This window comes from Neopsephotus bourkii, unplaced genomic scaffold (genome assembly GCF_033783945.1).
Source record: "Neopsephotus bourkii isolate Nb327-2 ecotype Australia unplaced genomic scaffold, CSIRO-AGI_Nbou_v1 NB_1477, whole genome shotgun sequence".
In the NCBI taxonomy this organism is placed as follows: domain Eukaryota; kingdom Metazoa; phylum Chordata; class Aves; order Psittaciformes; family Psittacidae; genus Neopsephotus; species Neopsephotus bourkii.
The window spans coordinates 461,568-529,519 of record NW_026901953.1 but is presented as its reverse complement, the minus strand read 5'-3'; the positions used below and the strand labels follow the sequence as shown (position 1 = coordinate 529,519).

The 67,952-nt window shown below is 53.3% G+C and overlaps 5 protein-coding genes across 11 annotated transcripts in view; 4 read left to right on the top strand and 1 right to left on the bottom strand.

Annotated features, from left to right (window-relative positions):
- GNG2 (G protein subunit gamma 2) overlaps positions 1 to 4,993 on the top strand; it is a 25,864-nt gene extending 20,871 nt beyond the window's left edge. For both annotated transcript variants that reach the window (XM_061369170.1, XM_061369169.1), the window contains exons 3-4: positions 1,182 to 1,297; positions 2,315 to 4,993. In XM_061369170.1, coding sequence (XP_061225154.1) covers positions 1,211 to 1,297; positions 2,315 to 2,443 — 216 coding nt within the window. In that variant the 5' untranslated portion in view covers positions 1,182 to 1,210 and the 3' untranslated portion in view covers positions 2,444 to 4,993. The remainder of the gene's footprint in view (positions 1 to 1,181; positions 1,298 to 2,314) is intronic.
- A 3,349-nt stretch (positions 4,994 to 8,342) lies between these two features.
- Positions 8,343 to 22,371, top strand: RTRAF (RNA transcription, translation and transport factor). The gene is made up of 8 exons (XM_061369189.1): positions 8,343 to 8,484; positions 9,405 to 9,529; positions 10,996 to 11,095; positions 12,298 to 12,384; positions 13,474 to 13,562; positions 16,616 to 16,684; positions 20,592 to 20,640; positions 21,375 to 22,371. Exons 1-8 carry the CDS (start codon positions 8,424 to 8,426, stop codon positions 21,527 to 21,529), a joined length of 735 nt encoding a protein of 244 aa, XP_061225173.1. The 5' UTR covers positions 8,343 to 8,423; the 3' UTR covers positions 21,530 to 22,371.
- On the bottom strand, positions 21,925 to 36,302 carry NID2 (nidogen 2). Of its 6 annotated transcripts, none has more exons than XM_061369177.1 (22): positions 36,046 to 36,302; positions 35,101 to 35,409; positions 32,033 to 32,265; positions 31,374 to 31,786; positions 30,599 to 30,748; positions 30,277 to 30,522; positions 29,789 to 29,989; positions 29,398 to 29,619; positions 29,020 to 29,163; positions 28,558 to 28,686; positions 28,327 to 28,470; positions 28,116 to 28,235; positions 27,782 to 28,018; positions 26,918 to 27,154; positions 26,559 to 26,780; positions 26,240 to 26,409; positions 25,300 to 25,429; positions 24,959 to 25,130; positions 24,320 to 24,477; positions 23,628 to 23,751; positions 22,742 to 22,854; positions 21,925 to 22,648 (listed from the first exon to the last, which is right to left on the bottom strand). In XM_061369177.1, the coding sequence occupies exons 1-22, from the start codon at positions 36,232 to 36,234 to the stop codon at positions 22,638 to 22,640; spliced, it is 4,074 nt and encodes a 1,357-aa protein (XP_061225161.1). In that variant the 5' UTR covers positions 36,235 to 36,302; the 3' UTR covers positions 21,925 to 22,637. The 6 variants fall into 6 exon arrangements, with proteins under 6 accessions (XP_061225161.1, XP_061225162.1, XP_061225160.1 ...); XM_061369178.1 differs by having other exon boundaries at positions 26,918 to 27,157; positions 29,398 to 29,616; XM_061369176.1 differs by having other exon boundaries at positions 26,918 to 27,157; positions 36,046 to 36,249.
- A 10,915-nt stretch (positions 36,303 to 47,217) lies between these two features.
- Positions 47,218 to 51,584, top strand: PTGDR (prostaglandin D2 receptor). The gene is made up of 2 exons (XM_061369168.1): positions 47,218 to 48,112; positions 50,464 to 51,584. Exons 1-2 carry the CDS (start codon positions 47,294 to 47,296, stop codon positions 50,728 to 50,730), a joined length of 1,086 nt encoding a protein of 361 aa, XP_061225152.1. The 5' UTR covers positions 47,218 to 47,293; the 3' UTR covers positions 50,731 to 51,584.
- Positions 51,585 to 56,827: 5,243 nt separating this feature from the next.
- PTGER2 (prostaglandin E receptor 2) lies at positions 56,828 to 61,096 on the top strand. The gene is made up of 2 exons (XM_061369167.1): positions 56,828 to 57,701; positions 59,898 to 61,096. Exons 1-2 carry the CDS (start codon positions 56,850 to 56,852, stop codon positions 60,141 to 60,143), a joined length of 1,098 nt encoding a protein of 365 aa, XP_061225151.1. The 5' UTR covers positions 56,828 to 56,849; the 3' UTR covers positions 60,144 to 61,096.
- Positions 61,097 to 67,952: the final 6,856 nt, after the last annotated feature.

Here is a 67,952-nt window from a genome sequence, read left to right as displayed (position 1 = left end):
GCTGTGCCCACACTGTATAATACTTGCTGCTTGCAAAAGCACTGGCTGCCAGAGGAGCTGAATGCTGGGTTTCTGGCCACCGGAGCTCGAGGCTGTTATAAAGCAGCGGAAAAACATCCGTGATCAAGATGGCGTGGACTTAATGAGTCTGCCTGGGGTGGAAATCTTGAGAAACAGGAAACTCCAGCATCCTGTTTAGCATCTCAGTGTTCAAGTTGGCAGCAGGGACAAAGCAAGGGAGGGCAAGGGACACAGGGCGAAGGCTGGGCATGGGCATTGGTGTGGGGCTGGATGATGTGCCTGGTTTGGGGCAGGGTAATGAGCCTGGTACTGCAGTTCCAGGCTGCCCAGGGCTGTGCAGGGGGTGCCCCTTCTCTGATTTTCTTTTGCTTTGTTGCCACCACAGCCTTTCATATAACAGCCAAAGACAGAATACAGCCCAGCTGGGGTCCTGCTGTGCTCAAGAAGGTCCCAGTGTCACCTAAGCGTGGCTCATAGGGCATTCCCTGCTCTGGGAACAATGGAGAGGGCACAGGAGGGTACCACTGGCAGTGTGTGACTACCTGCCTACCCACAAAGGCTGGTGGCTCACTGTCCTTGTATAAACACAGGATTCAACCCTGGCTGAAATGCCTGGGTCTGCATCTCTCATCTTCACACCCGCATTCACCCGGCTCAGCTCTAACAGCTACACACAGAGGGCTCAAGCACAGCCTGAGAGAGCTGGAAGTGTTCAGCCTGGGGAAGAGAATCTCTGAGGAGACCTTAGGGCAGTCTTTCATTGCATAAAGGCACTGGAAAGAAAGCTGGAGAGGGACTTCTGACAACAGCACATAGGGACAGGACAAGGGGGAATGGCTTTAAACTGATAGAGAGCAGATTTAGATCAGATATTAGGCAGAAGTTCTTCCCTGTGAGGGTGCTGAGGCACTGGCACAGGTTGCCCAGAGAAGCTGTGGCTGCCCCATCCCTGGCAGTGTTCAAGGCCAGGTTGGATGGGGCTTGGAGCAACCTGGTCTTGTGAAAGGTATCTCTGTCCATGGCGGGGGGATTGGAGCTGGATGACCTTTAAGGTCCCTTCCAACCCAAACCATTCCACGATTCTACGATTTGGGGTATTTTTCAGGGCTGGGAGCAGCTCTGCCCAGCCCAGCAGTTCACTCGTGTGCTTGCACCCACAGCCTGTCTGGAGAGCACGCCTGGCCTGCCCATGGCTAGCAACAACACTGCTAGCATAGCACAAGCCCGCAAGCTGGTGGAGCAGCTTAAGATGGAGGCCAACATTGACAGGATAAAGGTATGAGAGTTTGTTCATCCTCTCCAGGCTTTTCTTTCACTTACACCAGCTCAGGAGTTGGCTGTCAGCTCAGAGTTACACTGCGAGGTGGTGTCTGCTGCTGGGCAGCTGCCAAAAGCACGTTATGGGAGCTGGGATGCGGTGGACGGCGGTGTTCATGGAGGATGTTTGTCTTGAGTGATCCCTATGGCCGTGGCTGAAGGCAGCAGCAGATGCTTGCCTGTGGAAAGCCACTGGAAGCATCGCCTGGAGCTTTGCCAGGGGGAGGGACAAGCGACTGTCCCTGAGGCATCTCACCTTCTTGGGAATAGGTTAAACCCAGCACTTGCTGGTTGAAAGTGTGCTTTGGGCAGTGCTGGGTGTTCAGCCTTGTGGTTAGCAGGGCAACTCTGAAAGCCTGTTTCCTATGGAAATCCTTTCCAGGAGGTGTTTCCTCTGCTTTGACCACTTCTGTTCCACCCCAGTCGAACTGCTGCTTCTGGGCATGCAAAATCTCATTGGCTTCAAGCTTGAGGTCCCAGAGGGTTTATGTTCTCCTCTGGGGTGGCTTTGGATGGCAGTCAGTCCTGAGCAGAGTGATGCTCTGTGGCTGGCTGCTGGCTGTGAGCACCTCTTTGTGCTTGCAAATCAAAACCTCACCTCTCAGGTCTGGAGCGAGGTAGGGCAGCTCAGGAGCAGCTGTGGACGTCCCTGCCCAGGGATGGGGGGCAGAGCTGGCAGGGATGTGGTACCTGCTGAGGTTGGTACTTGCAACACTCAGGTGAGGTGAAGGATGAGAATGGATGAAGGATGTGAAGGATGCTCTTGGGAGTGCATGTTGACAGTAGAGCTTAGAGCCCAGATGTGAAAAACCAGCCCCACCAGGGACATGCTTTTGGCTCACTGGGCAGGTCTTTGGCTAGCGACGGTGTTACCTGCCCAGGGATGCTGTGAGTCCAGCCCCATGGGACCTGCCATCTCTCAGGTGGGATGTCCCCAGCACAGCTCATCCCTAATGCAGGGCTCCTTCTATTCCAGGTGTCAAAAGCAGCAGCAGACCTGATGGCGTACTGTGAAGCCCACGCCAAGGAGGACCCTCTATTGACCCCTGTCCCGGCCTCAGAAAACCCCTTTAGAGAGAAGAAGTTCTTCTGTGTTATCCTGTAAACCCTCGAGGAGCCTGACCAGCACTCAGGCCACCCTGAACACTGATGTAGAGTTTTTAGGAATGGGGACAACCTGCTAGTCTGCAGAATTTAAACAAAAAATAAGTAAAATACACGGCCTGGAAGCTACAGAGATGTGCATGTTTAAAGAACCTGGCTACCTTTGGGGGAATAGGATGATCTGCATTGCAAGGCAAAAGATCTGAAGTCTGTAGAGTTGCCTAGAAAGAAAAAAACCCACAACAAAATATGTAAAGAATAAATCTGTGTCACTTTTCTGCTCACAAAATTGTTTGATTGTTCCATATTTAAAAGCACCAGAGCTGTGCTGAGCAAAGTAACTGCTAAGGATGTGTATAGACTTCTTGGAATGATATTGTTGGTTTCTTTCCAAACTATTCTTTTTTATTTAAGTTGTCAGATATATAGCGACAGGTTAGATGAACTATGGTGTTACTCAATGTTTGGTCTTGTGTGTTTTAGTTCCCGGCAGTTGCGTAGCACAGGGCCCCGCGGTGGGTTAGCGAGGACGCGGCAGCTCCTGCCTGCCCCCCGTGTGCTGGCAGCTCCGTGTTCCCAGACAACCCCACTTGCTAACATTTTGTGTATGATTAGCTTCAGCTCTGCAAGTAAAAGTGAATCATGTGTCGTGGTTGGTGCTTCATACTCCTGTGACGACGTTCAGTGGTAGTGCATGAGAGTTTATCTCTGTTCATCCGCTCCAGATTTTTCTTTTCTATCATTTGACACCACATGCTGGTGGATAAAGCTGTAGGGAGGAAACCGAGGCGATTCTGAAAGCAAAGGCAACTCCTGCAATGCCTTAGACGTGCCTGAAATACCTCCTGCATTAGGGTACCCCTGGGCGTTGAGGGGTAGCTAGAAACCTGAAAATCAAAGTTGACCACTTCTTTCCGGGTCTTTCCTCTTTTCCTACACCTCTGTGCCTCTGCCCTCCTTGCTTGGTCCGTGTCCTGCTCTTTTGGCTTCTCAGCAGCATCTCCTCTCCTTGGGGCTGGATCAGGATGCTGCCCCATGGAGGGATGCTGCCCCACGGAGGGATGCTGCCCCACAGCGGGCTATTTCCGCCCCTTCCCACACCCACCGCTGCTGCCCCACTACGATGGGTAGAGATGGGGGAGCAGCATGGGGAGCACGGGGCCACCCCTTCATGGAGGTGCCTGATACCTTGTTTACACGCAGCCTGAGCTCTGTGTCAGGCTGGGGAATTACTCCCAGGTCGAGTTCATCTGCTGCCAACGTTCTGGGGACACAAGCCACCTTCTTTGGACCTGCTCTGGGTTTAATACTTTTGCAGACGTGGCTTGTCTCTCCGCTGATAGCTCCTGGCTCTCCCCACTCATCTACACTCCTGGAGAACTTTGGGAATCACGACTTGGGGATTTGCATACAAAATTAGGTGGGTGTCACATAGGGGGGTTGGGGGGCTACAGTAACCTGGCTAAACTGTAGTTCTGAATCAGGTATCAGCTTAAAAATCCCTGTGGATCCAAGAGGGCAATAGTCTTTATGTACCTTTCGGTGAAACTTTCTAGCCCGTAATAAGTGCATTTTTGTTTTTTCTACCTTTTCATACTCTTTTTCTAGTCTTCCACAGAGAAGACCAGTTTTTCTTACACTAGACTCCAAACTTTTGGCATCTGGGAACATTTATAGGACATGAGTAGCCTAGATTGTCCCAGTCCTCCCACCGTGGCTTTCAGACCCCCCTAACCTCGATCTTTTTACTACAGCTTACATAGCTTTAGGATGAAGGATGGATGAAGTCATTTGTTCTGCAGCTGGTTTCACTCTTAATATTGCAAGGCAGATGTGTAAATACCCCGTCCCTGGTTTGTCTTTTGTTTTTAACGCTGATTTACTGTCACAGAGAGTGAAGCGCAGCCGGTCTGACCCGGGGCTCACACCCCAACCCTTCTCCAATGCTGTCACAAAGTGGTTTGTAATAATTTTTTTAATGACTTCTGTATTTTACAACTTGAATTCTTAATATATAAATGAAGAAATAAAGATGCATGAAGGGTGTGTGTGGGGGGAGTGTTAAATTAACCTAAACTGCTCATTGAAGGTGTTTTCCGTTGCTGGTCTTTATTTCACGTTGGTAGTGGTGTTGACATTGGTGTGCTGCCAGGTATTTCACCCCAGTATTTATATTTGCACAGATACGCCTTTGTTAGCCAAGTAGAGATCGCCTGCCAAGAGCGTTTCCCCCCTCGCAACAGAAATACCAGCCATCTCTCCATCCCGATGCCGTATTTCCAGCATGGTTTCAAATGACATCCAACTCTACCCCCAGGCTTTCAAACAAAAACTATCTGGAGTACTGGAAAAGGACTTTTATTTTCTGCCAAGGTTGCTGGTGGCGGGGCCAAGTCCGTCCCTCCAGTGCCAACCTGCCGCTGCCAGGCTTTTGGGGAGGGGGTGGTGGTAACCGAAAGCCAGCGCGGGGAGGTTGGCGCTGTGATGTAGCGCATCCCCATCCCATGTGGTCTCTGTACTCGTTGGAAATAAAATTTTGGATTTGTTTCAAGCCTTTGGAGATGATGCTCTGTGCGCGCCGGCCCCTGGGGAGCTGGGTTTCCATCCTGGTTGCGGCTCAATCCTCTTCCTGGTGGGTTTAGAGGGTGTCCCCCCCCCAGGGTGTGGGGTTTGGCAAGAGCTTTGTACCCATTGATGAGGGAAAGGGAAGCCTCTCGGGGTTTCAGCCACTGATAAGCCACATTCCTGCAGGATAAGCCAGCGCAGGGAGGATGGGGCTCGTTCAGAATACGACATTGCTCGAAATCACAGTCATTCAGAAACTGAGAGACACCTAAAGCTCTAGCTTCAGTGTCCATACCTTCTCCCTCTGCTTTCCTTCTCCCATCCCTGGCAGTGAGTACAGGCTCTACACAGTGCCGCCTCCAGCACACCCACATCTGGCCCACTTGGTCCAGCCCAGAGCAGGAATGGCCTCATTTGGGGCTGTTCTGGGGACACTATGAGGGTCTGAGTCCTGTCCTGGCTGCGGTGTGAGGCTGGGAAAGGGGTTGCACCCAGGCTGCAGCAAAACATCCCCCTGTTCCCCCTTGCACCCACCTCCTTTCCCCAGTGCCTCCAGGAAGGTGCTCTGCTCCTACCAAATTTATAGTCCTGAGTTTTCACTCTGGTTTTGAAGAGTTCTCCTGGGCAAATGATTTCCCAGCTAGGCAGCCAGCCGCAGCTTGAAGCTGCTTAGCCTCAGGACATCTCTGAGCCAGGAGGAAGGTGGCAGTGTGGGTTTTGCGGTTAAACCCATCACCATTGAGCTCAGTGCGGATGCTGTGTAGGTATTTCAAGTTTTCTACGCATGTTAATTGCATTTCAGCAAGCGGCCAATGTTGCCCACTCCTGGGGAGATGGAAGAAGCATGACCTGACTTTCCTGCTCTGGCAGGCTTGACTCTCAGCTCCCCATCCCTTGCGGTGTCCACTGGGCCAGCTTAAAAGCAAAAACATTGGTGTCACTGCGAAGGAGCAAACCATCGCTCCTGCAACACCTCGGCTGCTTGGTGTGCCAAGCCAGGCAGTGTTCAGCTGCTGCCATACCCCGCTGGCTCTCCTCCATTGCCAACGCTTGTTCTGTTTCATCTTCACCTCCCCAGGCTTCAGCTCCAGAGCAGCAGCAGCACTGCCAAGCCAGCAGCATCTGCTGAGCCGGAGGAGGTGTGGAGCACCCAGGGAAAGCAGAGGTGAGATGTTGCTCCCTGCACATCATTCTGTTGCCTACCTCAGTGCCAGCACCAGGCCCTGTAGGGCTTGTTAATGAGAATAAACCCATTTGTACTGATTGCATTCATTAGATGCAAGAACACTATATTTGCAGCATGGGAGGGGAAAACCAGGATGGGTTAGGAAGGGCAAGAGCTATCCTGAGGGTGATGAAGGCAGGAGAGGAGGAGGAAGGCTGGAGAGTCTCATCCTGCTGCAGGCATGGGACCATGCTGGCACTGCCTGTGTATTTGTCCCCCAACACCTATGCAGAGGTTTCATGACCTCAATGGCTGGTCACCCTTGCTGGGGTGGACAACATGTGACATTCACGTGGCTGAGGGCATGTGCCCTCAGATGGCCACACACCCCAGGGACAGTCCCAAGCTCCTTTTAGCTATGGTAGAGACTTGGTCCCTTTGCTGCTAGCTTGTATGTCACCCTCTGTGCGGGTGTCAGTGACATGCTAAGGTGCTCATGGGCTCTGGCTGTGAAAGCCGAAGGAGGCAGAGCTGACTGCGAGGAGCCCCTGCCCCCAGTTAAACCACTCCAGGAACAAGCCAGAGGAGATACAATGAATGGGAGAGGAATGGTCCTAAAGGGAGGCAGAAGCCTGCATGGTTCCCCCTGGGTGCTGGGGCCGCCGTGGGGAGGGTTTGGCTCAGCCCCGTGCCACCTTGGCACTGCAGTGCTGTACCGGTGGCTGTGCCGACTGCCAGCTGGAGCGCTGGGAAGGGCTGGCATGGAGAGAAATGTCAGGATGAATATTGCATTGGCTCGTCGCGCTGTCAGCACCACGTCTGGGAAGTGCCACCCTAGCCTGGAAGGGATGAGGGACGGGGGTGGTCTCATTCCCATCCCAGGCTCATCGCCATCTCCACACAAAACCACCCTTGAACAGGGATCCTTCACCTGCTGGCTGGCTCTTAGTGCACAGCCCTTCTGCATGATGCCACCAGAGCAGAAACTTCTCCTGGCCATAAACCACACAACCCCCCCAAGAGATGACTGAAATATATCTGGGAGCAAAGCCTGCAGCAGCAGCATTCACATGGAGAACGGTTTAATTCCAAGATGGAAGTGGCAAACAAAGGGTGGGGAGGGTTCAGGCTCACCTCGTGCCCATCCCTTCACAGAAACCCCTTTTGCTGCTTCCCAGGAGAATGTTGGAGCTGCCAGACAGCTCCAGGCTGGGAAGGATCTGTGTGAAATAAGGATGATTCACGCATGGTTTGGAGACTATAGAGGAATGCCGGGTTTCTAAACCCCAGAGAGCACACCAAGAAGAGAAAATAAGCGCCCCTTCTCTGCTGGGTTGGCTTTTCCCCCTCCTGAAAGGTCAGGTCTGCTCTTGCCGAACTTCATGAGGGACTCCCTGGCATGTTAGAGTGACCAGGAACCACAACCCTCCCCGGGACAGCAGCAAAGCCCCCATACATGGCCAACCTGTGACTCCTCACTCCCCACAGCTCTTGCTGCGGGCACAAGGCATGGTTCAGCGCTGCAGCTGGGGACAAGAGCCCGTGCCCCCCAGCCCCACGTGCAGCACTGGCCAGTGCAGTGCCCCACTCCTCCTCAGTACAGCTCAGTGCTCCCTGGTACAGCTCAGTGCTCCCTGGTACAGCTCAGTGCTCCCCAGTACAGCTCAGTGCTCCCCAGTACAGCCCAGTACAACTCAGTGCTCCCCAGTACAGCCCAGTGCTCCTCACTACAGCTCAGTGCTCCCCGGTACAGCCCAGTACAGCTCAGTGCTCCCCAGTACAGCCTAGTACTCCCCGGGACAGCGCAGTGCTCCCCAGTACAGCGCAGTGCTCCCCAGTACAGCGCAGTGCTCTTCAGTACAGCTCAGTGCTCCCCACTGCTCTCCAGTTACAGCTCAGCATCCCCCAATGTTCTCAGCGCAGCCCGAAACACACACTCTCCATTGCCGCCTGCACGCCTGCACGCCTGCACACCGGCCCAATCGCGCCCTACGCCCCGCCCCTGCCGAGGCCCCGCCCCTGTCGCTGTCCGCCTGCCATCGTGTCAATAAAGCTGGATGAAGAGCCACTTCCCTTTCCCGGCAGCACCCTCTGCGCTCTGATTGGCCCTAGAGGCTGCCGCTCGGCACGCACTGGCCAATGGGAAGGCAGAGAGCGGGGCAGGGGGTGTTCCTTCCTGTACGGTCCGTGGGCCCGGACTGAGCGCGGCGCGCGGTAGGGCCCGGCTGTCAGCGGAGGCGCCGGTGCCGCCATGTTCCGCCGTAAGCTCTCTGCCCTCGACTACCACAACCCGACCGGCTTCAACTGCAGGGGTGAGGGGCGGCGGCCGGGCTTCGGGGCGCCGTGACTTCCTCCCCAGCCCTCCCTTCTCGCCGCTCTCCGAGGCTCTCCGAGCCAGCACGGACCCGGCTCCCCCTGCCCCAGAGCCACTCTCCGAGGCCCGGCATTGCTGAGGCGGCTCGTCCTTTCTATTGGTATCCCCTCGCCTCAACTCGGGGGAAACCTCCGGCCCTCACCTTCGCGGTGTCTCCATGTTCCCCGTGGAGGGGGAGCGAGGAAGGGAGGTGGACGCCGGGAGGGTCTGCTGGGCTCCGAGCCGTAGCGCACCGCTCTGCGCGCAGAGTTCAGCCGCAGCATAGTGATCAGGGAAAAATCCCGAGTTTAGGCCGGAAAAGCCGGGAACCCCAGGCATTATCGTGGTGCGCGCAGTTTGGGTGTCTTCGAGCCTTGTTCGCGGGTGGAGCGGAAGGAGACTTGCAATGCAGGGTAGACGATGTTGCTGCTGTTCTTAGTCTGCTTCTGTGGGGAGCCTTAGTTTATGTGATGTAAGGGTCAGGAGTCGCACAGAAAGCTCCGTCAGCTCAGGGTGGGGTTACTGGTACATATAACAGCGTTAGGAACCGAGTTTATCAGTTTCACCTTTCCTTCATTTAAGCTATAACTACATTCCCAATAAAAACAATGTGTTGGCTGATGCCTTTTAGCGTAGTTAGTCAGTCATAGCCAATTAGAATGGACTTGAAAAATAAGAAACAATTACTGTTGAGTTTTGATCAGAGGTTATCCTGGAGTACATGATTTCAGTGTTAGATGTATATATATGTGTATATTAATGGTAAAATATGGAAGTGCTCTGGGGCATCAGTATTGTTATGAACCAGATCAACACTTAAGGGCTTGTTCTTGCCTTTAAGGTATTGGTTAAGTTTTGTTTTGTTTACTTCTCCAACAGATGAAACGGAATTCAGAAATTTTATTGTCTGGCTGGAAGACCAGAAAATCAGACACTACAAGATTGAAGACCGAGGGAACCTGAGAAACATACACAGCGAGGACTGGCCCAAATCATTTGAAAAGGTATTTAATTGTTTCAAACGTGATTCCAAATGATGATATAAATGACGGTTAACAGCTGCTGTAGTTGTGGAATGTAAGTGACTCTGTTCTGTCTCTGAACTTTTGCATTTCTAGGAATTTAAATGTATTATTAAAACCAAACTGTAGGAGTTAAGACGGTAGAACTTTTTGTACAGAGTTTTCGTTCAGCTTTGTTTGGCAGTAGGTGGAGTATCCATTCTAATGATTATATTTTTTTGCCTGATTTGATTCAGTTTTTGAAGTAGAAAGATTGACTACAAATAAACAGCTTTTCTACATTAATGATTCTTATGTACCAAAATGGATTAGGCTAAAGTATTTGTAGACATTGCAAGCCTGTGCAAGAAAGCTGCTCAAGAAAGCTACAGCTGCTGATCTCTACACCTCTTGTTATTTCAGATAAATGGTTTTCCTCTGCTAAGCAGTCAGTGTGGCAAGCAGTGAGTGATCTCCTTAAGGGTCATTGAGCATTCCCTCTTGCTTCTCTTTGCTTTCTCTCAAGGCAGCCCTGCAAGGAGCTGGAAGTGCTACTCAGTAATGCCCAGGGCTCATTCATCTCACTTTTTTCTAACCCTGGAACTGCGTGTTTTGCTCATTGCCCAGGAAGATTGGAGTTACAGTGCTTGTGCTTTGCAGAGAGGAGCCTAAAGTGTTTTAATATCACATGCATAAGTGTACATGCTGTTAGAATTACTGGCAGCTGGCACTGTTGTGGTATCAGTGGTATCTTTCCTGGCTTGGCCAAACTCTCCTCTGTGTGCCTGCCTGGGGGTCCCTGCCTGCTAATGCTCTCCAACCCCTGATGACCTTTCCCTCTGTGCTGCCAAAGTAGAGGCTATGGGGCACTTCTCTCCTTCCAGCCAAGGGGCACAGCAGAATGTTTCTGAATCCTAGATTTTGTTAGTCTTGGTAGCAGTTTGGGCTGAGTCCTGTGTTCTGGATTCAGAAGGACAGTGTCCCAGCCACGTTTTGCTCTTCTGTTGTACACAGTCCGTAAGAAGGGAAAAATGACTTCTGCTGCCTCTAGAATCCTCTTATATCAAAATTGTGACAGCCTTAGGTAGCGTCATTCCTGCTTCCTGCTTTAGATGGTACGTTTTTGCTGTGATTTGTTCTCTGTACTTTCTTTTCCCTCCACTTGCTGTGTAACATGAACAGATAGCAAAGAAAGGGGCATGTTGGTTTCTCTGGTTGCTGTCTGACAATGAGTAACATTCATTAAAAAGCAGGTGCCACTGAATGGCAGATTTGAGCTATTGGTGGATTGAAGTGCTCAGACATGTGAGATAGATGGGATGCTGCAGCAGGACATTTCACAATGTTGCTTCTTGTTAACCACTGTAAGGTCTGTGAGAAAGTGACTATTGACAGAACAGTTCTGTGCTACTCCCTAATTCATGCAGGTCCATAACAGCTATTTGTTTTCTCTTCTTTCTGCTCCTTAGTATATGAAAGATGTAAACTGTCCTTTCAAAATACAAGAGCGACAAGAAACAGTGGACTGGCTGCTCGGCTTAGCAGTTAGGCTCGAGTATGGAGATAATGGTATGAGTGAATTTAATACTTCAAAATGATAGGGAAGCGGGGTTTTTATGTTCAATTTGGGGAAGTATTTGTCAGATTAACACAATGTCAAAAGTATATGTTGTTTTTTTAAAAGAAAATATGATTCCATTTGCTTGGTTTTGCACCATGTTCAGATGTGAACTACTACTCCTGTGGACAGGGCAGTAGTGTACTTGCATTTAATACTTTATTTCTGGATATAGCAAAACCCATTGTATATATTTATATCCTTTTTCCTATGGGATTGCCTTTATGAGAACTTACTCTAAAGTGTATTAAATGCATTTTCTGTAGTACTACATTTATTCAAATAGGTTATTCTTAGACCCTTGTTTTACAGGGAGTAGATGCAGAACCCTTGGGAAGTAAGGCAAGGTTATGAAGAGATTGAGTTAAATCTCAACAGTCAGCAGCAGCTTATTTTCTTATAGTGAGAGTGCAGATAAAAAGGTAATTACTGGTGGCAAACATAATAACAGCCAAAGTACTGTTTTCCATTACCTGTAATTCCTTGGACAGGGCTGAACTCTGCTTAGGACAGGGATGGGATCTAAGTACCTGCAATCTGTAGAACTGTTTCTCATTCCTTCATTGATGGAGAAAGCAAGCTCCCTTTGACTCAGGGTTACGTAAAGATGGAGGAGCCAGGAGGTCTTGGAAAACCCCTGTGTGCGTTGTAATGAATGCTGCAGTCTATAAAACAATGCCTTCACTGGAAATGCTGTATTCACTGATGAGAACCAGCTTCAGTCTGTAACTCTTGAGCCCTCCATACACTGCTGATTGAGGCAGAGGGCCAATGCTAGTTGGAATGATGGATTTTCCAAGTGGTAGAATTGTCAGTGCAGCTTGCTCCTCCTTCTGTGATAGAGGCTGTAGGAAGACCCTTAATCAAGAGCAGAATGTCCTGCATAAGTGTGGAGCCTGCTTTACTGCTGCTCTTGGATAGCACACAAGCTTTCTGCATATGGGAGCTGTTGGGGTAGCTCATTAGAATGGCAGCCTTTGGACACATTAGTAGGGAACTACAGAATGTCAGTGTATGAGCCCAGAAGGCTCCTGGGCAATTACCACACCTCAAAAAAACAGCTGTAGCAAACTACAGCTCGGTACTAAACTTATAACTAGTTATTTTTGTCATTAGTTCTAATGGTGCTCATGTTTGCTTCTTAATTTAACAGCTGATAAGTATAAGGATTCTACCCCAGATGGTGCTAAAAATACTGATAATACAGCAAAAACTGCAGAACCGTTGATTAACTTGGATGGTAAGTGTGCAGCAACCTACCATATGGGTACATCATGTGTTCCATGGCCTATGTGGTGTTCTTCTCATACTTTGATAGATACAATTCTTTAAAGCCCCATTTAAAGCTTTAGGAATGCAGAGTTCATATGTTCTTTGACTGCTGGCTGAAACTGCCTCTCTGTGAACAGTGTTTTGAGAGTTACTTGTTTCCACTTGCCTGTGTTCCTGCTTAAGGGAAGAGGAACTGCTCCATGTGAGTCCTACTGCACTGATGCAGAGCTTCTTCTGTTGGGAAAGAAGGAGAAGGGCTAAGGGGAGAATCTTTCCCAGCAGTATGAGGTGCCTAGACACTTGATTAGATATGATTAAGTTGGGAGGGCTCTTCTCAGGCAGTGAGGAAGCAGCTGAAGGGTGTTTACCTTAACAGCTTTGCAGAGAGCTGTAGAAACAATGAGTGTTTGCTTCAGGTTAGGGTGAAATAGCAAGATTCCTTTTGGCTATAGACTGTAATAGATCTTTAAAACAAACAAAACTAAGGAAATGTGATGGCAGACTATTTTAATACTGTCAACATACTACATGTTGGCGTGGTCTTCCCCAGCTGTACCTCTCATCAGTCTATTTTGACTGCCAGGCGCATTCACAATAATGGAAGTGGGGGAAAATAATGACTAAAATTAGCCCAAAATCCCCCATGTCTTCTCCCATTGCTCCTTCTACAAAAAGACAGCTAGGAATTGGTCCTACCCTCACCCAGCACAGTTCTTTGCAGTGGGAGAAAGTTACAGAGAAAAGAATATCTTTCTTTGTATAATTTGCTTTATTTTCAAAGACTTAACACCAGTTTATTGTACACTAGAATGTACGCAGTGTGTTTGGTGTTGAAAACAATGCTGCTTGTGTTTGGATGTTTTTCTGCAACATGATTATGAAGCCTGGTGCACACTTTGATTGCTTTGTAGCTAGACTTAAGTTGTTGCTCACTGCTGTTTATTTATGGCTTTACCCATCCTTGAGAACAGTCCCATACCAGGGAGTCAGGAAGCCAATTCTGCCTTTTGGAGCCAGTTAATCCAGTTCATATTTCTAATAATGATTATTTTTACAGTGAATAATCCCGATTTCAAGGCTGGAGTGATGGCTTTAGCTAATCTCCTTCAAATTCAGCGACATGATGATTACTTGGTAATGCTTAAGGTAAGTTTCACAGTTTTATACCTCCTTTCTTCCTTCTTTTCCCCAGTGGCGTATACATCTGTAATAGCTTGTGGTGCAGAGTTAAATTATGACTTTTGAAGCAGAAATAGAAAGTAAAACTCATCCTGTATGTGTCTGTTCAAGCATACAAGAACACAGTATAAATCATGGAAATTAATGGATAATTATCTTGGTAAGCAGTTCATTTGTAGCTGAGTTACTGGAGTTCCAGCACTGAGAACTGTTGTTCCAAATTTGAAGTATTTTTTGTGTTTTTAATGATCCTCAGAAGTGTTGAGGAACATGCTCAAAGGAGAAGATTGTATTCTAGTGCTAGCAGTTAACTGAAACTTGAAGACATAGAAGCTGACTGATGCAAAGGCTGCAAACATCCTAGGGAGTAACCAAGTTAAAAGCTTCCTCCTCCTCTTTTTGTCCTATGAACTGTTGATTCTGTCATTACTGAAGTCAGTTTAATTTGACAACTGGTCATGGCTTTTAAATGTGGTAAATAGGCTAATTAATTTTCTAAAGCATCTTTTTTATGACTGAGAAAATTTGTAACTTACTGGTGGAACTCCATAGTTAGCTGTAAATTTTGGATAGAACCTGTACTGTGTTTTTGAAGTACTGAATTTACTGAAACTAGCAATCCTGAGTTCCTACTTGATCCTGCCATAATATGGAAATAAGATGAGTTTTGTTTGGCACCAAAATAAACTCATTTCACTGAAAAAACAATAAGATCCATTTGTTACAGCACCTGTGATAATTTCTGAATTCTTTTTTGAGAAACTAAATGCCGTCAGTAGTGAAGTTTATGTAGTGTGTGTAAGTCTGTAAGAGGTATACTTAACAGTGTTACCACCCTAGCCTGGTTTCTTAATGAAATGACAGCCTGCAGTTATCCCATCAATCACTTTCTCATTCTCTTCAGTCTGGTATACTCCTTTGCTTTCCCAAACTAGCCTTTGAACCCTTCATCAATCTTTGAAGAGTGGTGGAGACCTCATATATTAACCCCCTACCAAAAAAACTCCAGACCTAAACCACTGCAAAAATCAGTGAAAAGGGGTATCAGTTAGAGAAGAGACCCTGTGAATGGTGAAATTGGGGATCTGCAGCATGAGCTCAGCCCTTATTAGACAGAGTTCCTTCAGGTGGTCTGACAGGATTGTCTCAAGGTTAACAAACTGTATCTGGGTAGGACCATCTAGTACCATCTAATTTGGTACTAGCAGCTTCAAGTGACCAGAATGGGGTTTCTGCTGTCTACATTTCTGTCACTGTTGCTACATTTCTAGTCTCACTTTTCTCAGACACAAGTGGTTGAGCAAAACCACCAGCCTGAAATTTTCTTGCTTTTAATTTCAGTGAGAATGGATTTTTGCAATAGCAGTTCATGTTACAGGGCCAATAGCAGTGCTAGTTTTCAGGGTTTGATGGTATTAGGATGTGACAGTGAAACCTTTTAAATTTCATACCACAGTAAACATATTTGCAGAGAATTTATGATCCCTGTTCAGGGGACTGGGGACACTGGGGAGTGGATGTTCAGGGAGGCCAGCTGGTGCAAGCATACCACAGATCTATCAGACCTTGACCAGAGTGGGCAAAGAGTTATCGGACTCCCATTTTATTAATTTAAATCTGGGAAGTTCATCAGAAGGCATCTGTGTAACACAGTTGGATATCCTTTTCTAATGCAAAAGGCCCTCAAAATTCTTACACAGGGTCTAGTTTCACTGCTGGAATTTAAAGTTAAACTCCTCATCAAATCACTCTTGTCCAGGCTACTCACCTTCAGTTAGAAAGATTTCTGGAAGTATTCAGTGACATCTTTCTAGTATCATTTCAACTTTAATCATGACCAGAACCAGGAGAAATCTTGGGAGAAAAACATGAAGCAGTAAGACTGCTTCTGTCACATTTGGCTACTCATCAGGCAAAGTTTGAGGAATGTGTTTGACAGACCCAGTTCTTCTGGTGGAAGTCTGCCTGCATGATATTCCTTCAGTTATTTTTAGAGACATTTACAGCTGTAGGTTTCAGTAACTGATAGCTCCGATACGATTTCATGCTATGTACTGGAGCCAGTAGAAACAGATGAGCAGCAAGATTGTTAAAATCAAGGCTGTTCTTGTTCCTGTGTCTAAAAATAATTCCTTTCTGCTCTCAGTCTTTTTAAAAACCTGGGTGTGTAGCCTTGCTCCAGGTTCCTCTGCATATGGAAGATAGTTCAGCACCTGCTAAAAGATGCTGATAGCAGGATTTGCTTCCTGAAGAAGCTGTGTTGCTGCAGCATTAAAGGTGTGTGTTCTTGGAACAATAAGGATGGTGCTGCTGCTTTGGGATTGTGATTAGCTCATTCTGTAGTCACAGAATCATTGAGGTTGGAAAAGACCATTAAGGTAATCAAGTTGAACCATTAACCCAGCACTGCCAAGTCCACCACTAAACCATGTCCCTAAGTGCCACATCTACACCTCTTAAATCCCTCCAGGACTGGTGACTCCACCACTTCCCTGGGCAGCCTGTTCCAGGGCTTAAAAACCCTTTTGGTGAAGACATTTTTCCTAATATCCAACCTAAACCTTATCTGGCACAACTTAAGGCCATTTCCTCTCATCTGATCGCTTGTTACTTGTGAGAAGAGACCAACCCTCACCTCCCTACAACCTCCTTCCAGATAGTTGTAGAGAGCAATAAGGTCTTCCCTGAGCCTCCTATTCTCCGTTCTAAAATACACAAGCTTTATGACTGTCCCTAGTACCTTGCAGGTTTTGGCCCAGCAGTGGCTGAAATGAATAGTGTGATGCCCTTGTCTCTTGGTTAAGCTCCTTCCCACAGCTAAATAAACGACACCTGTGTAAGATATTACTTGCGAAGTATAGTGCTGTTTGAAAACGTTTAAGGTCTGAAAGAGTTTTCCAAGAAGTTGTTCACAGAATGGCAGGTTTGAGGTGATGCTGGGTTATAATGTTTCCCTTGGAATTGCAGAGAAATGCATCAAGACACAAATAAATGACTCTCACCTTCAATGTTTTTCCTAGGCAATTCGCATTTTGGTTCAAGAGCGCTTGACGCAGGACGCCATAGCGAAGGCCAGTCAGTCCAAGGAGGTTCGTATATACACTGCATGAGTCTAGTGCCAATTGTTCCATGTCGAGGGAGGAAGTGTAAGCATAAACGTCTGTCATCTCAGTCAAAACCAATTCTGTTTAAACACTTTGTTTAGGATGATGGTGGAACTTTGCTTTATCTTTACCATCCTGATTCGGAAAGACCAAGAGGATTATGCAGAGTAGTTTGCAAAGCTTTTCTTGTTTCAGTTGGATACAAAAAGGTATACTGATCTGATATATCAGTAACTAGCAGTTCCCTGCCTAGTTACTTGCTAGAGGATTACCCTTACTGTTCAGTGCAGCAGGCTGGCAGCATGCAAACAAATGTATGATCCAGCTTTTCCTCAGAATCAGCAGCACTGGCTGCATAAACGGGTTGAAACATTCCTTATGTGGAGTGTTTTGCCTCATATGTACACCTTGTATGCGTTTGAGGGATGGAATGTTGCACGTCCAACTCCTTCCTCCTGCTCTTCCCCAAAAAGAGGGGAGGAAAGAAACTTATGCACTTAAACCTCTGATTTCACAGAGTTATTTTCTAACCACAAGCAGGATGTTCTAGATGATGGCTGTGGTTTTTCAGACTGTCATTTCTTAAACATCCCAGTTTTCCAGCTTTTCCCTCTGTCATATGGCACAGCAGCTGCTGCATTAGTTCTTGGGTGCAGCAGGGAAGGTGGCCTCTCTTGCTGTGCAGGTGTATGTTTAGAAACGTCCCTGCTAAAGAACCTGGATCTCATCAAAGAGCGCAGATCCCTTCATCTTTTCTAGCAGCTGCTCAGAACAGTTCATGCTTTATTTATTGCCATAATATTGCTTACGTACTAAGTAGCAATCCCAGGTGCTCCAAGTTGTAGTGCAGAAATTTCCAGAAGCATTGGAACATCAAAGCTTTGGTTTTGTATACCCATAAAAATGTTAAACGAGCAGGAAAATATGAAAGCAGCTGAGATTGCTCTGTTAATTTTACGTTTGATAACAAATGTGAATAAAAAGCTGCTTTTATTTGCTGTTTACATAGCTGCACAGCTGACATGCAGGGATCAGAATGGGATTTTCTGTGTTTGGCAGAGCTAGCTGCTTTGAGGAGCATTGAATTTTTTTCTTGACAAAGAATTGTTCATATTTGATAGGTGTTCAGAGCGTCGTCAGGGCTTAGGTTGATATGTCACTATGATACGTGTCACTGGGAGTGTATTCTCGTTAGAAATGCTAAATTTCAAGTGAGGTGGAGAAAAGGCGAGGGATTGAAGGTGGGAAAATAGCTTTGTGTGCCAGCAGCGATCATCAACATTGTAATGTAGCCGATGAATGAAGAAAATTGCTTAAAAGCACAGGGAATAGCTGGGTTGCAGGATAAAAGGAGAGGAAAAATAAACCTCTCTTATGCTTTTGGCTGGCTTGTTAATGCCAAAATACTAGCCAGTGACGCTTTGTATATTAAGCCTTGCCACTGGAAGCAGGTGATAAATATCTGACTGCAGCATGGCAGATGGCTTTATATACAAAATGTCATGAGTAGCATGCCTGGCAATATAAGATAGAGTGGGGAAAAGATAAAATAGACTGAGAAATATTCTCTGACTGAAGGATATATATGGGGACTCTGGTGAGGAAACTTAAACTGCTGTGCTCATGGCTTAAACGCACCAAGTAAAATGAGATTTATCTTGTTTGGTTGTCAAGGTACTTATTTCAAGATAAGACATAAACACATATGGTTGGGGTTTTGTTTTTTGGTTTGGGTTTTTTTGTTTTTTTTTAGATTACATTTTGAATGGCTGGTATTTCGATGTACTGTCATGTCTAGACAGGATTCAGATTTATACTGGCAGGCTTGTAGTGTATCATAGGTAGTATCAGGTACAAAAATGTCCTTCAGGATCACTGTAAGGATGCTCCCAAAGGCTATACCTGAGGCATATTTGAAAACACAACTAAGTGGATAATTTCTCCCCCCAACTCTGAAATCTGAAAGCCACCTCAGAGAATCTGGTTTTACTGTTGACACTTCAGTTACAGGGCAGGTGGCTGTGGTGGTTTGCCCATTGCAAGTGTTTTGTGCAGCATTTTTAAACTCAATTTTTGGGGAATGTGGCTGTGAAATTAAGCAGTCTGTGTAGTTACAGATTTAAAGGTGATCTTCATTTCTCAACCTAAGGATGTCACAAAAGACCACCTCTGAAGGTGGCACTGTGGTCACTCTGTGTTGGAGATACCTGTAGTGGCCCTGGGGAATTCGTTCACAAAGAACTGACTGAATCAATGCTTTGCTGCTTGTGTGGCTTTGAGAACACACCAGGGTGGCAAGGAGGAATATGTAGCCTTGTGTTTAAAATTATTTTCTTGAAACATTTATGTATGAAGTCTGATATTGCAAGAATCTGTCCAAAATGGTGAATCCAGAGGCCACGAAGATGTCCTGAGGGCTGGAGCACCTCTGCTATGTTGACAGGCTAAGAGAGTTGGGCTTGTTCAGCCTGGAGAAGAGAAGGCTCTGGTGAGACCTTCGAGCAGCTTCCAGTGCTTAAACGGGCGAACAAGAAATTTGGAGAGGGGATTTTTGACAGAGGCATGTAGGGACAGGACAAGGGGGAATGGCTTTAAGCTAGCAGAGGAGAGATTTAGATTTGCTATAAAGGAAGAAGTTCTTCCCTGTGAGGGTGCTGAGGCACTGGCAGAGGTTGCCCAGAGAAGCTGTGGCTGCCCAGTCCCTGGCAGTCTTCAAGGCCAGGTTGGAGCAACCTGGTCTAGTGGGAGGTGTCCCTGCCTGTGGCAGGAGGGTTGGAAATGGATTAGCTTTAAGGTTCCTTCAACTCAGACTGTTCTGTGATTAGTGGTGTTCTTATCAACAAGTGGGTTAGATTTTAAGATAGCAGTTGAACATCCATTTTATTGAAGAAGCCATGAAAAAGAACCACTCTTTGAAAATGGGGTAACTCCAATGACTTATGGTCACTATTTTGTATTTAGTGTGTGTTTGATCGACTCAGATTTTTTTCTTTACATGTCTATAAAGCCTTTAAAATAAATCCTCAGTTTAGAATGTTTAGAACCCCATCATTGTAGAAACTAATAGTACTGAACTTGAATGTTTTGTTGTGCCAAATGCAAGACATTTGGCAAATGCTCAGAGTCAAATGTTGGAAATAAAAGTTACAGAGGTAGTAAAAGCAGATTATAAGGCTTGCATTGTTGAACTCTAATTTGATGTGCTTGTTATAACATGGTGATTGTTCAACATGACTGCTCCTCTCCAGCTGGAGAGAGCGAAAGAAAGAGAGCAGTACTTGGAAATGACCACTAACGAAACTTTTCCTTGTACTGTCTTAATAAAGCAAGTGTTTAGAAAATGGAACATTTAGCTTTATTCCTAAGCTTAACACTTGAGAAAATGCTTCTGGGCATGTTGATAGAGGTTGCAAGTTCACTGCTTGAGAAACTCACTTGATTGCGGAGTATTTTTATAGTTCTTTCAAATCGGGCAGTGCTTTGAAAGCTGGCAGCTGTTTGAAGGCACTAGCTCCTCAGAAAGCCTGGTTTGTGCATGCTTTTTGTTTGTCTGGGTAGCGATGTTGCTGGATTGGGTGTTCTCTCATAGTACTGCTGTTGGCCTTTTAAGGATTGAATGTGGGCAGCTTATATCCAATGGGGTTTGTTTGACGAGTCAGGGCATTATTAAGCATGAAGATTTTTCTTTACAAATACTCTGGGTTTGAAGTTTTGGGACACGAAGGCACTTGTGTGTAATCAAGCATGATGACTTCTCAAAGTTGTCGTACACATCTATATAAGCAAAACTCAAGTGGCCCCCAGAGCTACCCACTGTAGCACTTGATTTTATTTTCCAAACATGCAGCATGACGTTTCTAATTGTACTTGAATATGCTTTTTCTTTTTGAAGGGTTTGCCTGTTGCTTTAGAGAAACATATTCTTGGTTTTGACACAGGAGGTAAGCAATTCTCTTAATATTACTTCTAAGTAGTCTCGTCATGTTACTTCTAAATACTGATGTTTGCCTTTGACAAAGTATATTGCTGTCAAAGATGTAGCTAATGTGTACAGTAAAAAACCCTGTGGTGGAAAGAATTGTTCCCTTCCAGCTCGTTATTTACGAGCACCCCTGAGCATTTTGTTTTGGAACAGAAAAGCATAAATCTTTAACTGTGGAATATGTTGTTTCAGAGTAATGTTTAAATAACAGCTTTTAATGGCAGCCACGTTTGCAAGTGGGAGGAATGCATCTCACTACTGGTGTAAATTGTGTTTCTACCAGCAGAGGACCCCTATGCTGCTTTCCTGTGGTTTAGTTCCATAATCTACCTCAAATTTAATCCTAAACAGTACAAGTTGGTATGACCTGATAGGTTATTTTGTAAGCAATAGCCAGATGACCTGGGACACCTCTAGGCTGGCTTCACTTTTGCCCCCTGTACAGCTAAATTACTATTCGGATTGTTTCATACTGACTGAACTTGGCTGTGGCGAGGGCTGCAGGGAGCTGAGCAAGGGTTTGCAGAGCACCCTGTCCCTCTCTAGCAGAAGGGAAAGTTGCTTCCTATTTCCAAGTATAAAGACTACAAGCATGAACGAAGTGCAGAGCGTTAACTTTGACTAAGCTTTTCTTAAGTCCTTCATGTCAGATGAAAATGCTTGATACGACTTCCCTTTCTGCGACTCACCCAGATGCTGTTCTCAATGAAGCTGCTCAGATTCTCCGACTGCTGCATATAGAGGAGCTCCGAGAGCTGCAAACAAAAATTAATGAAGCAATTGTAGCAGTTCAGGCGATTATTGCTGATCCCAAGACGGACCACAGGCTGGGGAAGGTCGGGAGATGAACAGAGAACAGCTTTTAGTCTCTTGCGTACTTAGTACAATTAGGAACTACATACAGCTCTGTACAACCCTGGCATGCAGTTCGAAATGGTATTATTTTACTGTTTTGAACGAAAACAGGAAATGGAATTCTGACTTCTAAGGAATTATCATTTTTCTTTAAATAAATGAAGTTGGGGAAAATAGACAAATTGTTCTGAATAGCTCTGAGTTGGCAAATACGCCTTTTTCTTTTTCATTGTGTTTGGCTTTGTGTTGAGATGGGAGTGTTAAACTAAGTCTCTGCAGATTCCTCTTTTGTTGAGGTCCTGCCATATGAACAGCTTGCCTCTGGCTTGCTTGCTGCTTCTCCACTCTCTGCCCTACAACTGAAATACTTAAAAACTAAATCCAAAGGGAAACTTAAACCAACCATTTTATTCAATTGTTGTAGTAACCTAGAAAAAGTGAAGCATTACATTGTAAATGGTATTTCTGAACATGTATTGGTCTACATTGGGTAGGTCTATGAAGGCACTTAGAAGAACCAACAAGCATGAACAGACCAATTCTAGCATATTCTTCTAATATAAATACTAAAAGACATGCATTGAGGCAGTGGTGAAAACACAGAGTTGTCTTCTGGAAAATCTTCAATGCCTTTGCCACATCACGTAACTGTTCTGCACACTGTTGGAGCACACACGGTCTCTGTCTTCAGGGCTGTACATTACTTAGACCCAGCAAATACTGCATCCAGAGCTCCCCATAGGCACTTATTTTTTTGGCTAAAAGGACCTGTTGGTCAGATTATAAAAAATGAATCCATTCTTTGTCTAATAAAATAAATCATTTGAATAAGAAACTACATTTTAAGTTTGCTTGCCTAAGATCCACAGGACCATTTTTATTTTTTTGGTAATATATTGATGTTTTCCACTTAAAAAAAAATACAGTAGTAAAGACTTGAGGTATCACTTCAAAAAACACTAAGTAATCTTTTGTAGAAAAGTAGGTTGCTTCATTGGCCTTGGTTAAGGGTTTCTCCCCCCTTAGTTGTGTGCAGTGACAGTTTTCTGGGTCTGAAGTTCTTTCGGGTGCAAAGATGGTTGCTTCTCGAAATAGCAGTTACTATTTCCTTGCTGCAGAGAGAAATGGATATCTTTAGCACATCAAGCACACAGCAGCTGTTTGTTAGACAATCAAGGGTGGGTGGGTTTTGTGGTAGGTTTTACCTCCAGGGCAGTAGGGATAAACTGCAGTTATTCCATAGAGATGTGATCGCTGCTCTGGAAGGTACTCATCGGTAAAGGAGCCAGTTTCCTTATCGACAGCTATCACACCATCCCTAGTGATAAGGGGGAGAAGTGCTTTACTCACCTATGAAACTTGGTTTTTTTCCCCCCATCCATATACGTTTAGGAACAGAGGCAGCTCAAAAGATTGGTCTGAACACTTGCAGAACAAGGGGAAATAAATTCCCCCCATAAAGTCTACATCTGGTTTGTTCAGTGTCTCTTTTTGGTGATCCAGTCACACAGATGGCCTTCCAAGGAGAGATTATCTCCCTGAAGAGTCTCCTGCAGGCATGACAAGCACTTAAGCATTTGTTGTAATCTGCTATGGTTGGATCAAAGTTTTGAGAGCTTCCAGCTGGAGTGGGAATAGAGGCGAGTTCCTGATGCTGAAAGCCTTGGGTGGGGGGGGGGAAGGGAACAACTGAGGACAGAATATTTTCTTTGACTTAATCTAGATTCAGAAATGTGCCAAGCTTTAAAAAAAAAAGCAACAATCCCAACCACTATTTCTGTCCCTCCTGGGAAGCTGGGGTTGTTCCTAAACAACTTCTGCACTGAGATTTACAAGCGGGTGTTGCTGAACGTGGCACTGCAGGGGACACTGAGAGTGCTCTGGTGAGGTTCCAGGGCTTGGTGACCAGGGAGCAAGCTGGGGATATGTTTCATTTCCCCCCACTCTGGCTCAAAGGCCCTCCAAGCTGCTCGCTAGCACAGCTCTGCAGGGAGTGTGGAGCCTGGCTGCTGGCCACTTAGGGGAGCAGAGCCCTAGGAAATGCTCCTCAGCATTGCCAGCTGTGGGAGGGAGGGGGTTTTCTTTCCTTACCGTCTCCAGTCCGTATGGTAGAAGTGATTGGCGTAACTGATGATGCTGAAGGGGTAGTTGAGGTTGTTCTGTATGACACGCCGACCCGTGCCATCAGGGAATGTGCACTCCAGATGCTTTGTTCCTTTTCAAACACAGGACAGTTATCAGGCCACAAAAATAACCCCACCAAGCATGTTCTTTGTATTCACTGAATTTTGAAACAGCTTTTCAGCCTAAGGGTGTAGAAGCAACTTATGCTGTGAGCTTCACCAACCCTGTTACACAAAGTCCTTTGGACAGGACAGTGGAAGGGGGCAGAGAAGCCCACAGGTAGCAGTATGCTGAAGACATAAGACATACGCATGATTACAGAACGGTTTGGGTTGGAAAGGACCTTAAAGACCATCCAGTTCCAGCCCTCTTTCACAGGGAGGAACACCTTCCACTAGACCAGGTTGCTCCAAGCCCTGTCCAACCTGGCCTTGAACAGTGCCAGGGATGGAGCAGCCACAGCTGCTCTGGGCACCCTGTGCCACTGCCTCAGCACCCTCACAGGGAAGAGCTTCTTCCTAATATCTAACCTAAATCTCCCCTCTTTTAGTTTAAAGCCGTTCCTCCTTGTCCTACCCTTACTTGCACTTATACATAGCTTGATTTCCCCTCGAGGCTTGATATGTCTTAGTCTGATCCATCCTGGGTGAAGAAGTTACCTGCATCTGCCCAACAGAGCAGCTTGGAGAAGGGGTCGAAGGTCAGGCCATTGGGCAAGCCAATATCCTTATTCACCAGGACCCTCCTGTTGGCTCCATTGACAGTGGATGTTTCAATTTTGGGTGCCTCACGATTCCAGTCCGTCCAGTAAAGGTTGCTTGGGAAAAAAGTACACCATGAACAATCAGACACACAACAGGAGTCGTAGATGAGGAGCTTTCTCTTTGTTACTGACTCTCTTGAAGAGGGGCCAGGTTTTCCCCTTAACAGTGCCTGAAATCTTTATTTGATTTGAAAAAATCTCTAACAGAAAACCAGAATAATGTCAAACATGTTTACGGCCCAAACTGCAGCTCCTACATGAGGGCAAGTCTTAGGAGTAGCACAGTTTGTATCACTACAGCACCCTAGAGGCACAGCTTGTTTTCGAACATCAGGCGTGTTTCAAAGCTTTCACAAATAATGCACATCCTGATGCTGAAACAGCAGGTTTAGCCAGATCCTGAATTATTCAGTGAAAGGGGGGGTGGGGAACAGAGCCAATCCCTCCTGTGGGTGTGCAGTGTAGGATGGGTCCTTGGCATCCCACTGAGTGTCCAGCTCTTACACCTTGCAAAGCCCTGTGTGCTGCTGCTCACCCTCGGACAGGGTCCACCGCGATGGCCCGGGGATTGACGAGGTCTGTGTCAAAGAGCACCCGCCGCTCAGAGCCGTCCAGCCGGGCCCTCTCGATCTTATCCAGGCCACTGTCAGTCCAGAACATGGCTCGGCGCAGGTGGTCCACTGCCAGCCCCTCGGGGCTGATGAGTCCTGCCGGAGGGATGGGCATGGTCAGAGCTGCTCCTGGACCCATCACAGCGTCCTGACCCAAAGCCAAGGGATGTGAGGGTGCAGTGGGGGACCCCAAACCTGTGATGGGCACAGGCAGGCATGCACCCTCTGCTGTGGCTTTGGGCAGGTTTGGGTGATAGGAGCACACCTGAGTTGATGATGGTCTCTGGTTCAGCACCTGGCTCCAGACTTGCCCGGCTTATGGTTCGTCCAGCCACATCGGTCCAATAGATAGTCTTCTCCCGGCAGTCATAGTCGATCCCCACCATGATGGAGCCCTGCCAGGGTTGGGAGAGGGACACAGAGTGAAATCCTGCCTGGACCACAGCCAACAGCCTCATCCTTATCCCACCAGCCAGCACTAAGAGCTGCCCAGGGCGCTCTGCAAGCTGGAGCAATAGGGAATGACACTTCAGATCCCTTTTCCCTGGGAAACCCAACACTGATGGGCTCCTACTGCACACCCCCAGCTGAATGCTGCAGCAGAGGTTCTTAGGCCAGCTGTGGCAGGCACACACCCACATCCAGATGGGTTTGAAACCCTTTGGCTCAGGGAGAGATTGCTCCAACAGTGAAGCCAGCCCAAGGAATGACCTTTAGGATGGGGAAAGGGAATGCTTGGCAAGGTGTTTCAGTTCCCCAGGGTGCAGGGAGGGTCATGGCCCAGCTTCCAGCATTCCTCTCCCTTGGTCTGGCTTGGATGGAGATGCACATGGCCATGCTCCAAGAGGAGTCCAAGGAACAGAAAAGGCAACTTTGCAGCAGAGATGTGTGGATGGCAGCCTGGGGCTGGTGACCAAAGGCCAAGGGACCTCTGCAAGCGCCCATGCTCCTTCCCTGTGCAGGCACCCCACTTCTGTGACCTGCCCCTCTGCTCGGGGATGACTGGAGGAAGAGGTGAGAGCACTCCTACTCCCTCCCACAGCAGCCAGCACGACCGATGTCCCACAAACCAACATCAACCTTAATCAGCCTCAGACCATCAGAGTGCAGACAAAAGTGGTCCAGAGAGATGTGAAACACATCAGCCTGTTCCTAACTGCCTCCGGTGGTCCTGCACCCCGGACCCGATGCTGGAGATACTGTACGTGCAGGGAGAGCAGGGTCTTCGCCGCCTCCTTCTGCAGCTGCGTGCCGTTGAGCGGGAGGTAGCCGATTTGCTGTCCTTGAGCGTAGAGCAGAAACGTCCCTGTGGCCGGTGGGGACACATCGGGCCGGGGCGAGGGCCGGACACTGGGCGGTGCGACACTGGGGAGACCTGGCACATAAACAGGGGGGACAGGGAGAAAGATGGCTCAGGGAGCATTGGCCCCATGGCTCAGTACCTGAGCAGGAATGGGGTGCAGCACTGAGAGCCTGTGCATTGCTAAGTCAGGGGAGGGAGGGTGTCATGTTTGGGGTGCTTACATGGCGGGGTGCTGCCAGGCTCTGAGCGCGTGCCCTGGATCTCCCTGCCGCTCTCGTCCACGCACCAGCAGTACCCGCTGTCCCCATGGCACTGCAGCGGGGTGAAGTTGCCCTCCACGTCGCACTGTGGCACATACTGGTCACTGCGGGGACTGCCCCCATAGTGCTCCAGCAAGCTCTGCCGCCAGCGCTCACACATGGTGGGGGGCCGCTCTGTGGACCCTGCACAGGAAGGGCGACAGTCACCCCCTGCGATGGACCCCATGTGCAAGCCTGGGGGGACTCAGGGCTTTGCCAGAGGCCCTGGTTCCCCTCTCCTTGCTGGGTGCCCCTCCATGTTGGGGCGCTGCAGCACTGACCTGGGGTCCCACAGCGGGGCGGTGTGCTGCCCGGTGCCGTCCGCGTGCCTGCGATCTCCTGCCCCGCAGCATCCACACACCAGCAGTGCCCGGTGCTGCTGTGGCACTGCAGGGGCCGGTACCGGCCCTCCTCGTCACACTGGGGCACATGCCCATTGCCCACAGGTGAGGGTCCCGATGGCACCTCCCGCGGGTACATCCGCGCGTGTTCACAGGGGGTCAGCTGCTGGACGGACTCTGCTGGCAGCAAACAGCCCTCGAGGCTCAGGGGGTGCCATGCAGCTCCCCTGCACCCTCTTGGCACCTGGGTTTGGCCCTGCTTCTCCCATGCCTGCAGGTGCTGGGTGATGCTCTGCTGGCACCATTTGGCCTCCCTCTTTGTGCTGGGGCTGCCCTTCTCTAGCCCCCTCACCAGCCTGTGGCTGTCATCTCCATCGCAAGATGACACAGGAGGTGCCCCAATGGCCACTGCTAATATAACTCCATGGGCCAGGATGCCCTAAAGACCCAAGAGCCCCCTGATGTTCCCAACCACACATTCAGCAGCACCCACACCTAGGCCATATCAGTGAAGCCCCCAGCTCAGTGGTTGAGCAGAGGGTCACCTCCTCTCTCTTCAGCCCCACTGTCCCCACTCTACAGGTAGCTGGGGCCAAAGTTCTGCACCCATGTGGGATGGGCAGGGACAGGCAGGGCTCTTCCTGTTCCACCACTTTCCCAACACCTTCTGTTGCAAAGCACAACAGCAGCCAGTGCTGTGAGATGCTTCCCACCAGCTGAGTGCCCACTCATCCCATTGGGATGCCAACGAGGTGTGGAAGGACCCAACCCTCCCCCCCTCAAGCTCCACGTGGCAGCACTGACCTGGGGTCCCACAGCGAGGCGGTGTGCTGCCTGGTGCCGTCCGCGTGCCTGCAATCTCCTGCCCCGCAGCATCCACGCACCAGCAGTGCCCGGTGCTGCTGTGGCACTGCAGGGGCCGGTACCGGCCCTGCTCGTCACACTGGGGCACATGCCCATTGCTCACAGGTGAGGGTCCCGATGGCACCTCCCGCGGGTACAGCCGCTCGTGCTGGCAGGGTGTCAGCCGCTGTGTGCTCCCTTCCAATGCCGGGACAGCCAAAGCAACAGCAGAGTGAGGACACAGGAAGTTGCCTGGGGCAGAGCTGGGTGTATGGGGCCAGCCAGCCAGCCTTACCATGAGTGCACTGGAAACCATCGCCCTCATAGCCCGGATGGCATCGGCAGGAGAAGGAGCCCTGCGTGTTGTAGCAGACGGCAGCTGGGTGACACGGGTTTTCGGCACACTCATCCACATCTGTGCATGGGGAAGATGAGGATCAGCCGGAGCAGGGCACCCTGGCAGCTGTGCAGTACAGGCACCCTGCAGTCCCCCCTGCACCCCGTACCGGAGCAGCTGATGCCATCACCAGTGTACCCAGGGAGGCACTCGCAGGCGGGCTGGCCCCCAGCGCGGATCAGGCACCGTGCTCGGTCCCCTGGCGCACATGGGTGGCTTCCATCTTCGCAGGGGTTGCTCACTGGTGCCAGCACTGCGGGGACAGGAGGTGAGGGTGGCTGGGGCAAGGCCCATGGGGCACAGGGGTGGGGGAACCCCAAACCACAGGGCTGGCACTTACACACACACCCCTGCCCGTCCTCTGCCGGCCGGTACCCGCTGTGGCACTCACACCGGTAGCTGCCTGGCCCATTCAGGCAGACAGTGAAGGGGCCGCACTGGTTCAGGCCCTCTGCACACTCATCCACATCTAGAGAAAGGGGGAGACACCACCAGCAGTGGTGAGACACCCTCATTTTGGGGTCTGGCTGCTCCTGGCCTGGGGTGGGATGTCCTTCCCCAAGCTGCCCATCTCACATCTGCCACTTCCTCCATCCCCACAACACTCCCCAAGTGTCCTCTGCAGCCTCCCATCACCCTGCCTCAGTTTCCCTCCATGAATCATCCGTATCTTTGGTGCAGCCCTTGAGACTGCAGGTGCTGTGGCACCTCCTGACACCCCAAATGGCAGTGGCCATCACAGTGTCCCCTGGGGGACAGGATGCACCAGCCACCCCTTGCACCCACCCACAGCCCCGCTCACCTCGGCAACCCCGTCCATCACTGCGGTAGCCAGCCGCACACTCGCATGTGTACTCCATCCCTGCGCCGGGCTGACAGCGTGCTGTTGCCTCACACGTGTGTGTGCTGTCAAGGCAGGGGTTCACTGGGGAATTCTCAGCATTGTCTGCAGGGGAGGCGGGTGTTAGTGGGGCAGGAAAAAGATCTGGGAGACGTGGGATACCCACTCCTCCCTGACACAGGCATCACTGCTTTGCCACAGCACCCTTGTCCCATGCAGAGCCCTTGTGGCTGCAGGCTTCCAATGCCAAAAGAATCCGGTCTCCTTTGGCTGTTCAGGGGCAAAGTGAGCAGCGGCTGGCACCTTGGGGTCAGCACCGTGGGGGGTGATGGAGCTCACCTCCTGCTGAGCCGATGCGGGCAGCGAGTGCATAGCGCAGGACGTGCTCCTGGCTGTCATAGAGGGTGAAGGCGCGCGCCACGCTCAGGCGCTGCCGGGCGAGCAGGCGGGTGTGCGGGCAGCCGGCAAAGGTGATGTTCTGCCGCAGGCGGTAGGACAAGGTCTGGTTGGTGGTGCCAGCAACCAGGACGTACTCCCGCTGAGCAGAGGATGTCACAGCTGCTGGGTGGCAAGAGAAACCCCATCGTATGGGGGCGAGCAGGCTTCAGCAGAGATGCTTGTTGGATTTTGGGAGCCGCAGTGGGAACGGGGTGGTTTTGGGTTGCTCCAAGCTGGGCACACAGGGATGGTGCCTGAGAAACTAAACCCGGGGTTGAGCACGGGCTCTTACCTGAGTTGGAGTAGTGGTAGAGCTCCTTGTAGGGAGCGATGTGGACAGTAGTGTTCTCCTGGAGAAATGGCACCTGGCCCTGGATGTGTGTCTTAAGGCTTAAGTAATTGTCTGCCCCCAGGCCCTCGGCTGTCTGAGTGATGTGGACGGTCTCCTCCCCAGGGTAGAAGGTCACCTCCAGGTTCTGGGTGAACTCGGCACCTGAACAGGAAAAGGGAACAGGCAGCATTCAGATGTAGGATTTTTAGGGAATACATGCCCAAAGCTTCCCTGTTCCTCTGGCACACCCGTGAGGGCTCACAGCAGGGAGGTGACTGCCACCTGAGCCTGAGGAGGTGATCGGAGGAGCCATGGGGCTGCCCCGAACCCACACCTCTCAATACCTGCCTCACGCCACACATCACCCCACATCTGAGCAACCCACCCCATCACAAGCCACGTTCCCCAAAGCAAATGGACTCCACGGTGCATCCCGGGTCCCCGCTCACCAGTGATGCTGAAGCCATTCTCAGAGCCGGGTTCCTCCAGGGCGAAGAGCCATGCGAAGAGCCCGCCGATGGGCAGGAGGGGCAGGAGGGCGCGGGCAGCGGGCTGGGGCACCCCACTGATGGCCGTGTAGGTTCGGCCATCGCTGCCCACGATGTATGCGTGCAGGTCGACGTCCTGGAAGCGGACGGACGCCCGTCCCACCGTCAGGCTCCCGCTCACCTTCCCGTTGAGGCGATGCACAGCCCCTGGGTAGGGAGATGGGCACCCCTGGCAGTGGCCACCCTGGCACGGGATGCCCGTCCCCACCACTGCCCCACGTACCTTCAGGCAGGCACTGCCGGCCATTGCCATAGTAGGTGGCCCGGCAGTGGCAGCAGACACCGGTGGCGTAGTCAGTGCAGAAGGCGTGAGGGGAGCAGCGCCCGTGGTGCTGGGCACATGTCTCTCTGCTGGCTGCGCTGTAGGTGAACACTGGGGCCAAGGGGAAAGGGTTGGGGACATGGTGACAAAGCCACCCCTCATAGGGGGTAGGCACCTTGCCTCTTTAACCCAAAACCACCGTCAACACTGTTGGGAGACAGGCCAGCTGGTGACTCCCAAAAAAGCTTCCCGGGATGCACAGGGAAGGCTGAGGGGTTTGAACCTGTTGCCTGATTTCAGGCAGCTCTGACAGAAGGCAGGAGATCGAGTTCCTGCTTATTTCTGGGAGACAGCAGCCTGCAGGCACACGCCGCAGGGGCTCTGCAGCCCACTCAGCAGTGGTGGGGGCACAGGGCCAGCCCTGGCCCCGTGCTGGGACCTGTCCCCTGAGCTTTCTGTGCTCCAAGCTCCCCTCCTTACAATGTGGGGCAGAGCAGCAGCAAACCCAGCAGGCAGGGTGTATGGCAGCAGGGATATGTGGCTCCGGCAGCCCCTTGGCAGCAGGATTTGGCTGGGAGGAAAGGAGCTGGAAGGGCAGCAGCTTTGGAGTGGCAGTGCCTAGCTCCAGCCCCAGCTGCTTGGGAAGAGATGAGCTTGCAGCAAAGAGGCCTTGTTTAGGGAGCCACCCGCCATGAGATGTCCCAACTCAGTCGTCAGAGGGGCTGTGGCCACTCACCATCAGGGTTAAAATGCATGTCTTCCTCCACACCGACACCGTGATGCCCAGAGCTGTAAGAAGAGGGGTTGGCAGAGTAGCTCTGCTGGGCACTGCCATCCACATTGGAGTGCAGCCGGCGGCTCCGCTCCTGCCCCAGGGATGCAGGCAGCCCCTTAGGGACAATGCCCTGCAGTGCGGGAGCAGGGGGTCCATGGTCAGGATGCAGGGTGTCCGAGCTGTGCTGTGCCGGCAGCTCCATGGATGTGTGGTCAGCACGGCTGTAGTGGTCGGCACGGCTGTAGAGAGTGCGGGTGTAGTCGGCACTGCTGGATGCATGACGTACAGGCGCAGCTCCTGGCTCCACATGCTCCAGCGGTGCCACACTGCCCACGTGGAAGACCCACACGCCTGGTACCCCTGTGTTGCTCTCCCTGCAGAACAGCAGCACACAGACATCCATCACAGCCATGGTGGAAAACCCACCCCAAAGGTACCGGCCCTGCCCCACACCACCCCTCCGGGGATCACAAGCAGAGCTCCCAGAAAGCTTCTGTGCCCATGGAGCTGAGCTCCCCACCTCAGCCCATCATCCCAGATTGCTTCCCTCCTTCTGAGGGCTGGGAGAAGGTGACCCCAGTCCCCCTGCCCACCCCACACGGCCCCCGGACACCACGCACCGCTCCAGGTTCCACAGAGCCGGCTCGCTGCTGGCCAGGCTGTGGAAGAGCCCATCCCTCTTTGGGTCATCGCCGTCCCCCCAGCTGAAGCCCACCCTGGCCGGCAGCTCCAGCTGGACGTTGTACGACTCCTTGGGCCGCGTCCCCAGGAACTGGAGGCCGCCCTCAGGGTAGAGGAAGATGGCATAGGTGTCCTCATCATTGTAGGCTATGGCTGCCTGGAAGGTGTTGAGCTGCCAAAGGGACAGCAGGACAGACAGACGTCAGGGAGGGGCAGGATGCCAGCAGAGGACTGACACAGGGGAGGGGACCAGGGATGTGAAAGCCAGTTCCCCACACACCACATTGCATACAAGTGTCCCAAAAGAGCCCTTTATCAGCCTGCAGAGAGATCTCCTGAGCAAGGGCAGGAGCAGGGCTGCTTGTGGATGGCCAAACCCCCGTGCAATGTGCTTGGGAAGGATGCTTATTGTCCTCCATAAGAGCCCATGACACAGCCAGGGCACCCCTTCTCAGCTGCATCAGTGCAGGGGTGTCCCTTGGAGCTGTCACCAGGGAGGTGACAGCCCTGTACCATGATGCCCAGAAGCATCCCTAGCCATGTAACCCATGCACCAGGCTGGTGCACTGCAGCTTCCTTGCTCCCATCCTGCCCCTGACACCAGCAGCCCCTCTCCATCCCATCAGCACCAGAGGAAAACCTGCATCCCGCCCCCCGCTTCCCCCGAGAACAATTTTAGCTTGGTTTCCTCAGGAAAAAACATGCATGTGCTCCCGCCTTCCCCACACCCATACATCCCGCTATAGGCACACTGCCTGCCTGCCGTGCCAGCCCTGCGAGCCTTGGGGCCACGCCAGCCCCGAGTGGGGCTGTGCCAGGAAGCAGGACCATGGCAATAACCCATGGGTGGGCAGGCTGCAGTGAGCACAACCCTCATGAGCCACATCGTGGTCACCCCAAATGAGGGGAAACCAATGCTTACAGCATTTGGACCAACCCCCCACTCCACATCGGTCCTGCTCTCTGAATCAATAAATATAAGCACGTAGCAGCAGCAGCCCTTCCCCATGAGCTGCAGGGAGCAGCAAGCAGGGAATGCGCCTGAGTAAAGGAAAAATGATTAAAATCCCATTTTCATCCCCAGAGCAGCAGGTATGGGAGTGGGGGCTCCCCCCACATCACCCCCCAGCCCAACCCTGCAGCACCAGCCCCAGTTTTGGGGTGTGGGGCCCCCAGGGCATCGCAAGGTTTCCTGGCAGCCCCGCAGGATATAAAGAGCCTTGTTGTGTGTGTCACACACTTGGGCATTCAGAGACCCCGTGCAAAGGCGGCCAAGAGCTGGGGGGGACAAACCCCCCCTTGGGGCTGGATTCCTCCCCCACGCAGCCAAATTGCAGCGGCAGCTGCAGGGCTCATTTTGCCTTGTGGTGGGCAGCAAGGGGGGAACCAGGGGGTGACTCTGATATTCTGGCACTGTGGGATGCAGGGCAAAGACAGGGAGGTCAGGCCCTGGTTTGTGGCTGACTGCTCACAGCAAAGAGCTGCAAAGGGCAAATTCCAGCCCAAAGGGCAAGTTCTGCTCCTGCAGAAGAGGGGTCAGCTCTTGCCCTGCTCCCGCAGCCCTGGGAAGCGTCACTGCAGGGAGTAGGAGCATGATCTTAAGGTCCTTTCCAACCCTAACCATTCCATGGGCCTATGTCTCCAAGGAAGAGGATGGGGGAGCCTCTAACACCCCAGGCTTAACCGAGGTTTCTGCTTGTGATGCTCAAAAAAGGATGAGTGGCTACTTTCCAAGGCAGGAAGTACAGGCTTTGAGGTCAGTCCTGGTTCTGAGCAGCAGGAAGGCAGCTTTTCAATAAATAGCATGTTGGGTAAGAAAAAAGTGGTTTGGGGGGACCTTTTTAGCAGATTTTTAGCTTTTTTAGCTAAGAGGGGATTCAGCAAAGCATGGGCACAAGCTGCATTTCAGTGGGTCTTGAATGAAGCCTTCCCTTTCCTTGTTTCCAAGCAAGACCAGTTTCCTTTTAAAACCCGAACCAAATTCTCAGAGAGGAAAAACAACAATCAGGAAGAGAAGAGGAGGCTGCATTTTTGATGGCTGCAAGGTCGCTGCGAGGCCCCTGATGGCATCTCTTCAGCTGCTTTCCCAAGTTTTAAATTAGAGGAAAAAATGTGTGTTGTTTCCTTCCAAACCTCGTTTTCTTCCCTGCTTGGCTTCACTCTCAGCAACCCGCTACCAAAGGGCCCCGGAGCAGGGGGGGATGGTGGCAGGGACAGCTCCTGGTGGCTGGTGGGGATGCGATGGCTGTTGATGGGCTTTGAGTTCAGCCCAAAGCAGCGAGAGCCCATCACCCATAGCACAGCTCTGGGTGCTCATCGCAGGAGTTTTCCTCTTGCAGCTCTTCACATTCAGCTTGTTTCAAAAGCCCATCCTGCCGGCAGAGCGTCACCGTCACCTCCTCAGCGCGTCATCAGCCTAAGGTGACAGTTCATGCCCCAGCAGCAGCTCCAGGGTTTCTGGGGAAAGGCAGCGCTGGAGGTCCACCCACCAAGAGGTTTATCAGCCCATGAGAGGAGAGCACAGGTCACCTCCTGACCTGCTGAACACACACGAGCTTGTGTTCCAGACACAAAATCAACTCACGGTGGAAACTCTGAAGCTGGTTCCTCACCAGCAGTGTTATCAACCTGCAGGCAGAAGGAGGGACCAGCCCCAAGCCACCAGAAGCAATACGGATGAACCACCAGCTGCCCCTGGCCCAACCTGCCCTGCAAATCCAGAGCCACCGGCACTGTAAACAGGGAAAAGCCTGAGCAGTTTCAACCATGGAGTTGAAGGCAACCTCTAAACCTCTTCTGCCCATCAGCAAAGCTGACAGATCCACCACCGCTGCAGCTCTGAACAGAGAGGAAAAACTCCATGTCCTCCCCAGTGTTCATCCAAGGCTGGATCCACCATCCAGCTGCCCAGAAAAATGTGACTGAGCGTTTTGGGTGCTACACAAGGAAGACTTATCCTGCCATGACATGTAAGGATGGGTGTCCAACCTCAGCTTATTGAGCTCACCTTCCTGGAGGGCTCGGTGTCCTGTGACAGCTCCTGGTAGGCGCCCACATCCTCCCAGGTGGCGATAAATGCATTGGTGGGCACGAAGGAACCGGTGGTATGGGGGAACCCAGCCTGGATATAGCCCACAGCCTGGTCCAGCACATCCGGAGAGTTGTCTTGCCGATAGTAGATGTTCCCTCTGTCTCCGGAGGTGTCGAGGTCGGCCAGGAAGGGAGCAATGACAGGGAAGTCTGTGGGGAAGTCATCATCCACGTACTGCGTCTCCCTGGGGAAATCCTGGGTGGAGATGACCCCGTTGGTCCCCACCTGCAGAGAGAGCAGTGCAGGGTGCTCAGGAGCAGCAGAGGCGCCTCAGCCACTGTCTCCCTGCCTGTCCCTCCATCCCTGCTGGAGCAGGGCACAGGGCTGAGGGCGCTGAGGCCGCGTGGCCCCATCCACCCAGGGAGAAAACAAAGACCCCCGGCTTTTCCATCCCCCAGAGAGCTGCAGCTCAGGGGCTGCCCCAGCTGCAGCCACGGGGAACAGCTGCAAAAGAGAAAGCCGTCTTGTTCCTCTGCAGCCAGAGACACCGGGCATGAGGTGGCAGGAGCGCGATGGAGGGGGGAAATGGATGGAGAAAAGGGATTCATGGAGGAAAGTCACGTGCGGTGGTGGAGGCAGCAAAGACACACATGGAAGGGTGGGGAGAAGCAGCAAGGGGAGATGGATGTCCAGGCTGGGGAGGAAGGGGGTGAGCGGGAGGAGGGATGGAAAGACAGAGCGGTGAAGAGATGAGAAGAAGGAGAGGTGGTGGGCCAGGGGCATGGAAGTTGGAGAGGCAAGGAGGGATAGAAGGAGGGAGGTATAGGGATGGGAAGTGTGAGAAGATGGAGGGCAGAGGGAGATGATAGAGAGGAGGAAGGGGTCCGGGGGGTAAGAACGGCCGGGCCAGCCGGGACTCACGTAGAGGCGGCGGGCAGCGCGGCCGTAGAGGCGCGGGGCAGGGCGGAGCGGCACCCCGGGAGAGCTCTCGTCGTCGCCGGGCCGCAGCCGCACATCGCCGCGGGCCGGACCGTGCGGCAGCAGCCCCGGGCGGGGCAGGGCTGCCCCCACCGCCAGCGCCGCCGCCAGCACCGCCGCCACCGCCCGCATCCCGCCGTCGCCGGCCCACGGGGCACCCCCGACGGCGTCGACCGCACCCGACGGGGCGAACCGGAGCGGAGCGAGGGAGCAGCGCGGAGCGGACCCGACGGGGCAGCCCCGACCCGGCGGAGGGAACCGGAGCCGGCGGGGCCGGACGGGGCGCGCCGCCGGCGGGGCGGGTCCAGACCGCGGCCGCGCCGCCATTGGATCCCCCGACCCCGGCCCCGACCAATAGGGTCTTTCCCCAAAATGCGCCTCGGGCTCAAGCCCACCTCCCACTGCCCCCCCTCCCTGGGCTGGGTACCACGGTGGCACCCCGGGAGAGGGGGAAACCTTCGTCCCCGGGGCCCTGCATCCCCCCCGGGCTACGGCGCCCACGGAGCCAAGCCCGCAGCCAGCGGGGCAGGGGCAGGGACGTGGGCGAGAGGCCCTGGCTGCTTCTCACTCGCTCCCCTCGGATCCCGCTCCCTGGAGCCGGGCAGAAACGTGACTCCTTATCCCCAGGGGACCGAGGGGGGAGCCGGGGGACACGACGACTGGAACAGCCACCCGGCCAAAATATGTCATGCAGCTCAACTGGCAAGCTGTCGGCGAGCGGATGCAGCCGTGGGCTCCCCACGCATACATGACAGCCTGGGAGCAGGGTTGATGGAGTTTATCCATCCTCAGACCATCATCCCCACCCAGAGAGGTCTAGGACAGGAAGGCTTGGGATGTCGGAGTGGGAGCACCCGCAGTGGTGGAGAAAAGGACAAGCGCAGATGCAGGCAGCTGGACTCACTGAGTGCTCCTGGAAATCCAGTCTGGGAGCAGCCAAAAGCTCTGCTCTATCTTCCTGGAGCACTTCCCGTTTCCCTGGCTCCAGGCCAGTGTTCGTATCACATCTGTCCCAAAATGTATACATGCCCAAGGAATGCCAGATAATAAGGAGAGAAGTGTCAAACCCTGTAGGCTGACGAGAGAAATGAATCAGGGACACATTCATGGTATTCCCGGTAGGAATCTTCACAGGGGAAGCAGCTGGATGCCCACTGCCCCATTCCTGTTGCAGTGACAGGGACTTGTCACTGCAGCCCCTGTTCCCTCCCTGCAAGCTGCTGCATCCCAGGCATCCTGGAAAGCAGCTCCCATCTGCAATCCTGTCTGTCCTGGCGAGTGTGGCCTCGGGGGCCGCATCTGGACAGGCTGCACCCCCTTGGCTACAGTCAGCTGGCCGGCTCCGACCCTTGGAGGGAGATGCCTCGCCTGGCCATGGAAAATCATTAGGGCTTGGAGCAGGGCTCAGGCCAGCTGGATGCGGTCTGCAGCCTTCGAGGAGCTCCCCGTGCCAAGAAAATGGCTTTCATTTGAAGCTCAAACACCCCCAGGGCTCTCCAGGGAAATCAGGCACCGCAAGGAGCCGGCAGCCCCTCTGCCTGGTGAGACCCCAGCTGGAATGTCCCTCCCATGGGGAACAGAGGCACCTCGGAGGTGGTGATGGGTGGGTAAGGACCAATAGACACAGCCTTGCTGCCCTGTTGGGATGCTCGAGGGCTACTGAAAATACAAACTGAGGCATCCCTGCAGGGATGGAAATGTTGTACTTATAAATGTCTGGCTGCTGCAAGGGAAGGACTCCGGGGGATTTGATTTGCAAGCTGCTACAGCTGCTGTCCTCAGATGTTTCTTTAAGACACTTATCTTCAAGTGCATTCTTTAATGGATAAGTTACCTTGGGTCTTCAAGGGAGGAGCTGCTGTCCCCACAAGTTCCCCACACCGAGTCAGCCAGTTCTGCCCTATGCCTAGGAGAAAAGGGCCCCATGGGCCCCAAGGACCCTTTGCCATGTGGAAGGGGCAACTGCCAGGAATTCACCACAGGCTTTAAGATGCTAAAAATGCTTTTTACCACCCCCTCAGCAAAACTGGCACCAGTCAGTTGAAAAAGAGGCAGCTGGGAAGAGCTGGAGTCATGCACTGACCATGGGAGCAGAATCCCTGGAAAGAACGGCTGAGACCCTCACAACGTGTGAGGAGGGATATGAGGATGGGTATGAGGACACAGATGGAGATGGGGATGGGGACGAGGACGGGGATGGGAATGGTTATAGGGATGTGGATGCAGATGAGGATGGGGATGCTGATGAAGATAGGGATGGGAATCAGTATAGTGATGGGAACAGGGATGGGTATGAAGATGAAGATGGTGACAGGGACAAGGACAGGAATGGGAATGGGGATGAAGACATGGCTATGCTAGCCCACACCATGTGCTGTAAAAGGAGGTGCTTGCAGATCCCTGTAATCACTTCCATGTGCCTCAGCAGAGCCTTTGCCCAGGGCGGGATTAGCCCTTCTCATAGCTTGGGCATTAAAAATAAAAATCAATAGGCATTTGCTTGGTGGCATTTGGGCAGAAACAGATGTGCTGAAGTTGGAGGATGCTCTGGAGATGGGGGGGGAAGGATCCAGATGGACGTAGAAGCCCCATCACCATGGACACTCACCACTCCCTCTGCTAAAATGGGCAACCCAGGACAACACACTCACCCCCCAGCAGCCCCACGGCTGGGTTCCTGCCAGATGTGACTGCTGGGGGGGGACCATCAATCCCTGTCCTGCTGAAGGCTCGCATTCACCCTGGGCTCCGACGAGGAGGAGGAAGGGCAGGCGAACCCCTGGCTCAGAGGCTGTTCTAGGCAGGAAATCCCGGCAGCCTCTTCCCGTAGGCCTGTCAGCCCCGGGATCTGCAGAGATAAGGGAAGCATCAGGAAACATGCATCCCTCCTGGGGCGGTCAGGAAAGGAAACTTGATTCCTGGTGACCAAAGCGGGGTTGGGGACTGCAGCAGAAAGCAGACGCGTGCAGGATGTACTGGGATGCTTCAGTGCTTTGGGATGTCAGGCAGAAGCAGGGGTGGTGTGGGGCTGCGGTAAGAGCAGGACTTCAACCAGCTCCAGCATGGAAACATCCCGTTGCCAGCTGGGTTACTGGGTCACTGTAATAATGCCCTCGGAGCGCTTGTTCTCCTGATTATTGGAAACCAGTCCTGCTAGAGGCTGGGCTATTTGGCAGGGAGGGCAACAAGCTGGTGCCATAAACATCCTTCTGGTTTGGTTCTCCTGCAGGGAAGGGCAGATTGCTGATCTCCCTGGATTGGCATACACAAGTTTTTTGGCCTTATGTCCTAAGAAAAAGAGATGTCTAATGGGGGTCATCCCCCCTACCTAATAGCTGGAATCTGCTGGATAATTTCAGCCAAATATGACAGTAGTGTCTCTGAGGGCCCATAAGACCAGACAGAAGAAGAGTCTCTATGAGCTGCCCTCTTTCCTGAGAAGCTGGGCACAGCCTCAGGTTTGAGCTCAACCCTTATGAGCCACCTGAGAATCCACAACAGATGCATGGCTGGTGTGAGCCCAGCTTGCTGGCAGCAGGAACAACCTCTACGTTGTGTCAGGGACAAAGGGGGAATCACTGGGTGGCCATGGTCCTCCCATGGGGTGTCTGCTTCCCCTTAGGCCATGTTGAGATACCCTCCCAGTGTCTCCATCCATGGGTCCATAGCTCCTGGCTGGCCTTGCTGCCTTCCCTGTGGCTGTTTCCTTTCCTGGGAGCATCCCGCTGGGTGCTGACAGGAGGGAAGCAATGGCAGCAGGGCAGATTCCCACCAGCGCAGCACCCAGCTCTTGACATTTCCATTTTTGGGAACAGTTCTCATTAACTTTGGGCTCACTTCTTTGCACCAGCTTCACTCATGACTCACCACCTGCTCGCCCTGGCCCACTGCTCCTGCATGCAGGGACACCCTTCTCCAGTCTGGCCCAGGACGTGCATCAGTTGCTCAGGTGCATCATCAAGCATGGGTCCGGAGGTCACTGAGGTGCAAGAGCACCCACCAGATGCCCAGCCATCCCAAGCTACTCTCCTGCTCCCAGGGTTTCTGTCATGGGCTCAGCAGCCTGCAGCTCCTGGAGGGTGTCCACCCATGCTGCAGGTGACTTCCATACACGGGTCCCTCACACATGCTCCAGCTGTAACCCAACACAGATATTCCTGCTCAAGGCATCAAATGTGTTCTGGGAGAGATGTTGTCCTTGCAGAGAGCTGGGAAGATGGGATGCCACATCACAGGTAGGTCCATAATATGGAAACCCAAGGTTTTTGTAGTCTGAGGACAGTTTCTTGGCCCTGGGCAATTCAGCTAAAGCAGAAGTGTTGGAAAGTGGCTTGGTGCACGGAGAGGAGAAATAATCAAGCTGCTATTCTAAAAGGCAAGATAGCAAGTGCTTTCCTGGCTGAAAAGGTCATGGAGCTTGGATCTCCCAGCACCCCAGGGAGCTGGAGACTCCTGGGATGGAAACATCACTTCCATGTGGAAAAGCTTCCTGAGGCATCTGAGCCACAGCCCAAAGGACTGATCCAGGTTTTAGAATGTATTTTAAGACATAAAGGTAAAGAAAAGTTGGATTTTTTTAATCTCTGGGGCTCTCCTTCCTTCCTTCCTCTCTCTAAACACCACTGCAAAGCTGGTTTTGGTACCGCAGCTGCAGGATGAGCGCACCGAGCCCTGCGAGCTCCCTGTGCTGGGGGCTTGGCACAGAGCTCACAGGGAGCTTGCGAGCGCGCCTGACGCTGACTGATTCCTGCGCACCGTTCCCCCAGGATTAGCCACAAGTTCCTTATTTGGTCCGGGCTCCAGCAAACTCCCTGGCAGAGGGGATCTCATCTGCCGGGAGAACAGCCCGGATGGGTTTGCACTGGGGCTGGGAGCATCCGCCGGGATGGCAGGGAGGGAGCGTGTTCACAGTCCATACTCTGGTGCTTCCGGGGGGGTCTTGTGTTTTTGCTGCAGCACAAAGCGCAGCAGGCACAGGTTGCCTCTCCCCATCACCCGCTGCAGGAGGTCCAGCCCTGCCCTATCCCAGGGATGTCTCTGGCCCCTGATACACACTCACTGAGCTGATGCAGCTTTGAAACACTCCCTGGGTGTTCATACCGTGAAGCAAGGGTCCTCTGCAGAATGAGGCTTTGTTTGCTGCATGGGTTAGCTGGGGGGTGGGCAGGGACTCTTGGGGAAGCTGTGACCCTGTGACTTGCACTGCAAGCATTGTCAGAGATGGGGTCCGGGCCCTGATCAGCCCTTGCTCTCCTCTCAAACAGCCCTTCCCATGGCTCTAACGAATCCAAGGCTCTTCCAAAACCTCTCCCCAGCTCATCCCTCCTCGCCTGACCCCCTGGGGCCTCCAGCCCTGACCCCTGCAGCATCCGAGCTCCAGGGTGACTAATCCCAGCAATTAGCCCCGTTCCCTGCATTTATCTGCTTCCTGCCTTTGTCTCCCCCGACAGCCTCTCTGAGCAAATAAGCCACATTTTCCTGGCTCTGGCTCTCTCACCAGCCTTTGTCCCGCGGAGCCTCTCCGAGCTGCGTGAGGAGGTTATTCTCACCCGACACGTGTCCCTTCCGCCTGCTGGGATACAAACGGTGACCAAAATAAGCACCCAGCAGTGCTGAGGTCACCCCAGCCCCAGCAGCGGATGGAGGCAATAGGATTTGTTCTTTAAATTGAAGACTGATGCAGACCCAGGGGCGTTTCATGCTAAAAGGGATTTTAGGGCTGAGCAATCTGGCTAAATGGGGACAGAGCGCTTGGGTTAGTCGAAAATTCAATGGGAAATAACGGAACACATGGGCAGCACATTTGAGAGCTGCCTTCTCCACCCAGCCCGTTCCTTGGGACAGGCTGTGCATCCCACGGGAGCTCAGGGGCCCTCTGAATTTTGGAGAGATGTAAGCACTCAGTGTGTAGGCTTCACCATGGTCCCATGCTAATGGAGCTAATCAGGCTGCTTTAGTTGAATTATTATTTTCCCTTTTTTTTCCTTTCCTTCTATCCCCCCCCCCCCCCCCCTTTAAGAATCCATCTCCCCTTAAAGTGAGCTTCAGAACCATCCAGAATATTTTCCAACTGAGGTATCGGCTGCTCTGCAGCAGGTCTAACGCTGCCGAGGGCTGTCTCCTTTGGCTTGGGCTTCTTGGCTGCTTTCACACTGGTGTGGGTTCATATTTGCCCAGGACGTGTGTCCCTTCCCCTCAGCAGCTGGGGTGCTCCAGTGGGTGAGTCCAGAACGGGATCTCTCCTCTGGCCTTGGAGCTCTGTGGAGAGCAGAAGGGGGTATGGCAGGAGCTGAGGGGTTCTCGTACACCACCACACAGGACGCTGCATCCGAGGAGCTGCAGCTGCAGCACATCTGGCCCTGGGTGCAGCTCCCAGGAGGATGGCGCTCACCCCTCTGCAGCAGCTGCGGCAGCCTCTGAGCCAAGTAAACCCCTTCGCTGGCCCCGGGCCGGGGAGCGGAGCCAGGGAATCACAGCAAATCACGGCAAAGAAAGCGAATAAAACCCCGAGCGCTTTGCGCCCCGATCGCTCCCTGGGTGTAGCGGCCGGCGCAGCTGCCGGGACCGGCGGGATAGGACGGGACGGGACGGGACAGTCGCGGCCACGGAGTGGGGACGGGACGGGACGGGGCGGCCGGTGCCACCCCCGGACAGCGACCCCTCCCGCCGCACCGGGGCTCAAGGGACCGGAGCGACAAACGCGCCTGGACCGCCCCCCCCCGGCTGGCATTCGCTATAGGCGCAACCCAGCACCCGAAACCATCCTCTCTTCCCTTCCCTTCTCCCTCCCTCTCCCTGCCAGGGCTCATTCCCACCCCGTCTCACTCCCGAGGCTCCAGGCCCCCCTCCCATCGCCCCCGGCAGGATCTGCAGGTGGAAGTGTTTTGAGCAGACGACCCATGACTCGCCCTTTCCCAAACACTTTCCTTTCTCGTTCCAGTCATCCCACGCCTAGGCCCAACCCTGCCCTGGGCTTTCGGAACTTGTGCAATGGGGGAAAGAAACATTGCTCCACTGCCCCCTCCTTGCCCAACATCTTCCCACCCTGGAGCTGCTTTCTTTCCTCATCCTTATTTCCCCCCCTTTGGCAGACCTGGGAGGATGTGGTCTCAGCGGGATGCCGGCAGCTCTTGAAGTGCAGCAGGAGGAGGTGGCTGCAGCACCTGGACCCACTGACCCCATGAGCCAGCCACTCTCTCAGCGTTCCGCAGATTTCCTGGCTGGCCAGGGTTATTTTCTCCTCCAGGTGAGCTGCAAGAACACAGTTGGAAGCAGTCCGCAGAATTTCTCCTGCCTGGGTCACCCGACGACTCAGAGCAGGTCTGTATTCGCAGCTTGGAGGGACCGTGTGCCCAAGCAGCCCCCCCAAAACCTCCTCTCCCAGGGACACCATCACGATCAGGATGAGGGGACACGGAGACCAGCCCTGCCAGGTACTGGGCTGTGCCAGCTGCCAGTTCTTCTACCTTCCAAATTAAATGAGGGTGTTCGGGCACATTTAAGATGCTCAGTGCATCTTCCCAGCAAAGAAACCCCATCATCACAGGAGGAAAAGCACCAGGGTATCACACACTTGGGTGCTCCCCATCCCCACACCCGGAGATCCCTTGGGTGCAGGACGCTGGGTTGCCTCCTTGACATGTCGTCACATCATCTGGGCCATGGGAGCACCCCCTGCCCATGTGGGGGGAGCTGTGAATCCCCAAATCCTGCTGCCTGGAAAGAGTGAAAGGCTGAAAGCCTGGTGGGGAAACAGGAGCTGGGAAAGACAATTGGGAAGGGACACCGGGGAGGGGAAGGTGATGCCCTGCTCCCATCTCTAGAGGGACAGTGGTCTCGGGGAAGTGGAGCAGGGCTGGGCTGGGTGATTGAGCGCCCCCGCGCAGGGAGGTCGGCTCTTCTCCACAGGACCCTCCCAGCCTTGTTTGCTCGACATCCAAGAGCTGCCAAAGCCGCCGTTCCCGCACAGCAGCATCCCTCCATCCGGCTCCCCAGCACGGCGCTGCCTGCCAAAACCCTCCCCTTCTAACGAGCTCTAAATTAGGTTATTGAGACACCGCTACAAACACTTCCAAAGCGAGCGCTGAGCTGGAGGAAGGTGAGAGAATCGCAGCACGGCCACCCCGAGCCGTGCCGCTGATGAAGAGCAGACGGATGCGACTTCTTCAGGCAGCGGCGGGGCTTTGGGGAAAGCCGGGCTAGGCAATGACAGGGCTTTGCGGTGAAGCAGGCACCCGCTCGCCACCACCCGGCTGGCAAGGAGAAGTAGTATGGGGTCAGCAAGAGTGTTGGAAAAACACCCCAACCCTTGAAATTCCTTGTGGATGCTTCAGTTTTTTCCAGCTCCTCATCTGTGTTCTGGGTTTTGTGGCGTGCTGCTTTTTCTTCCGCTTTGGGTTGTTTTTCTGCTGGGCTTTCCCCCCCTGCCTCTCCAGCAGGAATGTGACCGGCAAGAAGAGGGTCACGTCGGAAGCGTGACGAACAGGAGGGATTCGTCATGCGTGGCAATGAGACTTTCTCAAAGTCTCTTTTTCCTAGTCAAATAGCTCAATTTATGCAAATGAACTAAAAGAAGAGCTAAACAGGGACTCGGTGCATCCCACTGCCCACACTGGTTTCTCTCTCAGGGAAGATGAAGGAGGGAGATGAGTCTGAGGTTATGCTCCCGGCTGCACACCTACCCCAGTCCCAAGCCTGGCTCTACTGGGGGCTGGATCCCCCCCGGCAAAGAAGGACGGTCACCATGGCCTGCCATGCTCAGCGTCAGACCTTCCATCAGTAGGGAAAGAGCTGGGAGTAGGTGAAAAGCATCCCCCAGCCACAGCTGTGCTGAGTGGCATCTCCCATGCACACAACCAGAGGTATGGCTGGACCAGAAGATGGTCCCAAAAAGCCTTCTCTGTCCCAGGCTTTCCTCGTCACCCCGGTAGAGAGGGGTGTGAGGACAGGAACAGCAGTATCCCCTGGTCCTTTGGGGTTTCCAGGCAGCTGGTGCATCTGGGGCAGTATCCACCTCCAAAGGGCTGGATTTTGTCACAGTTCCTCCTCCTCCTCTCCCCAAGCAACCAATTTCTGCTGAATTTGGCCTTCTGGCTTTGTCTGTCCAGCAGGCTGGTGGCTGTTGAGGGACTTCCCCACAGTGGAGGGGGAGCCCAGAACTTCGGTCTCTCCTATATCAGACTGGTGGTGATGTTCCATGTATGGGAGCCTGCAGTATCATCACTTCACAACAGCAAGTCCCTGGGACCCACCGTGCATGGGTGGTGGGGAGCAGAATCCTCCAATGCCGTCAGTGCAGGAATGAAAGCAAAGCCCAGGCATTTAATTTGGAGAGACAGCTCCTGTGGACAGAGGAAGCTTGCCTGGGATGGGTTTTTGGTTCAAGTGGCTTTCAGTCAGAAGGAGTGTAGATGCTCTGCCCATGTGCAAGCCCCAGTCTGGATTGAGAACTGTCTTCCCAGCTCTTGGAAGCTGGTAAATGAGCTCTCTGGCATTGCTGGGCTCTCCTTCCTAATCTTTATCCTGGGGAAAACCAGAGAGATCCCCCCACATCCTCCCTCTGCTCAACTGCCGGGATCAGCCCATAAAGAGGATCCCAGGGCTGGAAAATGGAATACATCCACCGGGGCACTGTCAGGCTGCCTGCTTGCCCTCCCCAGCAGTCTCCCGGGCTCATCATCTGCAGGGAGCTGACAACAGCCACAGGTCCATGGTGCTGGGCCTGCTAAAGGCAGCAGTGGATGTGGTTTTGAGGCACTGGCTGGGAGGATATTTTTTCTCTGGCCAGGCTGAATTTCTTCTTCCCGGGGCCCCAGGCAGGAACCAGTCACTGGATTCTCGTTCAGCCCTAGCGAAGGCAGCACTTCTACGCTGCATGTGTGTAACTGCTGCACCACAACGAGTTTTATCTCGATTTCTTTCAGAACTGGGGCTCTCATCGGCACAGAGCACCAGCCACAAACAGGCCCTGCGCGCTCTGCTGGAGAAGTCACCAGCTCTATTCAGACAGCGTGAGAAATGGAGCTCATCACTAAACCACGTCAGGGCTGGTGCTTTGCCTCTTAGAGCTCCTTTCATACCCCTCCTGTCATCTTGATACTTTCCTGTGCTTCCTGTACTCCTCCAGAGTAGTAAAAAGGGTCCTGAAAGCAGACAACCATGGTTTCATGCTTATTCACCATCACATGTGCACTGATAGCTGTGATACGTGTTGTGCTGTTGTGTTTCTGTGGCTAGAAAGGCCACTTCTTTTCCTGGAAGAGGCTTCAGGGGCTTCTTTTGGAATTTGCTTCCGGGATAGCGAAGTGCTGACAGGGCACGGAGAGGCTGGGAACCCTCTAATGGGATTCTCAGCAGGGTACCACCACACGGCCAGCATGCTGGATAGGCTGCAGGTAGAAGTGGTGCCTGGTTAGATTGAAGGCTCAGGCTCTGTAAGTCTCTCGAGATGTACAGAGGCACGGGCACCCAGAGGAGCGAGGGTGCTCTCTGGAGAGAGCATGGGGTGCTGGGCAGCAGTGAAATGCCCCTGGAATAACTCTGTCCTTTCCTGCCCCGCCTACCCCTGTGCAGGAGGTGATCTCGTTCCCAGTCCTGCACCCCCTAACACTCCCAGGGGCTCAGTCCCAGCCTCTGTCACCCCGCTAAGGGCTCAGCCCAGACCCCCTTACCTGTAACTATACCCGTGGCTCAGCCCTGCCCCTCACCGGCAGCCTCCCGAGAGGGTTCCGCTCCAGGTCCCAAACCTGTGTCGTGCCCCGGGGTCTCAGCCCTGTGATCCCCGGGACTCAGCCGTGTTCAGCGCACCCACCCCCGCGGGAGCTCTACCCCGTACCCCCCGCCCATGGACCCAGCTGCCACCCCCTTACCCGTACCCCCCTCCCGGGTTTCGTCCCCCTCCCGCAGTCGCGGTTCTCCCGCTCGAGCGCGGCGCTCTCCCAACCCCGCAGCCGCCCTCCGACGGCCCGGGGAGGGCCGGGCGGCTGGAAGGGGCCGCCCCAGGGGCCGGGCCAGGCCGTCCGCGCCGCGCCGCCTCTCCCCTCCCTCTCTGCCTCCTTTCCTCCCTCTCTCCGGCGGAGGGGGCCGCCCTCCGTGCCGGGGCAGTTGTCGCCGGCAGCCGCGGCGCAGCCCGGTGCGGTGCGGAGCGGTGCGGTGCGCAGCGGAGCATCTCATCCCGGTGCGGGGTATCCCGATGGAGGCGGAGGGTTACCGGTGCCGTAGCAGCCGGTACATCGAGAGCGGGCAGTCGGCGGTGCCCAGCTCGGTGCTGTTCGCTGCCGGGCTGTTGGGTAACGTGCTGGCCCTCCTTCTTCTAGGCCAGCACAGGCGGCGGTCCCGGTCCCCCGGCGGCCGCCCGCCGCGGGTCTCCGCGTTCTACGTGCTGGTGAGCGGGCTGGCGGTCACGGACCTGCTGGGCAAGTGCCTGCTCAGCCCCATCGTGCTGGCAGCCTATGCCTACAATCGCAGCCTCAGCGAGCTGGGACCCGGCGGGCGCACCGAGGGAGAGCCGGGCGTCCTCTGCCAGCTCTTCGCCTTCCTCATGGCCTTCTTCGGGCTGGCCCCCACCCTGCTGCTGCTGGCTATGGCGCTGGAGTGTTGGCTCTCCCTGGGGCATCCCTACTTCTACCGACGGCACCTCACCCGGCGGCTGGGTGCCACGTTGGGGCCGGCAGCGGCAGGGCTCTGCGCCCTTTTCTGTGCCCTGCCACTGCTGGGCTTTGGGGTGCCCATGCAGTATTGCCCCGGCACATGGTGCTTCATCCGCATGGCTGGCGGTGGACCACGCCAGCTCGTCTTCCCTGTCCTCTATGCCAGCCTAATGGGCCTGTTGGTGCTGGCCATCGGCACCTGCAATGTGAGCAGCATGTGGCACCTCTACAGCATGGCACGGCGGCAGCCCCGCCGTGGGACCCCCACCACCACCACTGCCCCACGCATGGAGGAGCTCGACCACCTCATCCTGCTGGGACTCATGACCGTCCTCTTCACCATCTGCTCCTTGCCACTCATTGTAAGTTATCCCACCAGCCCCCCCCCCCCCTCTGGAACAGCCCCCTGAACCACCCCCTGCCCCGGGTTGTTGCTTTGGGCCCCCCCAAACACCTACCACCCCATCCCCAGGGGTTGGTCATTGTATTAAGCCCTTGGAAGGTAATCTCTCTTTATCAGTGCCTCCTCCCAGGGAGGTTGGATTGTTGCTTTGGCCACCTTGGAATACTACCCCCCCCCCCCCCGCCCCCCCGACGGTGGGGGTCAAATCACTGCCTGAAGCCTCTCTCCCCCCCCCCCTTCACTACCACTCAGTTCTGGGGGATCAGGTTGTTGATTTTGCCCTTTGGAATAAACCCTGGCATCACCACCTACTCCTGGGAGTTCATGGCAAAACTCTACCCCCGTCTAAATACTCTCCCACCATGTCATGGGGGTCAAGTCATTGCCTAAACCCCCTTGGAATAATCCTCCCATCAGCACCACTCAGTCCTGGGGGGAATCAGGTGGCCTCTTGGGATAAACCCTGGCACCATCACCCAGTCCCGGAGGTGCTGAGGGGAAATAATTGCTTTAGTCCCCTCCAAATAACCCATCGCTCCCACCCTGTCCCCGACAGTCAGGCTTTAACACCCCTGGAATAACCCCACCCCAGTACCAGCATTCCTTTCCAGGAGATTGCTCTCTTCAATGCCCACCACCAGCACCACATCCTTCGTGCTTAATTTATTGCTTTAACCCCCATGGAATCATCCCCCATCACCACCACTCTGTGCCAGAGCTGTCGGGGGGTGTGTGGGGGTATGTGGGGTGTGTTGAATGATTACTTTGACCTCCTCTGAGTGTCCCCCGCCCTGTCCTGGGGGTCTGGCTGTTGCCATAATGCCCATGGGATGACCCACGGCATCACAATCCCATCCCAGGTTGGGAGGGGTTAATTCATTGCTTTAATCTGACTGGTACCACTACACCACCACTATGATGTCTCTGTCCTGGGGACATTGCTTAAACCTCCTTGGAATACCTGTTGCACCCCACCTCCCACAACATGGGGTCATTGTGTTTACTCACCCCTCCCTCTCCCCCAAATACCCACCACCATGTCCCCGGGGGTAAGCTCATTACTTTAACCCCCCCAAAAGAACACACCCGCACACCCCCCCATCACTACCCCTCTGTCCCAGAGGTGCTGGAGGCCTCAGGTAATCACTTTGGCCCCATCTGAGTGTCCCCCATGCCATCCCAGGGATCTGGTCATTGCTTTAAGCCTCTCCCTCTGACATCACCACCACCCTGCTCCTCTGGGATTGCCCCAGAGGTGTTGAAGATGTTGGGGGTTTGGTTCATTGCCTTAGCCCCCTGAAGTAGTTCCCCCCCTACACCCCATGCTTATTTCTAGGGAGGTTAATTCATTGTGTTAGACCCTCCAATCCCCCACCTCACCCCTTCTGCTCCAAACCCCTGGTCCTGGAGGTTCTGGGCAGATCCATCTCCTTTTGAACCACACTGGATTTCCTGACCTGGGGGAAGTACACCCTGAAATCCTTTCACTTCTTCCCCATACATGGGGGTCTTGCTGGCAGAGTTGGAGATCCCCACCATGACAGAGCCCATGCTGCCCCCCCCCCTCCAAGTGCCCCATGTCCCAGGGCTGGATCCTGCAGCACCACTGCCTTGCCATCACCCTCTGTAGCCAGAACTGGTGCTGCAAGCGGGGGCTCTCCTGGAATCCGGGTGGGTGTTGTGGGTGCTGCCACTGCCTTAGAAGATAACTTCTGCTTCCTGTCCCCTCTATCATGCTCTGGGACCACATCGTGATGCACCAGCCACCAGCAGCCCCTGCATGACTGGGCTTATACTGGTTTTATAATAACCCTGGCAAAAGCCCTGTGGTCCTCAAACAAGCAGAGCTGCTGGCTGGACCTAGAGGTGGAGGAAGGACCTTGATCCACCAGGGATCACCATCCAGCTATGGTCCAGCCGGGTTATCCAACAGATGCCTGGTGTGATACCGAGTGCAGGGAGGGCAATGCATGAGGGGTGCCCTTGGGGGCAGAGAAGCACCCACTGCTGCAGTCTCCAGAGGTCAGAGGCTTCCTTTACCTGTGAAACAACCCTGGTCACTGGAGCTACCTCTTCAGCTCTGACCTTCTGGCCCTGATGAGGACATGGTGCCCCAGTGCCATCACCATCCGTGACCCAGCCTCAATTCCCAGTTTCAGGGTCTGTAACCCACAGCATGTGCTGATTTGGTGCATAAAGATATTGAGGGGTTAAAACTTCTGATGCTGCTCCCAGGGCAATATTTGTGCTCTCAGCTTTACCCCTGCAGTGAGATCTTAATCTTCCCCTGTTTCTTTGGTTGTTTGACAGATCCGGGCGTACATGGGGGCCTTTGCTGCTGATTTCAATGAGAACGCAGACCTCAGTGCCCTGCGGTTTCTCTCTGTGAACTCCATCGTGGACCCCTGGGTCTTCATCATTTTCCGCACCTCCGTCTTCCGCCTGTTCATCCGCAGGGTTTGCCGAAGGCTGAATTCCCGGAAAGCCTCCCTGAAAGGGCCTGGACCAGGGGAGGATGGCCAGTTCTGTCCCTTGGGCTGGCACAGGACAGACACCCCCCAGCGCGGCTTCCCCTGAGCACGGCGGTCTTGTAGAAGCCGTTGGCTGCTGGTGAGGATGAGGAGCAAGCCTTCAGTCCTGCACCCCACTCCAGAGCATCCCGAGGCAGCACGGGGCTGTTGCAGGTGGGGACAGCATCCAGCTAGCAGTAAGGGGTGGCTGTGAAGTGTTTCTGCCCCTCCCTGGGCTGCATTTCACCCCAGAGAGGAACTGGGGGGCTCCCAGTACCTGTGAATATTTCCAAGCAGCAGCACTTTGTGAAGGGTTTGGGGAGCACCCGGCTCCAGGAGAGCAGGCGGGTTTCAGTGTGTGACTTCAGGGCACTGGGGATGCACAGGGAGGAGTGTGTGTCCCCATCAAATAAAAGTGGTTCCGAGCCCTGCTCCATTGCCTTGTCCTGTGCATGATCCCCTTCCATGACAAGGGGAGGTTATCCAGGGCTGGTTCAGGGTGTCAATGGCATACCCCAGCAGGGTGAGGTATGAGGGAGACTTTTTGGGTATGGAGACTCAGAAACATGACCAGAAGCTCATGGCTGTGCCAAGAATCTGGAGGACAGGGGAAGTGCTTTCTGGGATGCCCATCATCCCTCCTTGGGATGCCCATCGTTCCCCCCAGGGGTAACCCCATATCCACCAAGCAGGGCTGTGGTTTCTCCACTGTGTCTTGCTCTTCTCTCAAAAATTGATTTTCTCCAAGTGCTAATGTTGCATTTGTGTTGCTCAGATGGCTACCTGTCCTGCTGTAATTGTTTTAATTTGGTATTTATGATGACCCTGAGCCCTAATAAGAGCAGTAATTGAGATAAGACAGAGCCTGGGATGGATAACCTCACCCTGCAAGCATGCCAACAAGCGATCACTTTAATGAAAGATCCATTTCCGCTGAGCCACATATGTTAACTGGATTTAATATCTGCCTCAAGTGAGCATTTAGGCCAAAAAAATAATGATCACTCAAGTCCCCATCTGCTTCTTGTCCTTGGAGGAGACAGGGCAAATAATTCTCTCCCTCTATTTAGCCAAGCCTTGCAAGGTGTAGTCATGTTCCTGCCATTTCTCATGTGATGTTTACTCTTGGTGTCAAATGGATTCTGGTTTTTGAAGGAAGAAACTCACGCAAATCTACCTTGGGGCTTTTTTGGAGGTGACCTGGTTGGGTTGACTCTGGCTCTTTGACCAGCCAGGCTCTCCCAGGCGAGAGCAAAGGGCAGACCTGTATTTGGGGGTATATTATGGGGGCGTGCAAGCTCACCTTCAGGGTTTGGCTAAAGAGAAAGAAATGCAGTGAGGGTTGGTTTGCCTATTGGTTTCATGTTACTGGTGTGTTACTGACTTGGAGATGGCTCACGTGGAACCACAGAGTCAACAGCACCAAGCCTGTGTTGTGGCTTTCACTGGACCTGTTCCACCGCAGAAGGATGAAGGCCAGGTGGGATAACAGCTGTGCAACATCCTCCTGGTCTGGGATCTCCTCCATCATATGGATCCATGTACCACTCAAGACAGATGGACCAGGCACAGACAGGCTAGGAGGTGGCAGCAATGTGAGCCATGGGTGCTCGGTGTGTGCACAGGCTGGGAAAGGCCATCATCTGCCTTTGATCTCAACAAGGATTCACTCCTAGAGAACCTCCTAGGAGAGGTCCCTGCCCCGTGGTATGTGTATTTAGAGCCCAGGGCAACGGTGCAACTGAATTTAGAAAACCCCAAACCAACCCCCTCCCCCCCTCCCCCAGGTTATTTATTAAGGTGCATGTATGCAGCCCCCAACCAAGCCCTGAGGTGATGCACACACCCCAGTGTCTGACCCATCCGGGAGTTTATCATGGGAGGAAAGAAATCGTGGAACCACTGAGAACAGTGGGGGCTTGCAGGCTGCGGGGTGACCCCTGTTGTCCCTGCATCATCCCTGTTTCCACTCCTGAGCCCATGCACCTCCTGGTGACCTTGACACTGTTATCTCGCTCGCTAGCTATTTAATCACCATTCTGCCCTTAGTGGTGTCCTACCTGCCCTGGGAGCAGACTGGGAGTCTCCAGCCAGCCACCGGTGCCTCCGGCAGCAGCCAGCGAGGTTTGCTCTTGGGGCTGAGCTCCAGGCTGCCCTCCGAGCAGATAAATCACTGCTCGGCTGCTGGTGGGGCCTGGGACTGCCGTATCGCAGTCTTCTCCAGAGATGGCAGCACGTCTCCAGCCAGGACTGCTGCCGAGCCGGCCTGAGCACACTGGGCGCAGCGGCTGCAAGGATGCGGCTGCTCCTCTCCACCCCAAGTTGCTCCCTTGGACAATCCACTTTTTAATGCCCGAACGCACCTGGTTTGGGGTTTCAGGAGTTACATCAAAGCTGAGAGCTCCTTCTGATTACTGAGCTTGGAAACAAATGGAAATACAATAAAAATCATGGTTTAAATCTTGCTAGACAGGAATCAAAATAACCCAGAGGCTCAGGGCTCCCCAGCCCAACACTGAAGAGCTGAAAGCTGTTGTGTGAGCCCCCCCCCCCGATCACATCCTCTTCCCAAGCTCCTCACGCTGCTCAGTCATTCCCCATGGGCCCCTCCATGCCAGATCACTCCTGTGCCAATGATCCTCAAAGGGACAGACCTAATGCTTAATGGAAGCAATAAAGAGACGCTGCTTGGCTCACGCCCGTGGCTCACACCAATGATGCTCTTTTCGGAGCTGTTGTGCTGTGCCAGCACTGCTGGCTGCTGTGTCCCACACTCAGGGTGTCACTGGTGTCACTGGCATCACCTAACCTTTCATCCCGCTCCTTTCTTGGATGTTAACTGAGCATGGTCAGGGTTACTTTGGGTTTTTCTGGCTCATGAAATCAAGGCACAACTTTGCACAAGCTCATTTCCTAGCAATCTGTTCAGTTCTTGCAAAGAGCTCTTTTATTATATTGTCTGCCTGCATTTTTCAGCCATTCTGGAAGCAGGAAGGCACATGTCTGGGCAGGCAGCAGTGCTGGGGCTGCCAGGCACCACAGCCAGGGTGCTGTAAGACACAGCCAGCTGGTGAGGGGTTGCATTTTTTAACCCATGCACCCATGTGCTTGCACAGGACAGCAAATCAAGGTGCCAAAACCTGGACCTGCCATAATGGTACCTAACCACCCTCTTCCAGGATGGAGAGTGAGGCTGCTGGCAGCACTGGTGCATGAGATAAGGGACAGGGCTAGGAAGGATTTGGAAGAAAAATGATGTCTGGCTTTGCTAAACGCAACTCAGATGGAGTTTTTGGTTTAAAAGGATTGAAATCCACCCATGGAGTCATAGAATCACAGAATGCCTTGGACTGGAAGAGACCTTCAAGATCATCCAGTTCCAACCCTCCTGCCACAGCAGGGACACCTTCCACTAGACCAGGTTGCTCCAAGCCCCGTCCAGCCTGGCCTTGAACACTGCCAGGGATGGGGCAGCCACAGCTTCTCTGGGCACCCTGTGCCAGTGCCTCACCTCCTTCACAGTGAAGAACTTCCTTATAGCTAATCTAAATATACCTCCTCTCAGTTTAGGATTTCCTCCCTGCCTGTAATGCCAAAGCCATCCTTTAAACCCAGCAGGAATGAAGCAGGATCCCAGTGCTCTCCCCAGCCATAGGCAGGAAACTCCAGAGGTTGAGTCCTCTTGGCTGAAGGGTTTATGTGAAATTCATGCAGCTTTCTTACAAGCCCAAAGCTTTTTCTCTAAATGGGCCAGCCCTGTAAATCTTCTCTTAGAGAAAAAAGGCCAGTGACCCTTGGGAGGACATAGAAGACTGGAGTATGTCCAAAGACCAGCAAAGGAGCTGGTGAAGGGTCTGGAGCACAAGTCTTATGAGGAATGGCTGAGGGACCTGGGGTTGTTTAGTCTGGAAAAAAGGAGGCTGAGGGGGGACCTTATCACTCTCTACAGCGGCCTGAAAGGAGGCTGTAGTGAGGTGGGGGTGGTCTCTTCTCCCAGGTAACAAGTGACAAGATAAGAAGAAGAGGTCTCAAGTTGCTCCAGGAAAGGTTTAGATCAGATATTAGGAAAAATGTCTTCACCCAAAGGGTTGTCAAGCGTTGGAAGAGGCTGTCTAGGGAAGTGGTGGAGTCATCATCCTTGGAGGTATCTAAAAGATGTGTAGATGTGGCAATTCCACACATAGTTTAGTGGTGGGCTTGTCAGTGCTGGGGCAATGGTCAGATTTGATGATCTTAAAGGTCTTTTCTAACTTAAATGATTTTATGATCCTATATGGTCTTTGTTAGAGGCAAAACACCCGAGATAACATGGAAGCAAAAGGAAGAAAACAAACTCTTCCCAAGAGATGGACAGATGGTACCAAGTGGCCTGTTCCTGGTGTTGAGCTCAGAAGGGATTAAAAAAAAAACCAAACCCAAGAAAAAAGCCCATCAATTTCCTATTATTGCAAAAATATCCCTTCAGAGGCAACTGCCAGTTGAGAAGCCTGAAGCCCCAAATGGGTATTTAAAGCTCCATTAGCTGCCAGGAAAAAGAGCTCCAGAAGATGCCAAAACCCCCTCCTGAGCTGTGACACAGAACACCAGACAGGAGTGGGAGGCTGGGAAAAGTCTTGAAGCAACCACTGCACAGGGTGCCTTCTGCTCGGAAAAAGTCTCCATAGGCGCAGAATGCAGCCTCCATATGCTGCTTAGATGGACCAGGCCAGGATTAGGCTTTTTGCGGGTACCACAGAGGGATGAACATACCAGGGTCCCATACAGCCCTACACGACTGCATGTCCTCCGTGAAGTGCTGAAGAAGACTTTGAGCTTCAAGAAAGGAATAGGAGCGGCCTGTTGGAAACAGAGGTGCTGTCACAAACCGCAGCTCGCCCAGCCCCAGGGTTCACCGTATACCACGTTTCCTTTACGAAGTTCCTGTTACAAAAGCGAGCTTTTGAAAATAACAGCTAAAATGTACTTGGGGCAGCAACCTGCCGTGTCCATGCTGGAGCTGATCAATGCTGCAGCTTTTCACCGGGGCTTGCAGGGACCAGAGCACTTTGCAAGGACAGTTCCCATTAGGCAAGGGGTGCACCTGAACCAGATCCCAGGTTGAAGGCCAAGGGCAAAGGTTTTGCTCTCAGCAAGGTGGGGGGAGGATCAGGATCATGACTGGGGAAATACTCACACTGGGGAAATGCACACTCACACAGTGAGAGCTTCCTGTGCCACCTGCTGAACCCAAAGCACCAGTGGAAGGAGCTTTCCTTGAGCTGGTATTTGGGGCAGATGAGCTGTGCTCAGCCAGGCATGTAGCAGGAAGAGGAGCTCCTATCGATGCTCCCTCCATTCACTATAACCAGACACTGGCTGCAGGATGCACTGCTGTGGGGACCTCTGATGACATATAGGACAGAGGGGCAATGGGGACATGCTGTAAAGCTGGCCACGGGGCAGGGTGTTCTGTGTGGACTCTGGGTGCCTCTGGGGCCGTGGGATCAGATGTGGATCTCTGGTAGCCTGTCCTGCACCAGGGCACCTCGGGGCTCCTGGCGTCACTGGCAACGAGGCTTGAAATGAACTCAGTGCTCTCAGACCAGCACCGGTATCGCTGTAAATCAGGGGGTCCCAGACCGACCCTGAGTGTTGCTGTGCCTCTTGAGGCTCCCGGACCAGCACCAGGGCTGGCCATGCCGCTGGGTTCCTAGATCAGCAGCAGGGCTATCCCGGCGTCGGGGCTTCCACAGCAGAACCGGGACTCCCGGCCCGGCACCGGGTCTTGCTCTGAGCCCGGGGCTCCCGGACCGGCACCAGGGCTAGCTCACCATCCCCAGAGCAGCAGCGGGACGCCAGAACCACCACAGTGGCCGGTCGTGCACAGGGCTCCCGGCCAGGTACCGGAGCTCCCGGAGCCGTACCGGGGCTGGCTGCGCCTCGGGGCTCCCGGCCCGCTCTGGGACCGGACGGGATCTGGCCGTGCCGCGATGCTCTCAGTGCCTCTGGGACTCCCGTATCTCCTCGGGACTGGCCGTGCGAGAGGCTCCCGGTGCGAGCTCGCCGTCGGGTGTCCCAGCCACCCGTGTCCCGGTGCCAGGGGGCGGCCCGGGGCGGGCTCGGGGGCGGCGGGCGGGGCGGCCCTGGGCGGGAGGGCGGTGCTGGCGCGGCGGGCGGGCGGCGGCGCAGTTGTGCGGCAGCGGCGGCATGAACGGGACGGGCCGGGGGCTGTGCGAGCTCGGCGGAGCGCTGCCGGCAGGGGCGCGCCCGTTGGTCAGCGCGCTCATGTTCTCCGCAGGGCTCCTGGGCAACCTCCTGGCCCTGGGGCTGCTGCTGCGCTGCCGCCGCGGGCCCCGCGCCCGCCCGCCCGCACTCTTCCACGTCCTGGTGCTGGCTCTGGTGGTCACCGACCTGCTGGGCACCTGCTCCGTCAGCCCCTTCGTCCTGGCCTCCTACCACCACAACCGCACCCTGACCGCCCTGCCCCAAGGAAGACACATCTGCCTCTACTTTGGTTTTGCTATGAGCTTCTTCGGCCTCGCCACCATGCTCATCCTCTTCACCATGGCGCTGGAGCGATGCCTGGCCCTGGGGCAGCCTTACTTCTATGAGCGCTTTCTAAGCCCCCGTACGGGCTTGGTTGTCCTGCCTGCCATCTATACCTTCTCAGCGGCCTTCTGCTCCTTGCCGCTGGTGGGCTTTGGGCAGTACGTGCAGTATTGCCCCGGCACTTGGTGCTTCATCCAGATGCACCTGGACTACCCCGAGCACCACAGCGGCAGGGAGGTATCTGGGTTGGACGTCACGTTCTCGCTCCTCTACGCCACCCTGCTCCTCTTCCTCATCCTCTCCGTGCTGCTCTGCAACCTCAGCGTCATTGCCAACCTGGCCCGCATGCACCGTCGCGGGCAGAAGACCCGCCGGCTGGCCACACTCGAGCAGCCCCGGGCGGCCAGCAGCTGCGGCCGGCGCATGTTCTCCATGGCCGAGGAGATCGACCATCTCCTCCTCCTCTCCATCATGACCATCACCTTTGTCATCTGTTCCCTGCCCTTCACGGTGAGTGTGACCACCTCTCCCCTGGGGTGGGATCCTCTCCCCAGCATTCCCGTTTCTCTCCCTCCCTCCCTTTATAAGCCTCCCCCCAACTTCACTGCCCGCACCTCAAGGGTTGAGGTCGAAGTTTAGCTCCTCCTGAATCTTGGGAGACCCCAGCTCTGCCACAGACTCCAGGCAGTTTGCACATCCTTTGGGGTACTGGGGGAGCCACTTCCTGCATCCCCAGGAGGAGGATGGGGTGGAGTGGCAGGAGGACTGGGTGGGGAGATGACAGGGTGGCAGGAGAATGGGGTGCAGGGATGACAGGGTGGCAGGAGGAGAGGTGCCCTCAGAGGCTCCGAGTCAGTGTGGCTCAGGCAGGGTGGCATCCTCTGAACCACATGGCTTCCCTGTGGTTCCTGAGAGCCGGGCACTCATGGTGGAGGTGTGAGTGGTAGCAGAGCAATAAATTAGATGTCCAAAAATGGGGATGAAGGAGATGCCACTGGGCTGGAGAGAGCGGATATCTGTGCTGGGCAGGCAGAGTTATCCCAGATTTCTGTAACAAGAGGCAAGGATGGAGCTGAAGATGTGGGCAGGCAGAGGTCTCTGCTCCTCTGTAACAACACTGGGGTGTGGGCACAGAGGTGGGTGACAGCTGGGAGCAGAGATCCGGCACATGGGCCACAGCATGCCTTGTCCCAGGGGTTGTGCCCACATCCTTTGCCGTATCCATGCATGAGGCTTCCAGCAGAAATACGGGTTTGAAACACTGCAGCCAAGTGAGGGAGGGGAGAGAGCGAGTCTCCTGATGCTGCCCTGGGCTCTCCCCCTCCAAAGGGCAGCTTTTCATCCATCCAAACCATATTACACCAGCAGCATGGTGGACTCCAGAGCACCTCAAGACACGTTTCCTGCCTGCATGCTTGAGCCTGCCACCGCGGGAGGTCATTTTGTTCCCATTAGAAGCAAGCCCCACCAAGGTTGGGAGCACAGCCAGTGCTAATTTTGTGCTCATGGAGTTAAATAGACACCATCTTCCCTTTGCGCTCCCTTTCTTGTCACAGGGGAAAATAAAATAACCACAGGCTGTAGCTGAGCCAGGCTGCCTGGGTTTTAAGACAGAGAAAAGACAGAGCAGTCATGTCCGGATGCTCATGAGCATCCCATAAGCCAGACTCAACATCCTGAGAGACGTTTCAGCTTCCGTTAATGGGCCCACATGTGATGGATGACTCTCTTCATGTCCTGAAAAAGCTTGGGTTTGGGTGCTGTGGTCATTATAAAGTGGGATTCCTTGATGGGGACACGTGAGCAAGGCTCTATGGGTCTGCTTGGGGCAGGCAGGATGGGAATGTGCTGCTGGTGGGGATCCCATGGGCCCTCTGGTAGCAGATACAGGCTTATCCAGAAGTACAGCTGGCTTTTCTTTTCCCATCGCCCGGTTCCCATGTGTGACTGTGTTTGGGCAGTGTTTTGGCAGCATCTCAAACCAAGCTGTCGAGCACTGCTGGTGCCTCCTTGCCGTGACACTTTCTCCTCTGGCTGAGGATGCCCACAGGACCAGCCTGGGCACATGAACCCAGCGAGCATCAGGCTACAACACCACAAAATCCTTCCAAAAAAGCCCTAAGCCTGGGGCAGCCCTTGGAAGTGCTCCGCTGTTGACAGTCCCCAGCATGGGATGAGCCATAGCCACCTCCTGGATGCACCATCCCTGGGTGGTACCCAATGGATCCTGGCCAGAGGAGGGATGCTCATGCATCCTGTGCCGCCCCCCAGCTCTCATCCGCATCCAAGCATCCCCTGTCCCCCAAAGCGAGGGGGTGGCGATTCGACCCATATGAGTAAGGAGTGCTGAGTCACCCTTCCAGGAAGCCTCGTAAGCTGCTATGAGTCGGCACAGTGCAGGAAGGACTGGAGCGATCCAGCACCCTGCATCCCTTCCATCTTCCACGTTTATTCGTCCAGTGTGGTTTTCGAGGTGAGACCCACCACTTCCTTAAGCAGCCACTGGATTAATTGCATTAGGGCTAATTGAAGCCTACCTGCGTGCTGAGAGCTGAGGGCAGAGCACACGCCGGGTATTCATTAGCAAAAAGTACATTTAACCTGATGGAGGCAGTGAATGTGCTGTGACAACCCAATCAAATCTCCCCAGGATGCTGGATCCTGGAAGCCCATTCCCAGCATTATTTCTCCCTGTTGTATTTGCAGATCCGTGCCTATGTGAACAAGTTCAGTGAGAAAAAGGACAACCACGAATGGGATCTCCTGGCCCTGAGATTCCTCTCTATCAATTCCATCATTGACCCATGGGTCTTTGCCATCCTGAGGCCTCCGGTCCTGCGGTTCATGCGCTCGGTGCTGTGCTGCCAAGTGACCCTCATGAGCCAGGACAGACGGACTCCATCCCCTGCAAAGCCTAACCTAGCATCACGGATGAACCCCTGTGGGCAGTAGATCCATCAGCCACTCTGGGAGACATCTGCCAGGTGAAGCACAGTCCTGACAGATGTTAGTGAAGCTCTGCCTTATGGCCCATAAAGAGACGTTATGTGCTGCCGGATAGGCCAGGTACAGGTGGCCCGTCCAGGTGTCACCACGTGTCCTGAAAGTAAGGCAGTGTGGTCTCTCATGGGGCAAAAAATAGAGTGGGACAAGATTGTGAGGGCTGGTGAGTACCTGGATATTGATGATGGGGCTGTTCCTGCCTGGCGAGGGGTGCAGGCTGCGTTCAGCCATGCTGTGGGAGGGTCAGGGGGTGAAGCATGGGGTGATGTTCTATAACACTACTGCAGTGGGGGCTTTCAGGGAGCACAGTTTCCTGCTGGTGTGCTTCCCGGAAAGGTCCTCGCAGTGATTTTGGGCTAAAGGCAGCGTATAGGCAGGGTTCGGGTCCTGGAGGTGGGGCTGTGTGGTCACCATTGCTGCAAGCACCCGTCTCTGCGCCCAGGTCCCTAGTGATTGGGTAGGAGAAGAAGGGAGTGCTGTATCCCCAAATACTGTTCTTTATTTGGTAGGCTGGTTGCCTAAAGGAATACACTTTATCAGGTGTAGGTCTATGTGCTTGTGTCTGCGTGTCCATTCCCACCCCAGAGATTTTAGCCTCCAGTGAGTGCCAGTCCAGCATATCCGAGGGGCACAAAAAAAGTCATTAAGTCAAACTTTTGGCACTTCCCTAGTGCTGTGATGGCAGCAGAGCTGTGTGGACATTCCGGAGCCCCAGTTTGTTATTTTCTTTGCCCTATATTTGTGTAGAAGCTGACAAAGGGAATAAAGAGCCCGACCAGGGAATACGAGGTTTCAGTCACAGCCATGCACTTTACCCATGTCCAGGGTGATGCTGCTGGTGGGTTTTGGGTTGGCACAGAGGAGGGCTCATCCTCTTGGGCTGCCCACAAAGCGCCTTCCATTGTCCTCCTGAGGGCTCATCCTCTTGGGCTGCCCACAAAGCGCCTTCCATTGCCCTCCTGCTGGCTTGGGACAAACCTGCTCAGGGGCTTTGCTTCTCTAGAGGTTTTATTTGGAAAAGAAAACAACAAAACCCCAATAAAACCAAACACCCCAAGTGCACAAACACCCAGGTCATCAATCCTGACCTACAGGCAGCGTCCTTCAGTACCACTGTTCGTTTTGTGGAATGCCTGTTGCTCTTCAGGGCTCCGAACTGGTCCTCACCAGCATCAGGAGCATCTGACCCTGTGGTGCCAAGACCATCACTGCTGCCATTAGGGAGTTGCTGGGGGACTCCCATTTGTGCTGGATCGAGCATGTGCAGTGTCATGATGCTATTGCAAGTGGGGCGTTTCCAGGTGCATGCTCTGCTCAAAGAGCCCAAAGGTGCCGTGATTCGGAGCTTTTCTGAGGTTTGTTTGTTGAGGTGATGTAAAGCTAATATATGATTATTTAAATAATAAATGTCTTTCAAAGGAGCCTTCTGAATCATGTGTGGGTTTGTGCATAAGCTGCACCTCTGGGTAGATCTGGCTCCTGGAGGAAACAGGGAGCACTGGTGGGATGAAGCCTCAGGGACGGGGGAAGGGGCAGGGGGGGAGGCAAGGAGGGGAAACGTGTGCCTCCAGTTTCCTAAAAGACAAAAGTAAATGAGTGAGTGATGGCATTTTTGCCTTACCTCTGTGACGTGACCCCTGAGCTTCGGAAATACCCCACTCCGAGCTCTTCCCTAAGGCTTGTCTATCCCGGAGCCGGGGAGAGGCAGGCAAGGTTCCCACCTGTTATCAAAACACAGAACCAAAAAATACCCACCCTAAAAGAACGCAGAATTTATGTCACTTCTGTCAGGCAGCCAACATCCACAGGAAGTTTACTGGCCTCCAAGCTGTGTGTGGGCAGATGTCAGGCATGGGCTGCTATTGCTCAAGCCTTGCCGGCGGGATTCTGGCAGCACCCCGTGGCTGGGGGTTCAGCGGGGGTGTGGAATTGCAGGCAGGGTTTGGGGGCAGGTTGCAAGACATGCCCTGTACACGGGGCTGCAGCTGGGGGGCTCCCCACTGTCATGTAACTCATGCAATGAAGTCATTAACCCCGCTGCTGAGCCCTGGGTGCCCAGATTGGGCAGGCTCCCAGCTGATGCTCTGGTCATGGTTACCCCCTCCCCAGTTATTTCCCCATCCATGCACGCAGCAGCAGCAAATGCACTTTCTGGGTTTAGGGCTCAGCGTACCCCATCCTGTCTCAGTGGGTGCTTGGCTTGAAAAGAGCTGTGGATCTGTGTGCTTTATTTGTCTGAATGGTCGTGACCTGCTTGTTCACACTGGAATTTCAGGACCGGTTGCCTAATCCTTTTATAAACCAGGAGGAAAGGCTGCCTGGCATGCAAAAGATGGAGAGAAAAGGAAAGAAAGTGATCACATTGGAAATGGCAGAGGGATCACATCCTGCAGAGACCAGCCTGCTGAGGAATGTGACAGCAGCAGGAAGAGGACCCAGGTCCATCCATGCGGACAAGCTAAAGGTGGAATGCTCCCAGCAGCTCTCACCACATCGACCTGCTCCTGCCAGCTCGGCTGCTGACCACTAATTACCAGCTCCTTGTTTCTCTGGGAGGTTTATGGCTCCTCGTCAGGAAATGTGGGACTGGGAGACAGCCTCCTCGCATCCATCCAGCTGGAATCTGCTTTGTGCAGGTTAATGCTGCAGCAGAGTCACTCTCACGTGAACTGTCCCCAGTGAGGGACAGCAAGCCTGGCAAGTGAGGTCAGGGAAATGACTTGGCTGAAATGTAATGCAAAAACAGAAAGGAAAAATTGGTTGTGAGCTGGGGAGAAGATTGGTGCACACCAAGAGAGGAACCTCCCCAAGTCCCTTTGCCATCTGTAATGCAGAGATGGACCCCTCAGCTGGTGATGGTCATTGCTCTGCTTGGGGATCTCTCCATACCACTCTCTGTGGAGGGATGGGGGTCTCAGACCCCCTGTTGGGGTGTGCTGGCCAGGCCCAATCTGAGCTGCTGGCCGTGGGTTGCCCTGTCCACTGCTGCCCCCCATCCCAGAACCTGAACAAAGCAATCAGCCCTCCTGCTCCATCTTTCTGTTGAGAGTCTTAATCAGAGCTCTGTGAGGGTGCGGAGGGCCATCAATCTCTCTGTATCATGAGCCCTGAGCCTGCACAAAATACTGCTTTTATTAACATCACACAGGAACCATTACGAAAGCCAAATTAATTTGACTCTCTTCAGCTCAATCAACATCTGCTTGGCTTAAATGCAAGATGCCCAAATGTCATTTTGTTGTCTGTGCTGACCCTTAATCATCTCTCATTTCCATACCGGAAACCTGCTGGTGCAAGAAAGCGCCAGGCAGGTCTTTAGGGCTGCATTTCCATCTGGAAATTAAGCTGAAGAGGGTCAAGGGAGAAGGCACACATTCATGAGGGCCAGCAAACGTGGGTGACAGCCACAGAGGTGGGTGATGTGATGTGCTGCGTGTCTGAGCCTATCATCCCTGCAGAACACCCTTGGGATTGGTGGTCCAGTCCTTTGGGGAGCTGGAAGGAGCCTGGGATGAAGGAGAGAGCCAGGTGGGAGGCAGGGAATGGGCAGTGAGCTCATCGCACTGGCTCCAGGAGGGCGTATGGTGTGGTAGCTATTAAACTGGGTTAAATGAATTAGGCAAGGAAGCGACTTAAGGGAAGATGGCTTTGCTGGGCTCCCAAGCCAGCTTTGCAGCAGTGCCAGCGCTTACCTTGGATGTCAGAGCTGATGGCAATTCCCCATGGCTCAAGTGCAGGGAAAAGAAAAACATTTGGCTTCACCGCAGTTGTTACCATAGTTCTGCTTTTGCAGCTGGTTTAGGATCTCTGCCTCCCCATATATTAACATGGGACATCTCTAATTCCTCTGGTTCCCTAGGGTCACCCCACATCTCTCATTTTCCTGGATTCACCGGGTCCCTTTTTGGTCACCAGGGACTAACACGGAGCACTGTCCACCTACAGCATCCCCAGAGGGGAGAGCTTGCAGGGTGAATCAGACTGTATTTTACCTTACAGCCCTGTAAGGAAGGGTATCAGCCCTTTCCAGGAAGACTGTTGGGGTATCCCAAACATCATAGACTTGAAATCAGAGCCTGATGCACAACACTGAGACCCAGAGCAAGAAATGTTCTCAAGCCTGTTCCCTGTCATTATGAGGGGTTCTGAAGCCTTGGAAGCAGCAGGGTTGCGGTAGAATTACCTCTGCAGCCACAATTTAAAGCTTTTTTGCAATGTGCATAATAACAAATGTTTTCATTCTGGCTTTTTGGTTCAGCATTGCAGGGAGGTGAAGGTCTTGTCTGATTTTTCCCCAAAACTGCCTGAATTGGTGGTGTTTTGGCTGCTTGGCAGAACTTCCTGGTTCCTGGACTGCTCCCAGGTCTCTGTCCCTCCTTAGTACCTGGCCATGGCTTCAGGACCTGATGCATAAGGGAGGACTGTGGGATGGAGGTGCAGCCCTCCTGCTACCAACAGGACCTGGGTGTGCTGGGGGCTGAGCTGAGAGATGCCAGGGATAGCGCTGTGCCCTGGGATGAGGGCAGCCCTGCATCCCTGCCGGGCCCCACAGGGTCCTCCCCCTCCGGCTGGGAGATGTGCTGCTGCAGCAAAACCAACCAAGGGGACAACCAAAGGGCTGGGAAAAATCCATGGAGAGCTCTGAGAGGATCTGCAACTGACTGGAAACACATGGAGGGGAAGTTTTACAAACGCAGCTGGGATGCGGAGTGAAAAATACAGCCATGGCTCGGCAAGGGGGTGAGCAACCCCAGGCTACCGCTTGCTTGTTTGCTGCAGTGATGTGCATGTACAGCAGGGCTAGCATTCACCCCCTGGGAAACACCTCTTTTAGAGCATCTAGGTGAGGCATGCAATGATATATATTCCTGCTTGCTGCTTTTTGTGCAGTTGATGCATGCTGAAGGGAGACATGTCGCTTTTCTCCGAGTCGGAGAAGCCAGTGTTGAGGGCTGGACCAGGCTTCCCCGATGCTTATGGGCTTTGCCGTGGGGGCAGAGGCAGCATGAGAGATTTGTAAAGGGCACATCAGATCCCTACTCAAAAGCCTGAGGTAGGCAACTTGTCTGGGGAGGCTCCTGGAAATCACAAGGGTTTCCCATGCTGAGCTGCTTTTTTTAACTGGATTTCCCTGAAACATGGAAACATTCACGTCCATCAAATCCACAGGGAAATGCCTCCCATCTGCCAGAGCTGGTGCAGTTCCCAAAACGATCTCAATCTTCAAAAGCAAGAGACTAAACAGTGTCAAACGCACGTCAAGCATCTGTCTTTTAAAGAGGCCATAAAAGTTATGAGGCATCACTGAACATGATGGATCACTGCTGCCCTGCCCCTCGAGCTAAAGGCTGTGACCTTGCCTGCAGACCTTGTTTATTAGGTAAAAATGAGACCGTTAGCAGCCTCATGACCTGAGCTCATGAAGGAGGAGAACAAAGGTCCCAGGGTTTCTGAGCAAGTCAGACCATAAAGCTGTGTAGGGGTTTGGGTCTCAACACCATAGCTGGAAGCAGCCGGCTCTGGTTTTGCTGTGGTTCCTGCTGAGCCACCCCAGATGCAGAAGGTGCCAGTTTGTGGCTGAAGTAAAAACACTCTGAAAAACCCCAAACCAAACCCACCTGAAACAGCTTGTTCCTCTGAGCAGCCTGTGCATGAGAGAGGTGCTGTTGTGGTTGAGCCCTTCAGTCCTACGAGTCTGGCACGCTGCATTGCTCTGCCTCAGTTTCCCCTCTGTGCTCTGGGAGCATCTCTTCCCAGTGTAGGAGCTACATCCCTCCCATGGCTATTTCCCCAACACCCTGAAGCAATAGGGGAAACAACTCCAGAAGATTAACAAAGGGAATTAAAAGGGGAAATAACAGGGAAACGTCCTGGGTGCCAGGGCTGAGGGTGGATCTTTTTCCAGGGCACAGGGCTCTCCCAGCCTGAAGCTGTTGCCTTCCTCTGGCTTCCAGCTGTGACCAGCTTTGCTGCTGTTAGTGTTGGCAGCTTTGGCAGCGATGAACGGTCCCTACTCTGGCTCAGCTTTCCCTTCCCATGCTCTGGCTCCATGCTGTGCTGAGAGGAGCTCTGCTGAGCTGCTATGCTGGCCCTAGCCCCGGCTGAGCAAAGATTCGACAGGGCTGGCAGGTTCCTCATGCTGTCCACAGACTTACCACTCCCAATGGGTGCACTAAATAGCACCCACCAGGTACAAATATCTCCAGAGGGGCTTTTGTCAGCAGGATGATGAATTCTTATTGTTTTCTATGGCTTTTTGCTTAGCTGGGGTGCTGGAACACTGAAATGATGCTGGGAGAAACCCCCAGAGCTCATTGAGCCCATCACCAACCCCAAACCTTCTCCAGCACCTGTGTCCTCACTGATCTTCCTTTTCTATCAACCACCTGCACTGTAATTTCAATCCTAGAAGATGCTGAATAAGCAGCATAGCAATGGTTGGCAGAACTGGGATGGATAAAACCCACTAAGGAAGCAATTTACTGCAAGCCCAGTATCCCCAGTACTGCTGCCACAGCACGCCGTAGACAAGACTTTATCTCTGTATGTGGGAGTGCAGGAGGAGGTGGTGCTGGCCAGGACAGATGTGAAATGTCAAAGCAGACAGCGTTTTGAACAGACTTAAGAAAAGAAGTAACTGTGTTTACAAGAAGCCATTCCAGGGCTGTTTGTTGCGCCTTGTTTATCCCTGGACATTCATGCTACTCCAGTTTTGTCCATGCAGCTAATTGAGCGTCATGGAGTTTGTCATGCCGAGTGGATGTATACATGAGAGAACATTTATTTGTCATGAGCAGCTGCTATTTCCTCTGCTAAAGAAAGACCTTTTTCATCCTGTTGGAGCTGGGAATGCTCATTTACAGCTGTGAGGACTCTCTGAGGGCCCCACAGTGTCCGGATCGACCCGTAGGTCCATGAGGATGAGTCCTCAGCATTTACTCTCAGCAAACTGGTGCATGCCCAGTGCCTGGGGAGGGCAAGAGCAGCCCCTGCCCTGGCTGAAGGGCTCTGCTGGGTGGTCCATGGGGCTGCTGCAGGAAGCTGCTTGAGGACTTGGAGTGAGTTGGCATCAGTTTAGGAAACCTCTTTCTCCTGTTTTCACTGGTATCCCTGGGTCATTGCTGTCCCCAGCATCCCCTGGTCCCATGGGGCTGTTTCCAGCAGGGCCATCACCATCCCTCATTTCTACTGCAGGACCACATCCAGGACATGGATAAGAATGAGCATGAAGCCTCTGCAAACCTCCGGCAGCTCTGAAAACAAGGATGAGGACTGGGAAAAAGGGGCAAAAGGAAAGGGAAAGTGGAAAGGAGAAAGGGAACAGAGCCTGTCCTGGTGTGCTTGGTCATTGGAAATTGCTGTGCCCAGCTGGTTTCTCTGCTCATTCATTGTCTTTTGTTGTCCCAAGCTTTGGCAGCTGAATCAGCCTAGAAACCTGAGTGTTCCCTGCACAATGCTCTGGGATCTGGAGGCTTGCTGCTGCCAGGGCGCATGGGGGAACCCCAGCACAGTGAAACGTGGAACTCCTGATCTGCCTGAGAAGGGTTCAGGGGTCAAAAACAAACACCAGAAAACCCAGGGCAGGACATCCGCTGGTTCTAGCAGCGATTACCCCCTCAGAGCACCCTTCTCTCCGAGCATCCTTCCCGGGGCAGTTTTCCCAGCACTTTCCTCCTTGGTGGAGCTGCTTGCGCAAGCAAGCACTGTGGCCAGCTCTTCCTTCCTGGGTATGGCATTTTCCTGCCAGTGCATCCCATC

What these genes read in the sequence shown, in the direction of transcription:
- RTRAF (XM_061369189.1), top strand. Translation starts at nt 8,424, where the DNA reads ATGTTCCGCCGTAAGCTCTCTGCCCTCGACTACCACAACCCGACCGGC. An exon ending in GCTCGAGTATGGAGATAATG is followed by an intron (nt 11,096 to 12,297) that starts GTATGAGTGAAT and finishes TTAATTTAACAG; the next exon opens with CTGATAAGTATAAGGATTCT. An exon ending in TCTTGGTTTTGACACAGGAG is followed by an intron (nt 20,641 to 21,374) that starts GTAAGCAATTCT and finishes CGACTCACCCAG; the next exon opens with ATGCTGTTCTCAATGAAGCT.
- NID2 (XM_061369176.1), bottom strand. Translation starts at nt 36,234, where the DNA reads ATGCGGGCGGTGGCGGCGGTGCTGGCGGCGGCGCTGGCGGTGGGGGCA. An exon ending in ACACCGAGCCCTCCAGGAAG is followed by an intron (nt 32,266 to 35,100) that starts GTGAGCTCAATA and finishes TCCCTTTGGCAG; the next exon opens with CTCAACACCTTCCAGGCAGC. An exon ending in CCGGCAGTGCCTGCCTGAAG is followed by an intron (nt 30,523 to 30,598) that starts GTACGTGGGGCA and finishes CTCCCTACCCAG; the next exon opens with GGGCTGTGCATCGCCTCAAC.
- PTGDR (XM_061369168.1), top strand. Translation starts at nt 47,294, where the DNA reads ATGGAGGCGGAGGGTTACCGGTGCCGTAGCAGCCGGTACATCGAGAGC. An exon ending in TCTGCTCCTTGCCACTCATT is followed by an intron (nt 48,113 to 50,463) that starts GTAAGTTATCCC and finishes GTTGTTTGACAG; the next exon opens with ATCCGGGCGTACATGGGGGC.
- PTGER2 (XM_061369167.1), top strand. Translation starts at nt 56,850, where the DNA reads ATGAACGGGACGGGCCGGGGGCTGTGCGAGCTCGGCGGAGCGCTGCCG. An exon ending in TCTGTTCCCTGCCCTTCACG is followed by an intron (nt 57,702 to 59,897) that starts GTGAGTGTGACC and finishes TTGTATTTGCAG; the next exon opens with ATCCGTGCCTATGTGAACAA.